The sequence below is a fragment of the Phodopus roborovskii genome, unplaced genomic scaffold (genome assembly GCF_943737965.1).
Source record: "Phodopus roborovskii unplaced genomic scaffold, PHOROB, whole genome shotgun sequence".
Classification (NCBI taxonomy): domain Eukaryota; kingdom Metazoa; phylum Chordata; class Mammalia; order Rodentia; family Cricetidae; genus Phodopus; species Phodopus roborovskii.
The window spans coordinates 55,758,316-55,830,404 of record NW_026126407.1 but is presented as its reverse complement, the minus strand read 5'-3'; positions in this window follow the sequence as shown (position 1 = coordinate 55,830,404).

Sequence of the window (72,089 nt, the reverse complement as noted above, 5' to 3'; positions counted from 1 at the left end):
TTCATTGCTTTAGTCTACGCTGCCATCCAGCAGCATGTGGCCGGCTTGGAGATGTGGCCACTGCCATTGCGAGCTCTCGTACACACCAATAAATTGTTAGCAGTGCTTCTTAAAAGCTGTGCGGTTTTTTACCACTCATGCTGAGTCAGGAAATCTCCCTTAAAGGAGCCATGCAAGTCTCTGTTTGTCTCTTGCAAAACAGAGTTCGACCCAGAAAAATAGTGTTAGCAAGAAGCCTTGCTTGTCTTTGTTCTTTTGTTTGTAAAACTCTTTTTTAAGCTTTTGTTAAATTTTAAGTGGAAGTTCTTATTATCCACATTGTGTCGTCATATTGTTAGAATTAAGGTTTTTCCTGCTGGCCTGGACCCACGGCAGTGCCAGCCCCAAATAACAAACAGACATGCTATATTTGATATAATGCTGTTGGCTATTTACTTGTTTCTTCTTGGCTAGCTCTGTCTTAAGTATTAACCCATTTCTATTAATCTAAGTATTTCCACGTGGCCTCATCTTACCGAGAGTGGGGTCGAGACCTCTGTTCTCTTCGGTCTCCCCATGCTGACTCCTCCCTACTACTTCCTCGAATCTTCCTTGTCTCCTAGTCCCTCCTATCTTGCTTTCCTATTGTCCAGCAGTGCTTTATTCATTAACCAGTATGAGAAATATATTTACAGAATGACATCTCCCATCACACACACACACACACACACACACACACACACACACACACACATACACACACACACGTATAGCTACATATACATATATGTACCCATAATATATGAAAATGTACACACACTGAAAGAGAGAGAGCAAGGGAGAAAGAGAGAGAGATTCACTCCCACAGTTATTCAGGTATAGTCACAATATTCAATATAAGAAAGCAAGAGTCTAACAATGGATGAATGGGTAAGAAGAATGTGTAGGTATACAATGGAGTGTAATTTTACCATAAAAGCATAAACTCTTGTTATTTCTGCAATGTGGATGAACATGCAGAACATTATATTAAGTGAAGTAAGCTGGTTACTCACTTTCTGAAAGCTTAAATGGTTGTTGATATTACAAAAGCAGAATAGTGGAGCAGATAAAGGGACAGCCTGAGGTCAAATAATGGGTACTAGGAAAAACTTAGAGAAGAGGAGTGACCTCTAGTGTTTGGTGGCACAGTGGAGTGAATACAGTTAGATAAGAACAATGGAATGAAAGAATAATTTTGAATTTTTCCAGCACAAATAAATGATAAATGTTTGAGGTGACAAAATGCTAATTACCTTGATTTGATTATCCAAATCATACACATGAACCAAAATAGAAAAAAAAAATTCCACAAGTGAATGACTACCTTGTTGCATGGAAAAGTGCAATAAATTAAAAATTAGTACATTTTCAGTCTTTGTTCAAACATAGCATCCCTAATAATCAAACAGATTTCTTCAAGTTTTATTTCAGTCTTGGCTTGCTCCTCAGTAAATCCAGAAGGAAAAGGAGAATATGTACAGATGTGGATTTCTGCAAAGGCCAAATGAGTTCGCACATGGAAAACAATTATGTAGTTCCTTGCCATGTCGATTGTCTATTATCTGGTAATAATCTCCCCCTTGCTTTCTAATGAAACTGTAGCTGTGCTCCCCATATGGTTTCTACACTTTTTATTTTATATTTTTTCTTATTTTATATATCTGTCCCAGTTCCCTCTCCCTCCCATGCTCCCCCGAGTATCCCCCCAGCCTCATTCCCCATCCACTCCCCAGGGAGGGTGAAGCCTTCCAGAAGTGAACATCATAATCTGTCAAGTTATTTAGGTAGGGCCTAGGCCCTCCCTCAAGTCTTTAGGCTAAAGGAGTATCCCTCCATGGGAAATATGCTCCCAGAGTCCTTTCATGCACCAGGGACACATCCTGGTTCCACTGTCAGAGGTCTTTTAGACTACCCAGGCCTCCTAAATGAGACCCATGTTTATGGGGTCTGGGTTGGTTGGTCCTATGCTGGTTTCCCAGATAACAGTCTGGAGTCCATGAGCTCTCCTTTGTTCAGGTCAGCTGTCTCTGTGCTCCTCATCTCTGGAAGGAGATGTGTAAGTCTAAGTTAAAGCCTGTGGTCTTCTTAACAGAGTTCTGGAAAAAATATTCTGGTTGGTCACAGTGGTTTGTGGGGTACTCAGGCAGTACCATGAGAAGCTGCTGGGCAGTCAAGATTGAGTGAGTATTTGCTTATATAAACCAGTTAACACAAATTGATTCTTTGGATAAGTATGGTAATCTGAGGACCATGAGATGACTCTACAGGTAAAGATGCTTGCTTCCATCCTGAAGACTTGAATTCTATCCCTGACAACAGTATCCAGGTAATACAGGCACTGAGTGGCACGGTCCTTGTGGAACATGGGTCAGACCTCTTTTATATAACTGCAGAGACTAGACTGCATCTACAACTGTGTGCCACATGTGTGCTAGACCTTCTTTCTTTGCTTAGTAATTGGGAGCCAATGAGATGGCTCAGTAGGTAAGAGTGCTTGCCATTGAGCTTGAGGACCTGAGTTTGATCCCCAAGTAGAAGGAAAGAACTAAGTCCCACAGTTGTCCTCTAACCTCCATGTCTGCATTATGGCACACATATGCTTCTACCATTAAATATGGAAAATGAAATTTATGATTTTTAAGCTAGCATGCATTTGGACAGTTTATTTTATTTTTATCAGCAAGCATTCCTGTGTATCCAAGACTAAGGCTTCAAGGTTAATGTCCAGCCCTGCCACTGCCCCTTGGGGAGGCCTTCTGGCTGCCCATTGCAGCCTCTCCCTGGTCCCCCATCTTCATTCTCTTTATGCCCTTGCAGCCTCTCCCCTGGGAATTCAGAGCCCATCAATCAGCAGTCAATATTCTTAGGGTATCTTCAATTTTTCCCTTGAAAAAGCTTTCAGAGGTGTTAAAGGAAATGAACCATTAAAGAGAATTAGGACCATGGGAGGTGAAACGTGTGCTAACCTAGTAGTTAGGAGCTAAAGTCAGGCCCAACCTGAAGGAGGTGTCCTGCCCCTGCGGCCAGCCACCAAATTGCCCACATTTATTTTTCCAAAGGAGGCTTTGGCAGACATTTAAGGAGGACAGGGAGGAAGGTTTTTCTTTGTTTGCTCGTTTATTTATTTATTTATTTGTCTATCAAAACAGAATCTTGCTGTGTAGCCCAGGCTCACGTCAAATTCCCAGTCTGCTTGTGTCAGCCTCTTGTGGACTGTGATTATAGGTGTGTTCCCTATCCCTTAGTGGGGGACCTTTTTGGCTCTCTGCTCCAAACCCTGCTCTGACTTAAAAGTCTTAAGTATTTCTAGGTGTAAAACAACAAACAAAAAACTTCCCAAATAGATACTCTACTGTACAACTGTTCCCCAGAGGTGTGCTTGCATTTGCCATGCTAGAACATGTCACACCAACTGAAATTTATCAGCCTGGGCCCTCAAGACCCTGCTAAGTAACAACACTCACACCTGTTGGTAAATCTGGAAGAAAGACAGCTTTCATGTCTGTCTTGAAGTGACCCTGGGAGGCAGCCATGCCTTCAGAATTGTTGCCTGAGTTGTGGAGTGAAGGCTCTACACACCAGCTTAGCCACATGGTCACCAAAGACCCAGAGACTGGCTCATAGCTCATGATTTAATTTATTTGGCTACAGCAAAAGTGGGTAAGTCATGTGTATTTACTATATCTAAGCAAATTGGTAAGAGTGAGCTTTGGATGAAAACACTCCAAGAAGGAGGAAGGAGATCCCGAATCCCATGAAATTCTTAAGGGGTTGACAAGACTCATGGGCCCTTAAAAGGCCTATCTCCATGGCAATATGTTATACAAACAATGAATAGTCACTGGGGTGGAAGAAGAGGCCCTTCAGTGGAGTTGCCCACAGGTTGCACAGGGAGCTCCAGGGATGTAACTTCCGTGTGTCATTTCCCATTCTGGCATGGGCTCTTTAGTGATGCAGCTGTCTGAATCACTCATGCTCTTGCAAGTACCCCAGTAAGTTCATGGTGTCACTGTGCTGGACTTGGATAAAATCATTTCTTTGGTCTGTTACTTCCCCTCCATCTTGGTGAATACACTGAAAACTATTTGAATATTTAATTGATTTACAGTATTCATGGAAAGCCAGAAAGATCCTTGAACATGTTTGAATTTGAAGAAACTAAAGCACAAAGAAGTGGAATCACTCTTCTAAGGCCCTTAAGCTCATGGCACACATTCAATTTCAAATCCATACAGTCTGACTCTGGGGATTGAGATATAGACCATTTGGATCTGTCCCACCAAATAGAAGCCATGACTCACGCTGCGTAGGAAAGAAATGGATTCATGTTTAGCACATACTTTGTGGGTGCCAGGCACTGTAAAGGAGGGAGATATTCCTATTTATTTGAACCATCAGAAATTCTACATTTGATCTATAGGAAGCCTGAGGCTCAGAGCTTAAGTAAGTTTTTAGAGTGATATGGACACTCAAGAGCCTGCAATCCAAGCCTGAGCCTTGTGGACTCCAAACATCTACTAACCTGGATTTCTTCCAAGTGGAGCTGTTCTGATAATTCAAAGCTCTTTGAGAATACTTTCCTTAGATAACTGTGTGTCACATGAATGGAGGACCAGAGTTAAGGCTGAGAGTTGACATATTTATCAGACTTTGTAGCCCTGCTAAGCACTGGGATAAATGCCAGGGGCACCATGCTGAAAAAGACAGTCAACCTGTCCCATGGAGTGGGGTACAGAAGACTGTCATCATACATGGAGTGGATGACATCATTTTCAGGTTGCCAGGATGATATTTTAAAAAAGCAAGAGGGAGGGGCTGACCGAGGCCTCACACAGACTTGATGGTGAAATGGGATTTCTGGACACCTTATTGAGATGCATGCTTAGAAGCATGGCTTTAGGCCAAAAGCTGCTTGGTGAGTTCCTGTGTAGCTATGTGGCTAGGGTACACAGTGAGTATGTTTCCTTCCAGTGAAGGGTATGGGCATTTTGGAGAAGTCCTAGAAGCCAGTCTACTCCCCAGGCTTCTTTCCTTCTTGATGAGAGATGAGAAGTAGCTGGCAGAGTCTCCATTGCTCTGAAGGAGGTTTTACTAGGGAATCAGCTATTGTCTGTCTGAAAGCCTGTGAGTAAGAGGAAGCAAAGACTCCAGAGGGAGTACTGAGCTGTGAATGCAAGGTCTTCAAGATGGGAATTGATTTGAAAGGCATGTGGATTACATTAGTGCTAGAGCTTGCCGACAGATTGGGGTTAGAGTTAGGTGGTCCTTGTTGCACTCTTGTCCCTTTATAATCCGCTCTGCCCAGGGGAAACACATGGAAAATTTACTCTGGAAAACAAAAACAAAAACCCTTTAAGTGTTAATAAAAAGCTCTTAGCATGTTTTCTGTCCCTGAACACAGATCTTCCGGCTGCCTCTGACTATGAAAAATTGTGGGTGGAAATTTTTCCTGGTTCCTAAGACAGCTGGGTTGCCCCATCTGCCCTCTCATTTCACCTCTCTCAGATGGTGTGACGCTGTGACATTGTCTGCTGGTCAGCACTGTGATAATAAACCACAAAGCAGAAGTTTACAGATTATGGGATCTCTCTGAGAATGGGGGATAGATGGTGCCTATCAGGTAGTAACTTTGCTTGAAATGGCATCATAGTTATTAACCAGTCTCCTTGGAGTTCAAGCCCTCTCATCACTATGGCAACCCAGTAACAAAGAGGATCAGAGGCAGCCACTCCTTGAATGTTCTAGAAGTTTGAAACATCACTGTTCTCAGCACTCTGCTTTGAAAAGGTCTTATTAGCCCACATTGTTTTCTAACTATGCTCCTAAGAACCTACCTGAAAAATCACCAAAAAACAAATCAAAACCAAAAACCTCAGTGTCTCTGTCTTTAATCAATTAGTTCTCAGTAATATGAATGTCCACACACTGAAAATAAATTAAATTATGCTAGTTTAAGGCCATCTACTGTCATTATCCTTGAAGTGAATGGAGGAGGAAATAGTAGTCAGGGTCTTCCATCCCATTTCTGTTTAATTAATACTGAACCTTCCCGTAATTAATACAATGCCCAGGTAACCTGCCTTATTAATATTCTTCAGCACATGGCACCTCTAGGAATTTCGCCAAGTTCAATGGTACCATGAGACTTTGAAATATTTGGGGATGAGTGGGCTCCTTTCAGGAATAATGAGCTCTCTAAGCCCAGCCTGCTTGCCTGTTTTCTGTATTCTCTACAACAGATCCATCAGCTGCCCATCGCCCACCTGTTCCCCAGACGTCTCCTCATCTCCTTCTTTTAGTTGTACACAAAAAATGAGCTCATTTGCCTTCCCTGCAGACTGTGGAGGTTTGTGCTTGCTTTGATGACTGCTGGCAACACTGTGTTTGGATCCTCTGTTGTACTCTGACACCCATGTCGCTGGCACCATCTCTGCTCCTCAATGGGGATTTGGATGGGCAATGTGTCTGCAAAAATAACCACTGGTGTTCCAACAATACAGCACATATGTACAACAAAGGGAAGGAAATTCATTTCATTCCAGACTTACCCAAGAGAAGGAAAGGTTGCAAGTGGCCCAAGAAACATATTCTGATGCACCTGGTGAATTTGATTTGGGACTTGTAGACACTATGCAACAAACTGAGGCTTGTAATCCATGACCACAGTTGTAGTCATAACTGGCCAATAGCTCAGTCAGGAAGCCAGTAGAATGAATCTATGTATATTAAGGTAAAGTACATCACACAACTTTCTAGAGCTGAGGTGGAGGTCAGTCATTAGAGTACTTGCCTACCTATGCATGTAACACTGGATCTAACCCATAGCAGTATGGCTATTGCGGGCATGGCTATAATCTTATCATTCAGGAGCAGGAGACATGAGGCACCCTCTTCAACCTAGCAAATTCAATACTAGCCTGGGCTATATTAAAAGATAATGTGTCAAAAAGCTATTTGTCAAATGGTCAAGGGAATTCAACATCTTATTCTTCATCCTCAGAGGCGAAGTATATTTCACTCACCCTTGCTGACCTCATTTCCTGACTGGAGCAGCCAAGGACAGATATCCAGCAGAGAACTCACAATGCACACAGTAGGCATGTCAGAATAAGTCATGACTGACCAGTCCATAACTGGTCTAGATTCAGCAAGACTGAAACACTCATCCTTGCTTTTGAGGAAGTGTGTGAAGATGAAGTGCTAGGATTGCCTTATTGCTTTTGTTTATTGTCTGTGGTGGTTTGAAAGAAAATGGCCTCTATAGGGAGTGGCACTATTAGGAGGTGTGGCTTTGTTGGCATAGATATGGGACACAGTTCATTTCCTGCTGCCTGTGGGTCAAGATATAGAACTCTTGGCTCCTTCTCCAGAGCCATGTTTGCCTGCATACTACCATGACCCACCATGATGATAATGGACTAAAACCTCTGAAACTGTAAGCAAGCTCCAATTAAATGTTTTCTTTTATAAGAGTTTCCATGGTGATTGTGTATCTTCACAGCAATAGAAATCTTAAAACAGAAGTTGGTACCAGGGACTGGGGTATTGCTGTGACATGCCTGCCATGCTTTTGTTTAGAGGAGTTTGGACTTTGGGAGTTTGTTTTAAGAAAGCAGTGGAATGCTTTAAGCATTGCCTATTAAGCTATGCAAGTAGAAGCATGAAGACAATGGTGATAAGGATTATTTGAACTGTGGGTGCCTGGATCAAGAGGTTTTGAGGAGAAGAATGTTAGTTTGTGACTTAGAGATCTTTTTTGGTGAAGAATGTGGCTTTTTTTTTTTTTTTTTTTTTTTTTTTTGTCCTTGTCTGAAAAGTTTACCAGAGACTAAATTGAAGAGTTTTGGATTAATTCCATTGGCAAAGGAAGTCTCAAAACAGCCTAGTATAGACTCTGTCTGTCATGTGGTTATTAGTGTTACCTCTAATGAAGATTTATAATGAAAAGAAGCATGCTGAGCAAGGAAAATATAATTGTACAACTTGAGGAGGAAAGGGGCTCCAGGAAATGGAATGGAGCAAAGTCCAGTCTTCAAGGAGATAAACAGAAACTTCACCAGAATTAAAGAAAAGCATAGACCTGGGTGTGGTGGTGTACACCTTTAACCCCTGCACTTAAGAGGCAGAGGCTGGAGGATCTCTGAGTTTGAGGCTACCCTAGTCTACAGATCCAGTTTCAGAATTGCCAAGCTTAGGCAGTGAAGGAAACTATTACAAACAGAAAATTGATAAAGACATAATTGAACAAGGTGGCCACATTCCAGCCCCAGCAAGCAGCAGAACTTGGCAGCTTCAGCCATGTGGATATGGAGTTCAGGATTGAAGAAAGGGAATATGCAATTTGCCTCTACATGTAAGGAAAGCCACTGAGGCCAGGACTGTGTCAGGGGTATCCCTGCACAGAGGCCTGGAGAGGCCATTGTATGAAGCTGTGAAGTTGAACCCTGGATTTCCTTGGAGACCCCAAGAAATTGGAGATGCCAGAGCCATGGGATACCTGCCAAGAAAAGCTGCTAGCAGAGAGTAGAACCAGACCAAGAGAAAGAAGTGTGTTGCAGTCAACAAAGCTGAGAGGAGTTGGAGATCTGGAGACCATTTTGACATCAGACATGGAGTTGCAGAGTTTGGAGTTTGCCCAGCTGGTCTTAGGTCCAGTATTTCCTTACTATGCTCCCTTCTCTGTGTTTGGGAATGTTAATGTATATCCTGTGATATTATATGTTAAAAGCATGTGATCTGCTTCATGATTTTGATTTTACAAGGAATTACAGTTAAGAGACTGCATGAATCCCAGAAGAGATTTTGCGCTTTAGACATTTAAATAAGTTTGAGGCTATTATAGACTACAGGGACTTTCAAAGTTGGACTAAATGCATTTTTTGCATTATGATATGGCTACAAGCCTTTGGGGGGGGGGACAGGAAATGGAATGTGCTAGTGTAGTTTGAAAGAAAATGTTCCGCACAGGGAGTGGAACTATTGGGATGTTTGACATTTGTTAGAGTAGGTGGTGAACATACTTCACTTCCTATTACCTTTGGATCAAGATGATGGGTTTCTATAGGTGGGAAGAGACACATGACCACAGCAACTCTTATAAAGGAAAGCATTTAACTGGAGTGGCTTACAGTTTCAGAGGTAGGTCATGGCAACACGCAGGCTGGCTGGCTTAGACTCCCACTCAGCCTCCCCCTGCTTCCAGCTAAAACCTGACACATTGCTCCAGCTTCTTACCTTCCCCATAGGTGTTAACTTAAGCTGAGCTGACCTCTTAGGAATTCACTAGTCAGATCTCAGAAGGAGAACATAGATCTGGTTGCTGGTGCCTGGGGCTATGCTATAGACTACAAGGTTATCTTCACATAATTTTGGCTTCTATTCTAATAATGTTGGTTTGTTTTTGTTGTTTTTTTTTTTTTTTCATTTTTGATTTTGGGTTTTTTGTTTGTTCGTTTTGTTTTGTTTTTTGAGACAAGAGTTTCTCTGTGAAACAGTCCTGGCTTTCCTGGAACTCATTGTGTAGACCAGGCCAGCCTTGAACTAACAGGGATCCACTTGCCTCTGACTCATGAATGCTGGGATTAAAGGCATGTGCCACTATCACCCAGCTATTCTAGTAGTTTTATATTGGTGTGTTTAAGAGGAAACAATAGAATCTGATAACAGAGCTCAGTGGTAGAGTGCTTGCCTAGCATGAACAATGCTCTGGCCCCAGGTTCAATCCAAGCACTGCAGGGTGTGATGTCATAGATTGTAATCTTAGCATTGGGGAGGTAGAGACAAGAGAATCAGAGGTTCATCGTCCTCTTCCTCTGCTGTATAAACACTTTGAGCCCACCCAGGGCTTCATAACACCTTGTCTAAACAATAACAACAACAATAGTAATCCAATTGTAATGACCCATCTTGTCTTTATTCCCCCATAGTATGCCTTCTTACAACTCTTTATATTGGTACACAAGCCCATCCATGTATACTTAATAGTAACATGAGAAATAACCCTGAAGCTTGTTTTTGAGTTTGCTTTAAGGCTGCTCCCAGTGAAGTCATTACCTAATAGTCACCCCTTAGAGAAGAATTAGGATAAAGTCTTCCTGGTTTGTACTATGGGAGAAAGGGATGCACCCCTAGAGCAGCTTGTGATAAAGATGAACTACATGATGTCCAGGTGAAACCTAGAGGGCTCAGACCTGGACACGAATTTGATTCTTCTTGCCTCACAGCCCTACACACCCAGGGCTCTTATTCATTCCTCTGCAGTTTTTTTCAGGATAGTGCCTTGCCCGTAGAGGCTATGAAGATTCAATGATGCAATGCATGTCAGCACTGGTACTTAACTTTCCATTCAGTGTATGATAGTTGCCACCACCGACTGCTCTTATGGAGAGATGCACCACTCTTGTAGCTATAGGATAAACAGACTACATAATCCAATAGAAGGACTGTTGACCTAAAACTCATTAAAATTCAGGTACAGGGAAGCCTCTCCACCTTCCTGTTTTCCCAAAGCAGGATGTAGAGTTGTAAAGAAGAAAAATGAGCTAGAGGTGCAGCTCAGTTGGTAGAAGGCAAAGCCATGACATTGATCCCCAGTATCACATAAACCTAGTGAAGTGGAACCTTTCTGTAATCCTGGCACTTGGGAGGTGAAGGCAGGATGATTAAGAGTTCAAGGTCATCCTCAGCTACATAGCTACATAAGGCTCTGTCTTGAAGACCATAAAAATAAAAGCCAACAAGAAGGTATGCTGCTTCTCTATGAGGCAAGCAAGGAAGTACAGAAACACACCTTTATACCCCATCAGCCCAGAGATGTTTTAAGAAGGATGTACATCAAGCCACTTTCTTAACTAGACCAAGTCTGGAGGATCTCAATCTTGCTCTGTAGTCAAGGATGACCATAGCTCTTTGCCCCACCCCTGCAGGTATGCCACTTTTAGGTGGTGCTGGGGATGGCGCCATGTTAGCCATCACTCTATCAATAGAGCTATGTCCACAGCTCTCAATAGACTTTACTCTCAACTCCATTGCCTTCCTAGCTGCTGCATCTGGAGATTCAGCCTTCCCCTCTGATTTGTTACTGCTGTTCTTTGTTGGAGACATTATAAATCTGGAATTCCATCAGTTTTGGAAACTGTTCTGTTGCTGATTGCTCCCCATGTCTAGGACACACAAAATGCTAGAATTTGTTTCTTTTTTTTTTTTCTTTTAACAATCTTTAGTTGCAGGTGTCCTTTTCAACCAAGAATGTAGGAGTGAAGAGAAAAACCTATTTTCTTTTATTATGACTGATTAGCTTTACTTTTTGTAGTTAAATGCAGGGAGGTGGAAAGGAAATTTTGCAGCAAACTTCTAGCAACCAGCTAGGACTACTTAGAGTTTTTGTTTGTTTGTTTGTTTTTGTTTTTGTTTTTTGTTTGTTTGTTTTTTGTGCAAAACCTTGATTTGACTTATCATTCCATGTGACCATGTGCCAATGGTTTCTTTTTGAGTGGAGTGTTAAAATTTTTAATTCAAATTAATTAACTGTAATAATTTATTGACTCTTAAGTGTCATTAATCTTTGCTACCCTCTTCATGTCCACTTTGGGACAAACAAAAACAGAGAGATCCCAATATTTGATTAAAGAGGGGACAAGACTGGCAGCCTATTGTACTTCAATTTTCAGTGATCAATTTTTCTAAAACTTGGAAGACAGCAAAGATTGGTATAGAAGCTTCCAAGAAGATGATTAATGTGCACTCTTGAAAAATGAATAGTGTCTGCTCCCACAAGGGTTTTCAAAGATGCTAATGTCTCCCTGTGATTCCCTTAAGGTTTCTTTCTTTCTTTCTTTCTTTCTTTCTTTCTTTCTTTCTTTCTTTCTTTCTTTCTTTGGCACCCTATTAGTGACCCAGGATGTGCCAATTGCCAAAATTTTCAAATCAAGGTTGCTTGGCTCCTCTTCCTACTCATTTATTGTCATTTCCCTCTCTGAAGACCAGATCCTTCTTTATACCAATATTACAATCCCACTGTGGCAGAGTCTAAGGGTGCGTTCAGTTTTTCCACCTAGATTAGAGGTGTGTACTTGCCCGACATGTCACCTAAATTCTTTCAGCTTAGCTTTTCTAATTTTGCTTTAACTTTCCCTGTAAAATGAAGAGGACAGAGCCCTAGCAGATGGTTCAGTGGCCGAAGCACTTGCTGTGCAAGCACAAAGATCTGAGTTCAGATCCCCAGAACCCATGCAAATGTCGGGTGGTTGGGTGTGGTGGTTCACATGCAATTCTACTAGACTAGCTGAATACACATAAGGGGAAAAGCAATTGAGGCCGACATCCAATGTCAACCTTTGGTATCTACATGCATGTACACACATGTATGTCCACACACATGAATACAGATACACACACAAACACACACACACACATGCACACCACAAAACTCAAAATAACAGCTTCTCTGTAGATTGTTTGTGTTAGGAAATAACACATTTGTGATTACCTAGTAAGTACTCAATAAAGCAATAAAGCTCCCTTCTTAGCTTCTGAAGCCTGGATGAATCCACTTTTAGGTATTTTTTTTTCAAAGTGGGGTTATTTGAAACGCCTCTTCTTCCTCATTCAACCTCGACATTGGCTAAGTTTGGGTAGTTTATACATCTGGTACCCTGGATCCATCTCCAGGAAACTAAATGCCTTCCTGCTGAAATTGCATGATGATAAATCTCAAGTAAGGGGCTTTGTCAGCATGGTCATTTGGCTGAAAAGATGTCTGCATGATGGAATGTATTTATAGAAGCATCGTTCTAGATTAGGGTCTATCCTGAAAAACCACAGGGACATTTTTAATGCTACTCCCCATCTTGAATTTGAACACTAAGCTCTTTCATTACAACATGAATAACAGCTAACATCGAATACTTGGACACTGGGCCAAGTCTGTACCCTTCATGATTCAGGGACTCAACAGAGTCTCTGGCTCTAACTGGCTAAACTGGAGTCTTGTAGGGTGTGACATCACCATAGGAATAACTATCACATCATCATTGGCATATTATGTTGGTTGGAGGCAAATTATAGATTCTTCCTTATTCAAGGTGAGAGGGTGCTACAAGAATATGAGTAGAGTATAGGGGCAGAATCAGGAACCCCAAGCAAGTTCAGCCTGCCTCATCTGCTACCTCAGTTTTCCATTCTGGGTGTTTATGAGCCCCAGTCTGTGTGTCCAGCACTAGGACACAAGCTCTTGCAAGAGTGCTCTGTAAGACTACAGTCTTCATGAGTTATGTGAGGAAACTCCTCCTATGTTTTCTCTAAAACTGTCTCCTTGAAGTCCAGTGTGGAGGAATGTCTGTTTATGATATGGATGTAAGAAGTACCTCTGTGCACATGATCTGAAATACAAGAATGGTTAGAATGGGTGTGAATCTTAAATACACTGTTATGGCCTTTGTCTTGAAAAAGAATGGTAGCAAAAAAGACCACAAGTTAGTAGGTAGCAGAGTCAGAGCAAGATAACAATGAAGATTGTCAGTCTTCCTTTCTTTCCTTCCTTTCTTCCTTCCCTCCCTCCCTTCTTCCCTTCCTATTCCATCTCTCTTCTTAATACCTCTTTCTTCTCATTTTTTTTCATACTGAGTAGCTGTTTCCTCTGAATTTATTTGACCACAAAGCTTCAGTTTTCCTTTGGCTATCTTCCCTTTTATCCTTGATTCAGGTTGAGCTGTTTTTGTTTTTGTTTTGTTTGTTTGTTTGTTTTTTCTGGCAAGCTATGCAAGTGGCCTGTGATCCAAGCTTCACCAGGTAGAGAAACCTATCTTTATGGCAACCAAGGTTGTTGAAAGTTGATATAAACCCAGGCTGGGTCAGTAAGATTAAGGAGTAAAGCCTCACCAGCCGGAAGACAGAAAAAAAAAAAAAACAAAAAAAACAAAACAAGCAAACAAACAAACAAACAAACAAAAAAAACACCAGAAGGGAAAGGAGCCCCTCATCCAAGATTCTGGATGCAGTCTCACTGAAGTCAATAATTTTGGTTTAACAACAACAATAACAAAATATAAATGAACAAACATGGGCTCTGCTTTGTGTTGCCAACTATTCCAGATTAAGCAGCATGTCCTGGGATGTGGGTGATATACCCAGTGTCACTCAACTGAAGAAAACAGATTTTCCTCCTCCCAATGGCTATCAGTTGCATATAACGTCGTGATTGGGGCTGAGGTTTGTGCTGTGGTTTTGTCTGGTTTGAATCCATGCCGGTCTACGCATGCTGCCACAATCTTACTCTGTGAGAAGCAACTTTTCAATTGAAAATAGCAACTTCTAAGACACACAAATTTTGGTTTAAGTAACAAAATCTGCAGTGAATATTGCTTGCATAGAGACAACTTTGTTTTTTCACGATAGTTCAAATAAAGATGCTAAAATAGCAATGAGCCACTGTTACTCTATGCATGTGCAACCTTTACATTTAACCTCATTCCTTCCCTGGCTGTGAACTTGTAGTCCTCTGAGAATCTCAAAAACAGGAATGCAAACCTTGTTTATAGTCAGAGATGTGCCTCATACCCTGGCACCCGGTGCAGTAAGGGCTCCTTTGCTCTGTGCCTGGGCTTCACCTACCAGCCTGGAATCCCACCTAAGAGCTTGTCCTAGATGCCCTTTACTGACAGAAAAGAGTTTCTTAAGACCATTTTAAACAATGACATGTCAATGCCACCAAAAACTGTATATGTGGCTATTGTTGTGACACTTAAATGCCACTTTTAATGAGCTATGTGTTGACCTTTGTCTAAGTGTCCCCAACTCTCTCTCTCTCTCCCCTCCTCTAACTCCATGCTTAAATATATATTAAAAAGCTCCCTTAATAAATTCCAACCTTACATTAAAAAGACACAGTTGATGAGAACCTCCTTTGGAGCATCACCTAAGGCTACCAAGGAACAATTACCTTCTCTCTAACAGGGAGTCAGGTCATCATATGTGGAGTGTCAGCTTGAGCTCAAAGCAAACACACAGACAAATGTAGGCAAGGAGACTTCTTATATTACTGAATGTTTGATCTGACCATAGAGGAAGACCACAATGGCACACACACACACACACACACACACACACACACATTCTTCTTAACTCAACTGGAAATGTTTTCTGGCCCCAGAGACTTAGCAACAGTAGACAGCCTCTCTATTTCTAGCTTGAGCTTTACCCCTTTACCCATGATTATAAAAGCTCTTGACAGTTGTGCCATGAAGGCCCCAGATTCTCTGGTAGGGATGGTACACTTCTTCTGTTCCTCTGAGGAGTATGCTACTTGCTTCTCTGCATATACTATGGCCTTTTTGGGCTCTCCAATGTTATGTGTGACAGCCTCTCATGGAGCAGGAAGATACTTGGATAAGTTATTACCTTTTCTTTCCAAAAGATTTTATTTTACAGTTTTATATGTAGATATGCTGTATTTTGGTCATGTTTACTCCCTCACCCCCTCTTGTCCCACTATTGCTGAACCATTTCCTCCCCCCTCCAACAAATCCCCTCCTATTTCCAAGTCTTTTTAATCATAATTCTATGAGCTGGGATATGATGTTCCCAGTAACTATTAGGCAAACTCCTTTCATTTATACACTGACTCTAGACTTCACCTGCCAGCTACATGACCCCCATTCTGGAAAATACATTAATGGGCTATGAGCTGGATCTAGAGAGATGGCTTAACAGCTTTCCTAAGCCTCACAACTTAAACAAAATCCCTGGAACCCACATAATAGAAAGAAGAAACTGGCTCTCACAGAGTGTCTTCTGACATCCACACATATTCTCTAACACATGTGTATCCAAATACATATGCATGAACATACACACAGTAAAAATAATGAGTATAGAAATGCTTATAGTCCTTAAGCATACTAACTGCCTTTAGGACGAGTATCCCCGAATCTGCCACTGTGATGACCTGCCAAACAGAAGTGAAGAGTCGGCTTTCTAACACAGCTCTGTCTTCAAAGGACAGGGCTGTAAGGCTGAGGAGGTGGCCATTTATTTTGCAAGTAAGCACAAAGGAACAAGGACTTAGGTAACTATACATCCTCTCAGGTTGTTATTGTTTTATTGAGCAAAACTGGATTTGGACTTGATGATGCAATTCCAGCATGTAAGGGCTGACATGAGTCACTGTTGTCTGAGGAAGGAAGGACCAAGCTTTATGCTTGCAAGCAGTAAAATGTGAAATTAGTATGTGGTCATGAAGGAAGGGTGGGCCTTGGAGCTGGCATGCAGGGTTCAAATCCCATCTACAATGGTTACTATTGTGTGCTTTTCTTGGGGAACTGAATTCATATAAGCCCCATAAGAGGCCTCTGTGTGTACATCTTTCCCATCTATGAAGTCAACTAATCTCAGATGGGAAATATTTGGTGGGATTGTGTCTGCATTAGGATGTGTACTAATGAACTTAAAAATCAACATCACACAGCATTGAGTCATCTGAAAAACAAAAGAGCCTCATTTGAGGAATTGTCTAAATTAGATTGGTCTATGTGTTTGTTTGTAGAGGATTGTCTTTATTGTTAATTGATGCAATAGGATGCTGACCATTGTAGGGCAATTTCATCTCTAGGTAGGTGGTCCTGAGCTGTATAAGACAGCTAGCTGGGTTGGATATGGGTGGTGCACACATTTGATCTCAGCATGGAAGAGACAGAGGCAGGCAGATCTCTTTGAGTTGAGGGCCAGTCTGGTCTACACAATGAGTTCTAGCCTAACCTGTCTAGAACAGCAACATGAGAACAATAGCTAAGCATGAGCCAGTATCATTCCTCCCATTGCCTCTGCATCAGTTCCTGACTCCAGGTTTTGATGTGCAAACCAGCCATCAAAATCCTCCTCCATCCTGCTGTAGTTCTTTGGCCATTAAGTAGGTTCTTTAGTCAGGGTAATGCTGTGTGCTAAGCAAGCCTGACTCAAATTTTGCTTTGATTACCCTCAGTGGGGCACTGTGGCCTGGAGTCGTAAACTAAAATGAACCCTTCCTCTGAATCACTTTTGGACACAGAGTTTTAGACAGCAGCAGAAAGGAAATTAGATAAATGTATTGAATATTTTCCTGTTATCGTTCCTTAAACAGTGTAATAAGTATTTCCATAGTGTTTTTTTTTTAAATTAGATTTAATATTAAATGTACTCTAAAGATGGCTTAGTCAGGAGTATTTGTCTAGACTGTGTGGAAACACTATATGTCAGTTCATGTAAGGAATTTATGCATATACATGTATGAAAAGATATAGTGAAAACCACAATAAAACAAGCATGCAAAAAAGTTCAAATAACAGAAAGAAGGTGAACAAGAGAAAATAAAGAGAAAAACTAGAAGCAGAAGAAATAAACAGAAAATAAATAATAGAGTAGTATATGGAGTCAAGAGACATACCATCAAAGGGGCATTGTTATCAAGTACAGTTAAAGAACACAAAATCTTAAATAACAAAAGAGCAAATAGGGCTGGAGAGATTCTCAGTGCTTAAGATCACTTACTTTTTTTTTCAGAGGACTTGAGTTAAGCTCTCAATATCCATGTTGGCCAACTCACAACTATCCATAACTCCAGCTCTAGGGAATCTTGCAACCTCTTCTGTTCTATACAGGTACATGAGGTACATGCAGTCATGGGCACAAACCATACATAGACATGCATTCAAATATATTTAAAAAAAGAGAAATACATATCTAATCAATAAATGGGTAATGAGCTGAAAAACATTTTTCAAATGAAATTACGTTTTCATTCATCAAGGGCATGTAAATTCAAAACTATGTTGAGATTCCATCTCATCCAAGTCAGAATTGTTAACAACAACAAATTAAGAACAATACTGAAGATGGAGCAGGGAAAAGAAAGCTTATACATTGTTATGAGGACGTGAATTAATACAACCACTATGGAAATCAACATGTAGGCTCCTCAAAATACCAAAAACAACACTTCCATAGGACCCAAATGTACAATTTCTGGGCATAGCCATGCTTATGGCCAAACTATAGCCAAGCTATGGAATTCTTTAAGAGGTTCACCAACAGACAGATGGATAAAGAAAATGAAGTTTATATATACAGTGGAGTTTTATTCTTCCATAAACAATAATGAAATTATGCTATATAGAGGATAATGGTTGGAACTGGGTGTCATCACGCTAGGTGTAATAAACTAGGTTTATTACCATAATTCTCTCATATATGGAATCTATAAGGAGCAAAAAGGGACATTAAAAGGAGGAAAATACTAGCAATATAGAAGGATAAACGGAGGGCATTGAGGGAGATGAGGAAATGTAATAGCTTTGACTACAGTCAAAATGTACAACAGATATGTGTAGAAGCCATTATGAAACTCCTCACTTTGTATAATCAATATACACTGTTATTGATTTTTGAAGAGAGTGGTACACCTATTTATAAAAAAATAATATTTGTAACTACTAGAGAAGGTCTAACATACCAAGTTAAAGCAGTGGAGACTGTGGGGATAAATACCATGTGATGTACTATCTGGAAGAAACTGACTTCAAATTAGTGGTACAGACATGCTAAGAAAATAATACAGAAAGAAGCAGAAGCATATGGAGAGGCAGCTGGTTGTGGTGGTGCATGCCTTTAATCCAAGAATTTGAAGACAGGGGCAGGTGGATCTCTGAGTTTGAGACAGGCTTGGTGTACATAGTGAATTACATTAAACTTAGGGCTATGTGAAGAGACCTTATTTCAAGAAACCAAAAACAAAACAAGGAGGATAAGAGACACAGATGTCATATAATGATAAATGGCCAGTGTCCTAGTTGGGCTTTGGTTTCTATGATAAACACTTAGATCAACTTCGGGAGGGAAGTGTTTATTTCAGCTTGTAGGTCATAGTGCATCATTAAGGGAAGTCAGGGTAAGAAGGTTAGGCAGGAACTGATGCAGAGGCCATGAGGCCAATGCTTTCTGGCTGTTCCCTTGGATTGCTCAATTTGCCTTAATGTATTCCTAAGAACCACCTGCCTGGAGGTAGCACCACCCATAATAGGCTGGGTTCTCCCACATCAGTCTTAAATCAAGAACATGTCCTACAGAATTGCCTACCGGCAATATAATGGCATTTTCTCTATTGAAATTCTCTTCCAGCTGTGTTGGCAAGTTGGCAAAAAAAAAAAAAAAAAAAGGAAAAGAAAAAAAAGAATTAAAAAAAAGCACAACCTGGAAATGTGTGCAATATTAAATAAGTATGCATCTAACAAGAGAGCTTCAAAATATGTAAAACACAAGCTGAAAAAACTGAAAGGCGAAATGAACATTTGTAGCTGAATCCCCTTTCAACATAAGATAGAAATCTTAAATACCTTTAAAATTGATCAAATTGATGTTTACAAAAAGCCCATTCTAAAGCAGAATAATGCATTTCTCAAACACATGTACAGCTTCTACCAGAAAGGACTACACCTTTAGTCAAAAAATAAACTCAAACTATCTTAATACAATGGAAATAATTATGCCATTGGAACATGAACAGTCTCCAAACATTTGGGAGTTGGATAATATCCTTTCTAAATAACCTATTGATCAAAAAGGAAAACTTTAAAAATATCTGGAACCAAATGAAAATAAGATAGAGCATATCAGCGTATGTGGAATGGAAACAGAGTAGTACACACCATAGGGATTTATATCATAATTAATTAAAGGGGAAGAAGCTGCCACTCATGGTAGATAGCACACCCTTGTAGTCCTAGCAGTCCAGAGGTTGAGGGAATTCAAGCTTGAGGATAGATTGAAATATATAGATAGAGCTTGTCTTAAGGAAGAGGGAGACAGGAGGAGCAGAAGGGGATGGATTACCAATGCTCTAACATCCCCCAGGGAAGAAGAAAACTAATGAACAACAAAACCCTGAAAGAAACAGAATAGTGGTGTTACAGTCTTTACCAGTGAAATAATTACAGTATTGGCCAATAAACTGGACAACTGAAAGACAATGTAGAAATCAATGAAACTAAAGATACTTGTGGGGTCATCAAGCCTGGAGATTGCACCCAGGCTGGGCCTAAAGGCACGGCCCAGGCCTGCCTCGAGTGTGGAGACCTGTCTCTGGTTGCACTTCCGTATAGCAATGATTCAGCAGTGTGCAAAAGAAAGTAACCTCAGCCTGGCAAGTGGTGAACAACGCTATTGGCCCTCACTAGTCTCTCCACCCACTATCATCAGACTTCTCCCGCTGAAGCCCTGCCCCTACCCTGAAGCATACTTAAACATCTACTCGGATCAATAAGACAAGTTCTTGCTCCTTGTCTCATCTGGCTGTCTCTGCTGTGGGCAGAGGCTGGGGAACAGGCCTATATTAACCCAGCCCTCCCACCCCCCCCTTCCCCCCCTCCCCAATCTCGGCATGAGCTTGAAAGGCCATCCTTGAGACTCAACCTTCTGGTCAGCTGCCTGGCGCACCCAAGTCAGGAGAGGAACAGGAAGGGATGAGCACGGGCATGGGAATTAGGCCAAAGGCCCCTCCCTCCCTCACAGAGGAAGTGGGAAAGCAAAATTGGGCTGATTTCGATAAAGAAAGAGCCCAAACGAACAAAACTAAAAGACTAGAAATGAAGACGAAGGTTTTGGGGGATCCCCACCCCTGGGGTCAAGTATGGGAGACTACTATCCCCCTCCTTATACCCTTGGAGATCCTAAATCACCCCAGACAGTTCCCCTTATGCTGCCCTCTGGCGGGATCTTATAATACCATGCCACGGGAGCCGTAGAGCCAGCATATGCCAAAGCATATCTGGCCAAAAAAGGGAGGAGGGTGAGACATCTTTTTCCTGTTAATGTTACTCCTGATCCTAACAGGCCTCTAGAATGGTATCCACGGGAGGCCAAGGACCTTAAGGCAGTGAAGAAGGCAGTAGTAGAGAATGGACCTAGTTGCCCATGGGCCCAGGCCCTCCTTCAACTCTTGTGTTCCCAAGGATTGTATGGATCTAGCTAAGGCCATCCTACCCAGTACCAAGTTCATTAAATGGACTGCCTTCTATAAGGAGGAGTACCAGGTCAGAGCAGAATGAAACCAACAAGGTAAACGGCCATAACCATTACTTATGCAATGTTGTCTGGTATAGAGGAAGCATTTTCAACAGGGACCCAACAAGCTGAGGTAGCCACCACCCCATACAGAGATCAAGTCTGACAGGCTGTGTTACAAGTTTGGGCAAGATTGCAGGAAGGGCCCTTGGAGTCACCCATTGCCGTAATGAGACAAAAACCAGAGGAATCTCTCCCAGAATTCATTGATAGGGCCTAACAGAGCATCCACTGAAAGTTGCCCCCTGGTTGGATGAGGGATGAATTTGTTAAACTAGTAGTCTGGGAGGGAATAAATGGGGCCCATCAGCATCCTGTGCAGGCTTGAAAGACACCTCCCTGAGCCAATGGGTAACCAAGATATTGGCACCTAACATTATCAGACACAATCTCTGGTGGCAGCTCAGCAGGCTCATACTTCGATGACCCAAGCAATTGCTAATGTGTTAGCTGCCCAGGGAGGCATCCCCAAAAAGGAAACCCAGCAGGGGACATGTTTCAGGTGTGGTCAGCCAGAACACTTTGAGCATGATTGTCCTCAAGGAGCCCCTAGCCAAAAGTCAAATAAGGCTCCTCCTATGCCCTGCCCCCATTGTAAAAAGGGTTACCATTGAAGGGTGGAAAGCCACTCTAAGTTTGATCTAGAGGGACTCCCAATAAGAAATTGTCCTTTAAACTAGGGGCAAGACAATCTCCAGCCCTGTTACACCAAGGAGGAGGATGGTTGCCTGCTGCTCACTGGACGGTACCTAGCATAGAGGGGTATCACCCAAAGATGAGTGTCATTATTGGCAGGTAGAGATTCCACTGTTTGATAGACACTGGGGCTGACAAGATGGTATTAAGAGAAGAGGAGGTGCCAGTGGAGCCTGGGTAAACCCATATGGGTAGAGCAGTGGCCTTTATCCAGACTCAAACTCTCAGCCCTCCACTCTATAGTGAATGAGCAGCTTAAGCTTCAGCCGTGTATGAGCCCCTGGAATATCCCAGTATTTGTGGTCAAAAAGGCATCTGGGTCTTGGAGAATGTTATAAGACCTTAGGAAAGTCAAAAAAGAATGGAGCTAGTAGGTACAACTTTAACTGGGATGCCTTGGATACCCACCATACCCTCTAATTACTCAATTATAGTAATGGATATCAAAGACTGTTTCTTTTCCATTCCCCTTCACCCTGAGGATGTCGAAAAGTTTGCCTTCTCGGTGCCCTCCCTTAATTATGCCTACCAGGATGATGGATGACCATTATGAGTGGTGAGTTCTGCCCCAGGGAATGGCCCAGTCTTTTTCCAACAATATCTTGCCAGCATCTTCCACCCACTTTGGCAAAGAGAGGGCTCCTTCTTGTGTATCTACCTGATCTTAGGTCACATCCATCCTCAAACCCTGAAGAATTTTGCTGGTGAAGTCTTGGATGCCCTTACTTCCCATGGTTTTTGGGTATCCCCTAATAAAGTTCAGAAAATTTCTCCCTTCAAAATCCTGGCCACTTCTCTCATAATCAGGGCAGGTTAGCCCAATGAGGCCCACATGTATCAAACCCTTTAATGTTATCTCTGCTACAAAGGTTGCTGAAAGAGATCAACTGGCTTGGACCCCAGGTGTCTCTAGGTACAGGAGAGCTCAAACCCCTATATGAGCTATTAAGTGGGGAGGAACCCCATTATCTTATCACACATGAGACCTATCACCAAGAGATTATACAAAAGTTTCAACAGGCACTGGAATGGTCCATCTTAACCAGGTTTTCCCCTGGGGATCCGTTATCATTATGGCTTCTCTCTGAGGAGGCCCTCCTGCTTGGGGCATTAATCCAAAAGGAAGATCCTGTTGAATGGGTCCACATGGCCTTGGGAGGCATGCCCCAGATGTATTTCCAGGCTGACCAAATGGCTGATCTTAGGACTATATCCCTAAGACATTGTGGGAGAGAACCTGGCAATATATCCTCCCCCTTCTGTCTGGTGGACATAAACTGTCTATACAGGGCCAACACCCATCTGGCCATGGCCCTCAAGGGATTTCTGGGATGGCTCAACTGCCATTATGGCCCCACCAAACTGCTGCCCCGTGCCCAAAGACTGACTCTCCAGATCCCCCAATTAATTAGTTTGGTGCCGATTCCCAAACTTATTAATGTTTTCACAGATGGGGGAAAGATGGGTCAGCGTTTGTAAGTTTCAGGGCAGGGGAACAACACCAATGTTCACAAAACTTTTTCCTGTGCCACGGTTCTGCCCAATACAAGGAGATGATGGTGATACTCATGGCCCTCCGGGAAACCCCAGACCCATGCAGTCTTTTCACTGATAGCCTGTATATGGCTAACCTATTTTCACACCTTAGATTCTATACACTTAGATTCTAACCCATTATCTGCCCTTATGATCCAGCTCCTCACAATGATGGAGGAAAGAACATGTGTGGCCATCAAGACCTCCCCAAGCTGCTGTTGCAGGGGAATGCCTCTGCCGACAAACTAGCTTCTGGTCCTTCGGGGTTGACACTAGAACAAGCGGGGCGACTTCACCATCTAACACATCTCAATTGGAGAGGTTTCCAATGGGCCTTCCCCAAGGTTCCCATTAAGGACTTAAAGAAGCTAGTCCACCCTTGGAAATCATGCCAGCCTTACCTAAAGGTGCCACCTCTGCAGCCCCTGGGAGTTAATCTCCAAGGGCTGGGGCTTAATATTATTTGGCAAATGACATTGAACATTATGCCCCTTTTGGGAAACTCAAATATATCTTTGTTACCATAGATACCTATTCAAGGGCCTGTTGAACAACAGCCCACTCAGGCAAAAAGGCCAAACATGCTCAACATCACCTCCTCCAATGCTTTGCTACCCTGGGCCTGCCAAAACACATTAAGACAGACAGTGTCCCCTTCTATATGAGTAAATCCTTACAAAAGTTCCTTCAAAATTGGGATATTACAAACCCTACTGGTATCCTATATAATCTCAAGGACAAGCTATAATAGAGAGACATCACCAAAACCTTAAGGAATAGCTATTTAAACAAAAAGGGGGAAATAGATAACCCCCATATGCAATAATATAGAGCCCTTCTCACATTAAATATTTTAAATTTTTCAAAAGGAGAACATCAATCAAGGTTTCAAAAACATTGGGGCCACATTGAATGTTAAACCTTACATATTGGTCAAATGGAAAGACCCCCCCTAACCTTCCAATGGAGGGGATCCGACCAACTCCTAACAATGGGGAGAGGGTTTGGATGCATCTTCCCCACAGGGGAGAAATCACTCATATGGCTACTGGCCCAAAAATCTTAACTTTATGCCCATATCAACTCCTCAATGGTGCCAAATAATCATGATCCCAGGGTATTTCAAACCCCTGAAGACCCCCCTTTCTGTTTATCCAGAACCTAGTAATAATGAAGGAGATACTGATGCTACTGGTGATGGCCCTCCCCCCATGCCAATGACAGGGGCTTCGGGCACCCACGAGATGCCTGGCAGTTCATCGTTGAGACTGCCTATGAATGTGAAGGTGGGACACATGCAATAAAAAATGCTTGGGACCAGGGACCCATTACTAAAGTAACCGATTGTGGCACCAAGCTTGCATGTTATATTGCTCAAGGCTGGCTTTGTGCAAATAAGCTGAGGGTCATCCCACCAGCTGATGGTAAACCAGGACCTTGCCCTTGTCCTGCCTTTTACCCTACTATGCTTTCAGCTTTCTGTGAAATGGCTCAACAATGTACACATAACTCCCAGACATATTAGATGACCATACAGGGCATGGGTACCTTGCCCCACATGGGCACAGGGGTGTTAGGTTAGGTCACTTCCCCCCCTTCTGTGGTTGGGCGGGAGGAGAATGAGTATGGTGGAATCTGTTACTCCCTTAGGGTATCCAGATGGGGAGGAGAAGTTCAAGATAGAGCAAGAGAAATTGATACACAAGAAAAATTAATACTATTATTCAGAGCCTACACCCCCAACTCAATTACCACCACCACCCCTCCCGCCCTCCCTGAGACCTTAGGCAAACTAGATCTCCAGCCTTGAGGGGATCCTATACCCTTTTAAATTATTCAAGTCCAGAAATGATGCAGGATTGCTGGCTATGCCTCCAAATGGGCCCCTGGCTCTTACAGGAAGCACCAACGTGACCTACATTTCCAGAAGAAATTGCACCCTATTGCTTCCACCCCCATCTCCATTCAGACAATTGACCTAATAGTTCTCTCTGCTTGTGGGTGTCCCTTTTCCAAACATGTCTGAATAGATGTTGGGCAAGTACATCCTTCCCACTCTTACATTAATATAACCATTGATTTTACCTCCATTATTTGTCCCCTTCAGGGATCAATTTTTGCCTGCTGGGGATGACAAGCCTTTTGCTTCCTCCCTATTAATTGGATGGGGCTATGTGCCTTGGGCAGTCTGTTTCCTAATATTAGTCTTGTTCCAGGGGATGAACCCCTTCCCATCCCCACATTCGATTATTGGACTGGACATCATAAGAGAGCCATCCAAATGTTCCCTCTTGGTGGGCCTTGGCATCAGCACGTGGGTGGCCACAGGAGCCACCAGATTAGGGATAGCCAGTTCACCAAATTGTCCCAACAACTGATTGATGACATGCAGACTGTATCATGCACCATTCAGGATCTTCAAGACCAGATTGGTTCATTGATAGAGGTAGTCTTCCAAAATAGGAGAGGACTTGACCTTCTAACAGCTGAGAAAGGTGCCATCTGCTTGTTTTTACAGGAAAAATGCTGCTTCTATGCCAAGTCTGGCATTGTTTAAAATAAGATTAAGAAATTACAAGAAGACTTAGAAAAAAAAAGACAACCCCTTATGGACCGGACTCCACAGTTTATTGCCCTATCTGCTCCCTCTCCTTGGCCCCCTCCTCACTCTATTTCTTATCCTCTCTTTCGGGCTCTGTGTTTTTAATAAAATTACCCAGTTTATCCAGCAGAGGATTGAGTCCGCCAGGATTCAACAGGCCAGAGTGCTGTATCAGAGGCTCTAATCCCTCGAGCTCAAACCTGAATTGGGGCCTGTTCTGTCTGAAACAGAACTCTCTCCACTGTGGGGTGCCCGAAATCTGCCCTTCTACCCCTCATTAGGTAAGATCCCAATGGATTTGGGGCAATCTAACACAGGCTCTGAGAGGAATGCTCTAATATCCCAGCTAATGTGGTACCCAATGACCAGTAGTACTCCTCAGCAGGAGGGCCAACCTAAGATAGGGACCCATTCAGGAGGAGCACTATTAAAATAAAAACGGGGTGATGTGAGGACATCAGGCCTGGGAATTGTGCCCAGGCTTGGCCTAAAGGCACGACCCAAGTGTGGAGACCTGTCTCTGGTTGCACTTCTGTATAGCTATGATTCAGCAGGGTGTTAAAGAAAGTAACCTCAGCCTGGTAACTGGTGATTAAAACAATACTATTGGCCCTCATTAGTCTCTCTACTCGCTGACATCAAACTTCTCTTGCTGAAGCCTACTTAAACATCTGCTCGGATCAATAAAACGAGTTTCTGCCCTGACCAGGCTCCATCTGATTGTTCCTGCAGTGGGCAGTATGCTCACCTTTCCTTAGTCCTCTCCTTTGAGAGAGGGATTGTAGAGTGGCGACCCCCCCCCCACTCCCTCTGCTGCAGATACAAGCCTGGACAAAACTGTGGAGATACAAGTGGTCAGAGTTCAGGCTGAATCTGTGTACAGCACTACAGACCTTAAACTTGTTAAAGAACTAGTAAGGGAGCCAGACAAATAACTCAGTAAAGACATTTGAGGACTTGACAACTGAGAAGTGGTGCCTGGATGGGGGAAGTGAATTCCTGAAGAATGTGTTCTTGATAACCACACCCTCTCTGCCACCCTGTTTCCCTGGTGCCATTCCAGAGCCAGCTGTCTTCTTCCATACTCTCCAGGCTGTGCTGGGTTGTCACAGTGAAGCCTGAAAACAGTAGATCCCTATCAATCATGGACAAGTGATATTTCTTAGTTATTGTCACAGAGATTTGGAGACTCAGTATCCATAGCATAAACATAGCATAAACATATCCATAAACATTGACCAATGTCTCGCCCTCCTCTCTTCTCTATCCTGCCAGTCACACCACTGTGTTTTCTCTAGACTTACATGTGCATGGTGATTTTGGGTTTCACATATGTATGGAATTATGAAGTATTTATCTTTTTGTGCCTGGCTCATTTCATTTAACAGTGTGATCTTGGGGCTTTCACTCCTTTTCACAACCTAACAGTATTCCATACATATATCACATTTTATTTCTCTATACATCCATCGGTGGACACCTGTATTGATTCTATATTGTGAAACAATGAAGTTGTAATACATAAGAGGGTACAGATATATCTTTAATATGCTTATTTGACTTCAATTAGATATATAATATACCTAGTAGGATTTCTAGACCATATGGTACTCTCAGTTTTAATTTTAAAAAGAAATTTTATACTCTTTTTTCTATAGGGACTGTGTTAATTTATGTTCAAATGAAATGATCCCTTCCTCATAAATCATCTTTTCTTTTATTATAGCCATTCAAATTTTGTAAGATATTTTAAATTCATAGCTTCAAATCAAAGCCTATGGGAAAATTTTGAATTCATAGTTTCAATTCAAAGCCTGCAGGAAAATGACCTCTCAATCCAAATTCAAAAATGTGTGTAAAATCAAGTGAATCTGGAGTCAAAATAATTTGGAGACAAAGAATAGAGGCAGATTATTAAGGCTTACTACAAAGCCATAATAATCAGCCTAGCACAGATCACAGTGGGGTCAATCCTCCTAGGTCAATGGAAAAGAGAATCTAAACAGGAATCCACATGCTGTGGTGGGTAGAGTAAAAGTAATTCACAGAAGAAAACTATTCTCTTCATAAAATGACATCAAAATAATTGGGCACCCATCTGCAAGCAAACAAAAAAAAATGTTCTTAAGCTATACCTCATGCTTCATAAGCAAATAACTCAAAGTGTATTATAGATCTAGATGTAAAAGACAAAAACATCAACTTTTAGAGAACCCTTGCAAAAAAGGCATTAGTGACCTGGGTTGAGGCAAAGCATTTATTAGACTTGACACTAAAAGCATAATCCATAAAAGATAAATTGATGAATTAGACTTTATCAAATTTAAAACATTTTCTCAGTGGAAGATGCTGTAAAGAAAATGAAAAGAAATTGTGCCTGCAAACCATGCATCTAACAGGAAAACTCACAACCAGATGCATTCTTGAAATGCTCCAACTCAGTTGTCAGGAAACAAACACTAAATTATCAAAAGGGGAAAACCCCTTCAGTAGTAGCACTGAGTAGTTAGCTAGGCTTCTAGTTCCAAGCATGATCTCCCTCTTGTTGAGTGGGTCTTAAGTCCAAACAGAGCTCTCTTGGTTACCCCAAAGATATGTGTGCCACTACTGCACCCTTAAGATTATAGTGCAATGCTAGTTCTTGAAGGGAGCCCTATCAACCTAAATGGGGAAAGTTCATGTATATTTATACATGAAATTGGTGTATTATAGGGATTTTTTGGTTAATACTTAATAGCATAATTCCTTGTGACTTTTTCAGACATCCTTGTTACTTTACCCACCTCCCTTCCTTCCTCTGTATTTGCCTCCCTCTTCCATGAAGAGCTCCCCTATTCCCCTTTACCTTCCTGTCACCTCTTCTCTACTTACCTCCCTCCTCTTCAGTGAGGAACCCCTTTTTTATTTTCTTTTATAAGATCACTTGTACACTGCTATTCCCCCTCTCTATTGTTCCCCAATTTCCTCTCCAGGCAGTGGTTCATGGACAATCTACAACCACTCCCTCACTGAAGCAGCATAACCCCTAACAACAATCTATAACCATTTGTCATTGCACCCACAGATAATCATAGTCTGTACCCCTCATCAAGGAAACTTCTTTTTGCAACAGACGGACCACACAGAGAACCAAAACCAATGATGATGCTGAGTTACATCACCTTATCCCAGGAGATCTACAGAATTCTCCTGCATCGAGGCTGAGGGAACATTACAGGGTGGGGGACCTGTAAGACCTGGAGTATCAGGGAGTTTGCCGTAGAATTGTGTCTCCTAGGAATGTCAGACCCTACACCTATAAAGTCTCACCAACAAGACTACCCAAACATGAGCTGAGAAAGGATGATGTCAATGTGTATGCCAAACTAGACAGAAAGAAAGCCCACAGGCCTTAACCCTACACACACAAAAGAAAACATTGACAACTGAGGGAAAACATTGAACAGGAGAGGTGATCTTCCTCATGGAAGAGCACATGAGTTAGCTGACTAATGCCAAATGGACAGCACTGAAAATATACATATAGCTTGTATTACAGGGAATAAACAGATTATATTTAGGATCATATATGTGCATATACATATATGCATGTAATAACAATTAGTGAAAAACAGCCATGAATTTGAAGGTAAGTATGGAGGGCATATGAGATGGTGGGAAAAAGGAAAATGAGAAATTGTAGTTAAATTACAATCTTAAAAAGTAAAAACACAAGAAGTTAAAAAAAAAACTCTTCAATGAATGCTTTTCTATGGGGCATTTGTAGGAGAAAAGAAATTCAAAGATGTTCAACACAATCAACTACTAAGGAAACCATGGTAAGTTTCTGCTGCATGCGCATGGGGGTGGCTATGAGAATAGTTACAGTTAAGATCTGAAAATCCTCCCCAGCGTCTTGCTTTGAACTCTTGTTCCCCAACTGATGGCATTATCTTGACAGGCTGTGGACAGCGTTTAGCTGACTGAAGAAGCTGTCTAGGGGCAGGCCTTTGGAAATTATAGCCTTCTCCCCAGCTATACCTTGTTCTCCTACTGTCACACATGGAGACGCTCTTCTGTGTCTTCCCTGCTACGATGGCTGCAACTCTGAAACCATGAGCACAGATAAATCCTTCCTGAAGTGGTTTCTGTCATGCACCTTGGTACAGTGGTATGCACGTATTTAGTGCTGGTGCTTCTACACACTCAGTGCAAATGGATGTGATTTGGCCACTGTGTGGTACGTGGCACGTGCACAGGCCAGATGTTGTTGACTTGTTTCGTTGATTTTGGTTTTTCTGAGACAGGGTGTCTCACTGGTCTGGGACTCAGTGATTTGTCTAGGCTGGCTGGCCATTAAGCTTCAGGCATCCACTAATCTTTGCATTCTCAGCGCCAGGATAACCTGGAACTCTCTCTCTCTCTCTCTCTCTCTCTCTCTCTCTCTGTCCCTCTCTCCCTCTCTCATGTGTATGTGTGTTTCTACAGATCAGATTCAAGATCTTGTGATTTCAAGGCAAGCATTGCATTAACTGAGCTGTCTTCACCAGCCCAATTTGCCAATTTTGAAAAATTTAATCATAGGTTCACATATAGATAGTACCCAGTTTGCATAACACACAGAATTTCTATTTCTGGTCCTCACTTTAGCAAGATGAAACCTTAGTTTCCATGAATCAGGTGCATAAATGTTTACAGCTGCTTTATTCTGAATCTCCCTACACTGAGCACCCAGGTGTCCTTCGTTGAGTGAGCACACACAATATGCTGTATCAAAGTCAACCTGCCAATACACACAGCAAGCTAGCTTCAGAACGGCACACACTACGACTCTTTTATATTGTTTCTCTGAAGATGAAACTTTGGGGGTGGCAGAAAACAGTGCGTGCCTTTGACATGGAGCAAAGGTCAACAGCCATGTCTGACACACGCTGCCTGTGGGCTGCATGAAACCTAGCAGATCTAACAATATACCCCAACACAAAATCCCAAACTTCCTTGAAACACAAAGAACTTGCCTTGAGTGCATGGTGTTTTGGTAACCCAATTGCACAGTGCTTGGACGTGAACTTTGCAGATGACAGTATTGTGTCACCTTGTGAAATATTAAACATCCAGGGATGTGCTGTGACTACAGAAAGCTAGCAGGAGGGAACTTGTGGACAGGTGATGAAATCATTCTATGTATCTATTGCTGATATTGATAGAGATGCAAATTGAAGTATGTGTACTTTCATAGAAGGCAGGATTAGAAAGTCCATTTCATTGTGTATTAATTTAGATTTTAGTATTTAGAAACTAGATGGTGTTACATGTACTGAGAAAGGATGGGGCAATGCCACTGTGAATACTCCTGGTTGTGTTATTTTGCTTTCTCATTACTGAGCACCAGGTTCTGTGCAAGCAATGCAAGCCTCCCAGCCCCATCAAATATCTTACACTAAGAGGAAAATGATATATGGTTACTAGCATACACACACTGACTGCTACTTAGCAAGCACTGCCATATGACCTCATGTATTAGTTACATTTCTGGTGCTCTAATAAAACACTCGGACCAAAAACAACTAAAGGAGGAAATGGGTATATTTTGGTCCAAGGTTCCAGAGAAATAGATTTCATCATGGTGGTGATAGCATTGCATGGAGGCAGAACAGGAAGCTGGGTGGTTACATTTGCTCATAAACAGGAAGTAGAGAGAGAAAGCAGGAAGCAGGGCTAGACTATAAAAATCTCAAAGATAGTTCCAGTGATGCCTTTCCTCCAGTAAGGCCAACCGCTAAAGTTTCCACAGCTCCCCAAACCAACTGTGGACTAAGACTAAGTGTTCAAATATATGAGCCTGCCTCTGGCATTTCTCATTCAAACCACACCTCCTTTGCCACAGCTTAGCTTTTCTTGTGGGTGTGTGGGAGGTGTGTGCTCATGTGTGTGCATTTATAAGGAGGTCATAGTTCAGCCTCAGCTAGCATTCCTCAAGTATTGTCTGTCTTTTTGCTTGAGATAGGTTATCCCCTTGATTGGCTGGCCAGCCAGCCCTAGGGATTTGTGTGACTCTACCTCACCAGCACTGAGTTTATAAGTGTGTGCCATCCCTGCCCAATATTATTAACATGTGTTCTAGTGCTCAAGCTTACAAAGCAGACACATTGCTGACTGAACAGTCCATTTAGTCCCTCACCTAAGTTATCATTTCTAACAGCATGAAAATGTTTTTCCTGGTATTTCAGGTAAGAAAAACTGAGACAGGTTAGGAAACATCCATTTCTCAAAGAACATCACCTCCTCTTTGAACCCAAGCTCCACTGGCTTCAGATTGTGGCTTTTGCTTTGAGGGAGGGTATTATGTAACCTAGATGACCTTTAACTTGCCTTGAGGTTGAGGATGGCCTTAATCCCCTGATCCTCCTTTATCAGTCTTCTGAGGACTGGCATTGTAGGCATGTGCCACCATGCTCAATTCCACAGTCCGAGTTTTCCAACTATCACTTTGTATTGTTCCTGGACTGGAAAATCCGCTTTTCTGATTTTTAAACCTGCATATTAACTGACAGAGGGGAGGCAGCCTTCTAGCAAGAAGACTCCTCTCCACTCTGAGTGTAAGTGCTTGTCCCTGATTGACCTGTGGTCCCTGGGAAACACTCACTGTTGGCAGATAAAATTCTCTACACATTTCCTTTGTTTTCTTTCTCTATCACCCCTGATAAATTCTTTGTAACAATGTAATTCATCATGAGAGGGTCAAACCTTGGCTTTATTGATGCAGCAATTAATTAGTTAGCTTCCGAGGACTGTAGAGTTTTTGTTCTGGATGAATGACTGGCCAAGCTCTGGAGCCATGATACAAGTCTATGCAGCCTTAATCACAGTTGAGGCGCTGTGGGAGTCAGGCCCCCTTCTGCTGAGCTGGCTGCCTCTGAAGCTGCAGTGGGAGCTGCTTCAAACCTGCATCCATTGCCACCAAAGCTGGGGCTGGTCACCCTTGCATCTCTCAGGAACAGCTTCCAGGCCCCATTAAAGGAGAGGAGATTGATTTTTACTTGGAGGGAGGCAGTGATGTACTGTGAAAGAAGGGCAGGGTCGTGGGTAACAGTCTTTGAGGGAACAAGTAGTCACTTATTAGATGAGAAATTAGATAGCATGTAATTAATTAATAAATTAATTATTAGTGTTCAGTGATAATCTGGATTTTCATGGAATCATGTGACCATCATTGAAATCTAATTTTAGATTTTTGTCTGTGATGGTTGACACTGATTTATCCGCACAGAAACTAGGATGGCTTTGGACTCATGCCTCTAGGCTTCTTTATTTGTTCACCAATGTCGGAAAACTCACTCTAACTGTGAGAGGCACTGCCCAGTGGTGTGTGGAAGGAGGCTGAGCTCCAGCATTCATCTCTCTTCTTCTTGACTGTGGATGCTATGTGACTGCCGCTTCACACACGAGCCTCCCTGACTCCTCAACCATGATGGACTGTTCCCTCAAACACTGAGCCAAAAGAAACCTTTCCTTCCCTAAGTTGCTTTTGTCAGGTGTTTTGTCACAGCTGCACAAAGAAACCCCACCTCCACTTGCAACTCCCCCACCTGCCCCCAACCATTCCCTAAGTGATCACTATACTATTTTGTCCTAATAAATTCCTACAAATTGGCTTGTCCAGTCTGTGTTCTTCTGTGTCCTACTCTTATTGGTTTGCATGCTCTTGAGACTGATCCATGAAGCCCTGAGTAACAGTGCTACATTCTTTTTCATGGCTGGATAACAATCCCACTGTGTGGATGTAGCTTATTCACTCAAAAGCTGGTGAGAGTTTGGTTGTTTCCGCTTTTGGTTATTCTCAACAGTGCTGCTTTTAGTATCCATTGGCACAGAGCTAAGAAGGCATGGTTTTCTGATTCTAATAGATATACAAAGAAATACATGGCTGAATCAGAAGGTGGCATCTTATCTGCTACATGAAAAATGCCTACAGTGACTCTGCTATTTATACTCTGCCAGAGATGTCTGAGGGTTCCAGTTTTCCCACATCTTCCCTGGGGACTCAGAATGAGATGTTCAAGATGGAGTCTTCCATTAATTGATTATATGCTGGGTTTCTTTCTCCACAAACCAGGGTGACTCTGCTTTCAGTTGTACTTAGTACTAGGCAAGCGCATAGGCACACACTTGGGAATGTGGAAAGTAATAAGACAACATCCTTGGAAAATCTTTCTCTGCCTTTCCCTTCACAGGAAGTCTTGGCTTTCATTGACCTGTGCAGACCTTGTCTGCTGGACCTGGGCTCTAAGGACCTGAAAAAATGGGGCAGACTACAGTCTAATACTGTAGGCAAACTTTCTTCAGTTTCAATGTACTTTTATACACAAATAAGTATAACAAAGAATGCAAAGAAGGTTATTTGAGCTAAGAAAATAATGATCAGAAAAAATGTGCAACTAAACATCAGTAAATACATACTAAATGTTAACGGAGCAACCCTTTCCCATAACTTTCTCAGGACAGACAAATTTAAATACATTGCCTGGCATGTACTATAGATTTTATCTGGAAAAACACAGAAGCAAGGCAGAGGAATATATTGAATTCAGGGCACACTGATCAGATTGGGTTCTATAGTGATGTTCTGACATCCAACAAGAATAAACATGTCTGACAAATTGAATGTAAAGTTTCATCACAGGAGCCACAAAATCACATCCAAGAGCAATCTAGGAAACAAAATGCACCTGAGGTAAAGAGCCTCTACCCTTTTCCCTGGAGCATCTCTCACAGTTCCCCAAGGCATTCTCTACCATGCATCATTCTTTTGACTGGGTTCCAACAAGGAGGGAATTCCATTTGCCTATAGCCTAAGGAAAATGAGAGATCCACAGGCACAGGAGAGGAAGGACAAGCCCAAATAACCTCAAATCTGGGCTTCCAAAGACCTTTACTACGTAGCCATGGCAGTAGGCAAACAGATTTCCCTCCTGTACTCACTGTTACCAGGGCACTGGAGCTCAGCTGCCTATGTTCAAGTCCACAGTTCTTGTCCTGCTCCTCTTTAACCTGAGGCAAGTATCTGGCATTCACAGAGTCTCCTTCTCATTAGGAGATGTGGGGATACAGCCACAGCCGCCCAGGACCCAGTGAGGATGGATGGACTAATGCTTATAGACAACATACAGTAGACACACAGCCAAGTGTCCCAACCCTGACAACATGGCCTAAGGAAGAGGCATACTAGCATATTTAGAAGCACCACTGATCTGTCCCGTCAATGCCATCTACACCCTTGTCTTCACCACAGTCATTGCAACCCAAACTTTCTCCAGATATTGCAAATATCACCAAGAGAAAGAAGTATATTCACCATAGTAGAACTCCCAGCATGCACTCAGCATTTAGTAATTGTCATTGTCATTTCCCATTGTTTGCCTCTGAAACTGTCCTCCTAAGTCCAATGACTGAAAGTAATTTAACCAAGGTGTTTTTCTCATTTTCTGCTCTTAGCTTCCCTTCTGTCTCCAAATCCCCTTTGTAGAGAACTTTTATTTACTCTAGCAGATTCAGTACAGAAATTCCCTCCCTCATTTTGTTTCCAGCGTTATCAGGATTAGAACCGACATCTCTAACAAGCTAGGTGTGGTCACCTGTCCTCAATAGAACAATTAAACAAACAAGAATAGTTAAAAGAAAAATAAAAAAGATTTTTTCAGTGTGGGTACACTGGGAAGAACAAATCAAGACATCCAGTGATGATTCCCCATTCTGTCCCCATGGTTCTCACATGGGGTTTAATATTAAATACTGGGTAAGAGGTATGTGTAGTTAAGCAGTCCTGCACAAAATGTGGTCCCATCCATCACTGTCCCATCATTTCTAGGCTCCAGTCTCCCTTTAAGATTGTCTGGAACATTGTTAGAACTAAATTAAATCTATTACTGGTAAATAAGTGTCGTCGCCACCCCCCCCCCCAGTGCTGGCCTAAGATTCAGTTTTATTTTCTTTCCTAGCATGAGATTCCTGGGGGAAATCTCTATTTATTGAAGTCCGTGGTCTTAATATTGTTGTAGGAGGGACACAAGTGCCTCTTTAGAGTATCTTTATTCCTACCAGTATAGTTAAAATTCATTGGGGAAAAAAACATGTCTGGCACATAGTAGGCACCCAATGAAACATGCATGAACACAGAATCATCACCACCTATTCCTGTCTCTCTCCTGCCCTTGACTGACAATCTCAAAAGTTGGGATATCTCCTAGGAAGACTAGAAATCAACCCCCAGCAACAAGCCATCTCTCTCTCAGCACACATAGTATATAGCACAAGCAGCAGCAGAAATTTTGTTGGCCCTATTAGGCAAGAACCATCCTTAAAAACACCATTAGGATCACATTTACTACCAGCCACCAATGCTGCACAAGGCACTAAAAATTGGCCCATCCCAGACTGCCTTTCTCTTGTTCTCTTTGCTCTCTTTTTAAATCTATGTTTTCCTCATATTTTGCTGATTTTGTTCATTCCCAAGGAATTATTTCCATTGCTCTTCACTGCCAAGTCCCCAAACAATTGTGCACACATAGAACTGTGGGTTGCTCAAGGCAAGAAATGCTTTGCCAAACACAGGCTTTCTGTAGTTTTCTGGGGTTTGGATTTAGACTCCACATTGCTGGAGCCCAGCCTTGATGGCACACTAACATCCAACAGTAGACTTGCCTTCTTGATGTATAAAATACACAGGGTGGTTTTAACAGAGTTAACGAACATGTGTTGTGCTGTCTTCCTTTCCCAACTCTAGTCAGTGCTATTGGTTATCTCTAAAAATACCAATTTTGAACACTGGCTTATGAATTCACTTTAAAATAATTTCCTTGGAGTACCTTAATGTCTTTTAGCAGGGAGTCTGTTCAGTGCTTGCTTCTGTTGTTGTTACTTAACAGTGGGAGCAAAGGAGAGTGGGAAACAATGCTAGGTCACTAGTGACTTGGTCCTTGGGAGCAAATGCAGCAGTGTATAGAAGCTCATACCTTAGTCACTTTTCTATTGCCGTAGTAAGACACCATGACCAAGGCAACTTAGAGAAGAAAGAGTTATTTGGTACTTACTGCTTCAGGGGTTAATTAGAGTTCATTGCCATCATGGTGAGGCGCATGGCAGCAGGTAGCAGGCACAGTAACTGAGAGCTCACATGTCAATCCACAAACACTGGCCATAGGTAAAGGTATTAGGAATGGTGTGAGCCTTTGAATCCTCAAAGCCAACTCAGTGACAAATCTCCCCCAACAAGGCCACACCTCCTTATCCTTCCCAGATAGTACCATCAACTGGAGACCAAGCATATAAGCCTATGAGAGACATTCACAATGAAACCACACAGCTGAGCACTCCTGGGTACATATAACATAAGCAAGTTTCCAATAGTCACACCACTAAAGAAGGCCAGGGCCAGGGCCAGGAGCAGAGCCAGCTTCCAGAAGACAAAACACTATCAACTAAACACTAGAAACCACCCTGTGCAGGTGTCACAGTAGTCCTTTTGAACCTGCTAGTTATATGAGGGCAATCTGGTCTCCATCTTCCTGGGGCTACTCTGAGGATATAATCTCAGCAATCTTTTAGTCCATTGTTTTACTACTCTAGTGAAGTACTTGAGGCTGGGTAACTTTATTAAGAAAATTGTTTTATTTAGGACACAGCTGTAGACAACAGCAGTCCAGGGCCTGCATTGTGTCCTTGTTGCTGACAGTGTCCCAGTAGGGCATGTCTTTTCTCTTACACAGCCACAAGAATTGGGTCATGATTGCCTTATATGGCCATGATCACATCCCCAGAGTACTTCCTTACAACATGACCACAGTGAGGACCAGCCTTCAGCAAATGAACCTTGAGGAATGCATATGAAACTGTGTCCAAACCATCAATCACACCACATTTTCATCAGTAGCTAACATCATTTCTTCCTTCAATGCCCATCAGTCCTCTCCTCCATTCTTCAGTGCTGTCCTCATGGAAGATTTCTGGAAGAGTTCCTTAAAGATGGAATCTACATTAGATCTTGTCCAGCTTCAAAAACAAGACCCAGGATTGGAATCAGCTAAAGCTGCCTCAGCAAAACCACAGCAGCAATGATATTAGGAAGTACATTAGCAGACCTCCTCATCCTGGGACTGGTTCAAATGCACTCCTTAGACAGATCATTCCATCAGATAACAAAGAGACATGGTAGTAGGCTATGGGGAAATATTGAAAGCTAGGTGAAATTTTTTTGTCTCTTCCATTTCATTGCAAGAAGGATTGACCTTTGATTTGCATTGGGACTTCCTTCTTTTAAAGCTTTCATGGATAAATTTAACTATGATCTATGATCTGTGCTATTCTTGATACAAAAAATATGTGATGGTTAGCTTTAATTGTACTTGCCACTACCTCGAATCACTTGGGAAGAGTTATTCAATGAGGAATTATCTACATTCCATTGGCCTGTGGGCATGTCTTCAAAGGATCCTCTTAATAAGTTAATTGATGTGGGAAGACATGACCACTGAGGGAAGGCACCACTGTCTGGAGTGAGGCTGGGATCCTGACCAGTGTATGAGTGGAAAAACTGAATTCATTGCTCTTGGCTCTTGACTGAGGATATCATATGATCAGCTGCTTCAAGTCCCTGCCTCATGACTTCCCTGCAATAATGGGCTGTGACCTGAAATTTTGAACTAAAGGAAACCTTCCTCCCCTAAGTTGCTTTTTGTCAGGTTATTTTATCAGAGTCTCAGAAATGAAACTAGAACAGATAGCTAAGTTACACTCTTCCATGAGGTGAAATAAGGGTTACAGTAGGAGAAATGACATTTAAGAACACTATCATGTGATTTTTGAATACAAGGAGGCGTTTGCCTCCTGGATCATTGAGACTATGGAATTCAAGTTGGTCAAAAAGTTTAAGTATAAGTGTCTGGTTTAAATCAAGTTTGAGCCATTAATTTGGCAAGACACCCTGGAGCTTTCTGCTGTAGTCATGCTGCCTACAGCATTCAGTATGGTGGTTGCCTTATATTTGAAGTGCACAGAATCTCCACGCTAGCTTCCATTATTTACAGACATGCAGTTATGGGAAGATAATCATTGTTTTTAATCACTTAGCCCTGGGTTAGGGCATTTGTTATTGTAACATAATCTTACCTATCTTGACACCTATAAAATAACCATAAACTTAATTTCCATGAAACAGATCTTGTTAACTGTTCTGAAATCATGAATATAATAATCAAAATAACACCACAAAATGATTCTCTGTGTAATTATTGTAGAGCCTTGAGTAGAACAGGACCACAGCACAGGTTTGTCAATTGGGCACCGGGACAGGTCAAGGCCATCTGACTTACTCCTCAGTCCTTCATTACTATCTATGTTGCTGTCATTCAACCACTTGGGGCCTTAATAGGGGAGAGGAAAAACCCTTGGAACAATGAATAAATAACCATATCTTGACAGACACAATGGCTCCATGGGGAAGGTAATTAAGGAAACTCTACTCTAAAATACAGGCAGGCATGCTTGGCAGATGGACTCTAACCAACTTTGTGGTAGTCATAGTCACATCCCTGGCAATCCAGACTGACAGCAGCAGTATTGCCTGCTCTAGTAATAGACTAAAGGTGAAGATTTTACAGATGTAGTTAAGGACACAAATGTTTTGCTGTTGTTATGGCTTTTTTGAAATTGAATTACTCAAATAAAGGACCTATTCTAGGTGGAGCTGACTCAACCAGGTAAAACCTCTTGGATTTGTTGTTTGTTTGTTTGCTTGCTTTGCTTTTTCAGACAGGGACTGGGATGAAAACTGCTCTTTAACTGGCTTGATAAAATAAGTCCCATGTTTGGGAATTTGATGTGTCAGAGCACTGTGGGGACTTCTACAAACTGTAAGTAACTTCCAGTGAAGACTGGGGACAAGCTGACACCTTAAGTTCTACAGCTAGCATGAAATAAATGTAAATGGATTCTTCCCCAACAAAGCAGTATGGCCCACAGCTTGACTTCACTCTTGTAGGGATCTGAGTGAAAAACACAACCGATCTGTGCCTAGACTTCTACCTACAGAAGCTATGAGATAATACATGCATGATGTCATAAGTCTTGAGATTATTGGTGACTTTCTCTACAGATAGAAGAAAAAAAAACAAGGTTAAGGAATGAAACTAGAAAGAAGAATGGTTCAAAAAGAATAACAAAGGATGGGAAGAGGTGTATGTAGGAGAAACTGAGTAAGGCCTGGTCTGGAAAGTCCTCATGTGTGGTGATATCTTGCTTGTACAAATAAAGCTTGTCTGAAGGTCAGGGGATAAAGCTTGCCACTAGCTAACCATAGAGGTCAGGAGGTCTATACAGAAAGACAGGAAGTGAAATGGCTGGGCAGAGAGAATATATAAGCAGAAAGAAACAGGAACCAACTGTCATGCTGGGAAGTTAATGAGGTAAAGTTGACTTTGACTTGCTCCATCTTATATCTGATCTCTTTTCCTCCATATCTGATGCCGGGTTTTTACTATTTAGACCAATTATGAACTCCATTTACTCATGTGATGTTGTGAAGATGGACTTTTCTTCAGACCACTCACAAAAATGACATGGAGATTTATTATTAATTATGAAAGCTTGTTTATAGCTTATGTTTGTCCCACTAGTTCTTATAACTTAAATCAACCATTTCTATTAATCTACTTTTTTCCTCATAAATTTTTACCTCTCCTCTGTCTTGCACCTCTGTTTTTCTCTTCCTGTCATCTGGCCACCCCCTCCATGCCTAGATTCATTCTTCTTTTTCTCTTTTTTTGCCCAAATGTCCCACCTAACCTCTTCCTGTCTAGCTAGTCCTGCCTAACCTCTCCCTTCCTAGCTATTGACCATTCAGCTCCTTATTAAACCAATAAGAAGGTGCCTTGGCAAAGACACATCTTTACAGTGTATAAAAAGATTATTCCACAACAGGTTAGGTATCTTTTAGGTAGAAAATGAGAAGTCTTTCAGAATATCGTAGCTCTTGGGTAATATGTGGCTAGGAGTTCAAGTATGTATAGGAAAGACTGACTTTGAAGTAGAGAAGGGAAATTTGGAATACAGTTAATAGAAAAAGGCATCCAAAAAATCTTGTCCTTTATTGCTGTATCTTCAGCCATTACAGGAGACACAATTGTACAGCAAATTCCCTGATCCTTTTCTGACATGTTCGCTGAGCTTTAGGTGCAGAGTGTTTTGTAGCTCTATCCTCTGGGACTGGACTTTACAACTCCACATTTTGCTTGATTTTAGATTTTCTGTGTAGTCTCCATCTATTGCAAAGAGAAGTTTCCTTGATGAGGGGTGAAAAGCCACACTTATTTGTAGGTGCAAGGACAAATGTTTATAGATTGTTGTTAGGAATTATGCTGTCTTGGTACAGTTGTGGTTGTAGGTTCTCATCTAACACTAATTAGTCAGCTAGATTTCTAGTACTTGTTGAGTGGATTTTAAGTCTAATAGAGAATTGTTGGTTACCTCCAAGGTAAGCATGCCACTACTATACCCTTAGGGTTATCCAATACCAAGAGGTCAGCCCTGAAGTCATACATACAAGGTATGTATGTATGTGTGTATACTATGTGTATATTAGGCATGCAGTAACAATTACTGAAAAAAGAGACCATGAATATAAATTTGAAAGAGAATAAGAGGAGTATATGGGAAGATCTGAATGGAAGAAAAAGAAGGAAGAAATGTTACAATTATATCATAATTTCAAAAATATATTCAACATAAAAGGGTCTTACCCACTGGTTAGACCAAGGATCCTATGATGACCTTTATAAGAGAAAGGGGATTTACAGTTATATAAGTAAATGTTCTTGAGATGAGATCACCTTGGATTGTTGGACAGATCCTAAATAAGAAGGAGGGTTTCCTTATATGAGTGATGTCTATGAGGAAGGGAGATAAGTGTACAAAATAAGTTGGTACAGAGGACATGGAGAGGACAAGGCCCTAGAGGCCAAGATTGGAGAGTTACCTCTCATATTGAAGACCAAGGATCTCTAGTGACCACCAGAAGTTAGGAGAGAGAATTGCATGGATTCTTCTTGGAAGCTTCCACAACTAAATATGGGTTCCTTTGGTTAGTCCAAAGCCAATGAGCACAACTAGAAAAGAAAGGAGTGGAGAGAGGTGTATTACTCATAGGGCCTAAGGAAGTTGTATTTCTAGGTACGAGTTCTCTATATATGAGTAGGATCAGTCACAAAGCACTGCTGTCTCTGAACAAAGAAGCATAGGCATTTTGCTCCAGAATGATGTGTATTTCTGTGGGGAAGCACATGTAGAGACTCTTACATTCTGAGCATGCTCAGTTGAAGACCACAAAACATGTGCTTAACAAAGAAACATGACAGAAGCATTGTGGGCAGACTTAGTTCCAGGTCATAAAGCATAAGTTCCCAAGGGAAAGAAATACTATGGGCATGCTCCATTTAAGATAATATGAAATAGAATGAGTGAGAATGACTTTGTCCCCTTGACTTGTTTCTTAAGTTTTCCCAGAGTTTAAACTTACACAAAAGAAAGAACAACTTAAAAGGTACATTTGTGTTATAAAGGATAGTTAGCTTCCTCTCTGTAAACCAACGGGGCTGACTCTAGATGCCTCTGCCTTGCTTATCCGAGAAACCTTCACCAAAGAGCTAGTGCCACTGATAGCTTGATTTTACTCCTGTGGTCTTTAGAGCTGTATAGGCATTGGGTATAAACTACCATCACTTCAGGCCTCCTGGTTACCAGCCCCAGGTAGCTAAAACAGATCTGAGGAGAGAAGACAGTGGAAGGAACTAAGATCGAACAAGAGGGCTTTGCAGTGGTGCTTGTGTACATTTGTCAACACTCCAAGCCCAACAGCTGTGATGGAATGGATGGAGCAGAGGAATCCAATGCATAGTTTTCCATGATTGATCTCCCTTATATGTGATGCATACAGAAATGTTACCGAAGATATATCATGTACCAAGAAGTAGATATAATGATTGTTATTTCATGGATAGCAAAACTGAGGCACTAAAAGATTAACTCATCATGCTCATCATGCTTATAGTGGCTGAGACTTATTTCTAGCCCAAGTTTATCAAGAAAAAGAATAAAGCTCTAACCACATGCTGCTATATCATCTCTCTGCTCCTTTTCTTTATTTTTAACAAAGCAAGATTCGTGGAAGTGGAAATTCAGGGAACCCTGAACACATAAACCCTGGTGTTGGGTCTGTAAGTGCAGCATCCTCTGGGCATGTGGAGAGTATTTTTTATATTATTAATTTATACTAATTTAGTTTATATATGAATTAATAATAATATATTAGCTCCTATATTAACTACTGGGTGTCTGACAGTTTGAGTTTAGGAAGGCTAATGTGAGGACAATCATGAGAAGTTAGAAGCAGTGGCCTCAGGCTTCCTGAAGCCAACTTTGTGTTTCAGCTGAGCTGATGACTTTCAGTGGGACAAGGACACAGGGTTGGAAATGTTAAAATGAAATGTGCCACTTGCCATGTCATCCCTTCTCCCCAGAGCTTGCTCTTTCTCTCTCTCATCTTGATGGTGTTGCTTTCTTCACAGCCTGGCATGTGGACTAATGGTTGTTAGAAGATTGATGAAATTTTGACATTTGTGTTAGAAAAGGTTGTGGATACTTCTATTATTTACTTCTTGACTGGCAACTGTTTCTTTCTTCTGGATCAGAACATTGGTTTTGTTTGGAAAGCCTCTCACCTGTATCTGAAACCCCTGAAATTTTGACATTACTGTCCCCCAAACAAACATCCCAATACTAGGGTCACCTTATCATCACCATATGCTTCCTCCATGGCCCTTGTGCTTGACTCAACAGTGAGCCAATGGGACTCAGTGCCAGTTTGGGAAGGGTCTTGTTACACCTCAATCTAAGGGATTTAAGGGTCAGCCTCATCATGGACTCCAAAGTCTACCATTTGCCATCTTTATCCTTGTGTTCCTTATCTCTTTATTTTGGATTATTTCCTTTGTATCAAAAATGCTAGTTTTCCTCTGCCCAGTGTCTATATTGTCAGTTTTTACAGAAGAACTCTTAATTTATTGTACTTGCCTACATAGTCCACCCATTTAGCCAATCAAGCAATCAAGTTGGGAAAATAAAGTGTCTAGACTCCCTGCGCAAGGTGGGCAAGACAAGGCCCACCTTTCCAATGAAGAAGTTCACTGACTATGGGCAATAAGGAGTTTGCCCACAGCAGGACAAATTCAAGTGTTCATCTATCTTCCTTCAACCCCAAGGTTCTGCTACTTTTGCTGGTACCTAGAAAGTGAACTTCATCATTAGATAGTTCAGCATTAGAAGAGTATAATTACTTATGGATCTACTGGTGCAGCTGATCAAGTCTTATTCTTCTGAAGTTATATAACCCGACTTCTAGGCAGCTGTAGAGTTAAATCCAGCATGTTACTGACAAGATAATGTAATAAGGCTTGGGAGGTCATATTCTGAGGGTTGCTTAGAGGCTCAATTCCCTCTAAAAGCTGGAGACAAAAGATAACGATGACTTCTTCCTTCCCTGTCACCCCTTAGCATGGGTTCTTTTAAGTTTCCCTTTCCCATCATTCTTTCTTGAGCTCTGTTCTTCATGCTGCCTGACAATGTCTTCCATCTGAAGTAGTTCACATCTTTCTCTTCCTGAATGCCAAAGGAGGCCCCTGTTGCTAAGTCAAAACTCAAGGCCTGACTTGGAATTGGTGCCCAGCATTTTGCAGCCAGACAAGAGCCCACCTTTCCAAAGACATCTCTCCCTTGTTTCTCTAGCTTCCCATTTCCTCTGTGCAATGAGCACTTTCAGGTGCAAGCCCTTTGGCACCTCTGGACCTTTGCATATGTGTCTGCCTCACCAGATAATCCTCTTTGCTGGGACAATGTACAGCATCTATTTCTACTAAATCTACACTGTATTTAACTCTCTGAGTGAGTCTATTGTGTAGGGTTGGTAACAGACCCTGCTAGTCCAAATTCTAGGTTCTTCAACTTCTCTGTGACATTTTTGGATAAGTTAGCCCCAGTTTCTACATCTGTGAAATGGGGAATAAGAGGAGGAACTTGCTGGTTGTGAGTTTTAAATGTGGCAAATGGTCTAACACAAAGCAATTGCCTGAACCATAAGCACTCTGTTAGTAGTATGTGTGCATATCTGTGTGATTGTGTGTGTTTATGTGTGTGAATATGTTTGTGCGTGTGTGTTTTTATCTGTGTCTATGAGTGTACGTATGTGTGTATCTGTGTGTCTATGTGTGTGAGTGTTTGTGAGTATGTGTAGGCTAGTGGTCAACCTTAACTCTTTCATCATGAACAACCCCCCTTGCTTTTTAGAGACAACTAGGATCTGGGACTAGATTGGCTAAACAGGGATCTAGAGATCTACCTGTCTCCGCCTCCATGCCAACATGCTTGACTTTTTATATGGGCTCAGGGAATTGAATCCATGTCCTCATGTTTGTGTGGCAAACATTTTACAGACTGAGCCATCTCTCCAGCTCCCATACCCCACACAACACATACCATAAGTATCTGCTGCTGCTTCCACACATCATGTATCTGTCTCTATGTACATGGCAGCATTATCAAGGACAAAAACTGGCTTTTCTCTAAGCCCTTGGTGTTTACTAGTTAACTTCTTTCCTTCCTTCTGCTGTAGGCACAGGCTGATTTTGGAGCCCCATGAGTGTCAAACCCTGATTGTACCCTGGGTGACGCTTACCTACGGTCAAGACAGAGGCACTGTGGAGCAGGATGGGGTACTGACTGTGGAACAAAACCATCACTGTTTAGGATGACCCAGGTTTGCACAGATATGTCACCACAGGTGAGAGTACATAGTTGAACAACCTGTTCTTATGGAAACAGACAGCTTGCCAAAGAAAGACAGGGCTTTTGCAGATATTAGGGAAACTCAGGGAAAAATGTGTGAGTACTAACAGTGGTCCCATGGACTGCTGGCAGAGAGCCAGAGTGCTGTGTTTAAATGCTTTACTCTTGCTCCAAACACCTGGCCTATAACTGCTCATACCTCAGCCAAAGAATAAGCAATCTGATCTGAGACTATATTTTAGTAAAAATAAAAATAGGCTAGATTGAGGAAGAGCAAGTTGTTTTGCCCTTTGTTTCTGTCCCCCCCCCCCACACACACACACAGGCGCACACACCTCAATTGTATTGCTGCTTCTGCAGCTGTGAGAACTCTCTTGGGTATAGGAAGAGCTCTCATATGCCTTAAACAAACTGACAAAAGCATCTATGCCTTCTGCCCTACCTGTTTGTGGATATTGAAGTCTGTAATAACCAGTATTTATATACTATCTTAATACAAATTATCAGTGGCTTTTCAGGTCAGCCACTGGAATCCCACATGGTAATCCTTTCAGTTACTGCTGAAGGATCAGTGAAGTTGTACATTTTGCTCAAGGTCACATAGCTGGAGTAATAAAGGAAAGAGTTACATTTTGAGGCTCGATAGAACTGGGTTCTAATCTTGACTCTGTTACTTAGCAGCAGGATGACCTTGATCAAGCTCTTTCTCCATCCTGAGTTGACATTTTTAGTCATTAAAATGGCATTTGAAGCTTGCTGCACAGATTTATTATCTATTGAATGGAACCATTATGTGAGAGGTCTGAATGTCAAGTATGCGGCTTCATAATCCCATCCCCATTTATTCCTTTTGCTAGTGCTGCATCACTTAGCGCCTGGGCTCAGATCAGCCAATCCCTGGCTCACGCTCTTGCCACACTCCCTGCTGCCTGGTGCCCAGTGCCTCCACCCCTGTGACAATAGTTCAGGGGATGCAGTGAGGGTGATCCATGGCAACCAAGAAGCATGTATCCATAGATTCATGTCCGTGGCAACCAAAGAAGCATGTATCCATAGATTAATTCATGTGGTGAGTGACTCTTTGAGGCTTTGGCTGGATAACAATTCCAGCTTTGAGAATTCATGTTAAATTGTCTGTTGGAAGCCAAGTGACCAAATGGATGGACTAAACTTAAGCTAGTGGAAGCAACCTGAGATTTGATTGTGAATTTACAATTCAATGTGGTACAAGCGATCAGAGTAGAATACCTGCACTTACCACTCTCAAATGTGCTGAGGTTCCACAAGTAACAGAGAACAGCATGTGGTCTTTCTGGGCCTGGGTTACCACACTCAGAAAATGTTTTTAATTGTAAGTAGAAGTTTCTGGGATGAGGGGTAAGCGCTACAATTGTGTGTGGTTATAAGAACAAATGTTCAGTTTGCTGGGGATTATGCAAATTTAGCAAAGTAGTAGCTGTAGATTCTCTTGCATCAAGATCAATAGCTTCACTAGAGCACTGAGTCATTAGTTAGGTTTCCTGTGATGATGTCTTTCTTGCACACATAAAACCTGTCTAGGGGTCAGAGAATGGCACTTGCCACTATCTAACCATAGAGGTCTGGAGGTCTGTATAGATAGGAAGTAACATAGCTGGGCAGAAACAGGATATCAGCAGCGAGAATCAAGAAACTGTTCTCTTCTCTGCAGAGATGCTTAGGAGGTAAGGTGTGTTATGGCTTGCTCCTTCTCTCTGATCTCTCAGCATTTCCCTCTGACTCCAGCCTTTTATTATCTAAACCAATTAAGAACTTCATTTACAGACTTGGTTTCCCTCATTGCTGAATGACACTTAAATACAATTAGAGAGCCAAGGTATCTGTGCCATTGCTACACCATTAAGGCTACTGTGGCACACTGCTCATTGGTGTGATTCACAGGTGTCACAGCCAGGCAGCACTGTTGGTTGCTTATATCTTCTGTAAGTTTGAATGCTGTCTGGTTCTATGAAAGCTAGTCCTCAGGGAAGGAACATTCTGATTAGTTCCAGCTCAGGGACCTCTGGGGCCTGTGTCTGAGTGCATTGTGTCGTCTCCATCAATAGGGATTCACCTTCTATCTCTGGAGGGTAATCAAGGGCACTAGAAATAGGCTGTATGTTTTGTCTATCCAAGAGACTATAAAAACATAGTCTCTTGGATAGACCCAGCTAACAGCTCAAATGAGGGCTTTTTCCTCAAAGAAACTTCTCTTGCAATAAACATAGACCATTACAGAAAACCACAAGCACTCGAATGCAGAGTGTGTTACTCCAAATGCAGAGTTGTCCAGTTCCAGTGGGTGCATCTATAAAACATTCCTGAACCTTAGGTGCAGAAATATTTTAACAGCCAGAAGATCAGGGAGTTTGCTGTAAGACTGTGCCTCTTAGTAATATCAGAAGCTACACCCACCAACATGAATGCTCAAACATGAAATGAACAAGAAAGACACCAATAGACTTGATAAAGTTCACAGAGAAATCCCATGAGGCCTCAACACTACACAAAAAACTACAAGCAACTAAGAAATTGGAACAGGGAGAAAGCCTGAAAGGAAGAGCACTGATCCAATATCAAATGAAAACACATGTATGAGTAAGATCATATAGACTGAACAGATTATATTTAGGAATATGTATGTATGTATACATGTAGATACATATGTATGAAATAGTAATTAATGAAATAATAGGTCATGAATTTGAAAAAGAGTGAGGAAGAGTATATGAGAGGGTTTAAAGAGAGAAAGGAAGAAAGGAATGATGTAATTATATTAATCTCAAAAATAAAATAAATATTTTAGATACATAAATTTCCCTGAAAATTTAATGGTTTCGTTTTTCTTTATAACTGAACAGAATTCTATTGTGTATATGTACCAAATTTTCATTATCTATTGATCAGTTTAAGGATATTTAGAATGTTTCCATTTCCCAGGTATTGTGAATAGAACAGCAATGGACATGGCTGAGCAAGCATCTGCAAGTAGAATGTTGAGTCCTTGGACATATGTCAAGGAGTGGCCTAGCTAGGTCATATGGTAGATATACTTTTGCTTTTCAATTGAGAATTCCCCACCTAATTTCCAGAGTAGATGGACCAGTTTGCAATCCCATCAATAGTGAGGGAGTGACATCTTTCCCCCATATCCTCAGAAGTATTTATTGTCAGTTGTTTTCTTGATCTCAAGTCATTCTGACTGGAATAAGATGAAATCTCAAATTTGTTTTATTTTTCATTTCTCCCATTGCTAAGGATGTTGAACACTTGTAAAGAAAATCTTAGCTGTTTTTATTTCAGATCTGTAGCCCATTTAAAAAAAATGGGTCATTTGTTTTCTTGCTTATCAATCATCTGTCAGGTGTATTGTTGACAAAGGTTCTCTCCCACTCTATGGGCTTCAACTTTGTTCAATTGATTGTTTCCTTTGCTTGAAGAGTTTTAGTTCTATGAGCTCCCATTTGTCAATTGTTGGGCTTAAGTCCTGTGTGAACGGAGTCCTATTCAGAAAATCCTTTCTTACACCCATCTATATCCTGTAGGATGCTGCCTGTGTTTTCTTCTACCTGTTTCAGTGTTTCAAGTTTCACACTAGGGTCTTTGACCCATTTGGAATTGGTTATTTTGCAGGCTGATAGAGATTAATTTCTTCTGTGTGGACATCCAGTTCTCCAAGCAGTATTTGTTGAGGATCCTTGCTGTCTTTTTGTATTTTTGGCATTGTTGTCAAGTATTAGATGGTAGTAATCATGGTTACTCATGTTTGTGCCTTCTATTTTGTTTTGTTGATCTACATGTCAGTTTTGTGCAAGTCCCATGCTGTTTTTATTACTTTAACTCTGTAATATACTTTTAAAAGCTGTTATGATAATTACTCTAAATATGTTATTTTGTTCAGAATTTCTTTGGTTATCCTTAGTCTTTTGTGAGTTTACATGAATTTCAGAATATTTTTCTGTTACTGTGAAAATATCAGTATTTTTATTAGAATTGTATTGAACCTATAAATACCTCTTATAAGATAGTCATGTTTACAATACCTGCTCTACTCACCCATGAGCATGGAGATCTTTCATCCTCCTCAATCTCTTTCTTCAGAGATTAAAAGTTTTAATTTTATTAAAAGCCATTTCCTTGATTGGATATTGTTAAGGCTATAGTGAATAGCAATGTTTCCATGATCTCTTTCTCAGCATGTTTGTTATTGATATGTAGAATGTTACTGACATTTTTGCACAGTATCTAAAGGTCCTATGTAAATTTCTAAGGAGGAAAAGCAATCGGTAATCCCAACCACCTGTAATGTCTATGAACCACAACAATGACCAGTCAATCAAGATATTTTCAATCATGTGATAGTGAAACTCAAATTTGGGGATAACCAAAAGTCATCTAACTGAACTTAAGGCCTGCTCATTTGGAGGGAACTCATGTCTAGTACTATAAACCTAGCCAACTACTTATAGCTTGTGATTATGTGACCTCAGGGAGGGCCTATTCTTCCACTTTCCTAAACCAGTTAATCTCTAACTGCATTTCAAATACCCACAGATAAATGCCACTCTCACCATTCATCATAAATACTTGTTAGCAGACTAACACCATTAGAGAAACCCACAATGTGTCAAAATGCAGAGAACAACTGACCATAGGATTCCCAAATGATACAAAGCACAACCCCTACATGTATGGCTCAGGGAATACCATGGGAGAGGAGGCAGAAAGACTGTAAAAGCCAGAGAACCAGGATATCTGCAGCAAGATTGTGTTATCTATATATGACAAGAAAGCTGCACCCAGGAAATCTCAATTATACAGTCACCCAAACAAAACCAACACAGTGACAACATTGTTTGACAAGCCAATATTACTGGGTGGGCCTCACAAGGCCCACTCTTATAGGCAATTAATGGCTGCTGAGAGGTGAGGTGTGGCAGATCAGAGATGAATATAACATGATAGAAAATATAAACAGTTCTCAGTTGTGAGAGATCGATACAGACAAGTATATGTCCCAATGGAGCTTAGGTTCAATGAAATGTAATAGAAATAAATCAAAGTTATCATTCATGATCAAGGTCCATAGGAGAAACAATAGGTGGCAGTTGTGCATGTGTGTGATACAAATACAAGAACACTGGACAGACTTAATCTAAGCAGGAAAGTCAGAGAGGACTTCCATACGGTAATTATACTAAACTGTCAGTTAGCAAGTAGAGACTTACATAAGCAGGAGCGGGGAGGACAGAAGAACTGAAAAGAGCACAGTGCAAAGGCCCAGGGATGGGAAAAACATGTGAAGAACTAACAAAGGCCAGAGCAGCTCAGTTCCATGGCATCAAGATACAATTTAAAACTCATTGTTGTAACATTGTCTACAACAAAAGTTGAGGTCCTCAAATTCCTGGTTACTCCATTCCACTATAACAATATATTAGCTTTTTAATTACTCAGGGTGTGTGCGCATGCACGCGTGATATGTATATTCTCATGTATGGGGGAGCATGGGTGGGTACATGTGCACATGTGTGCATGTATGTATATCCGTTCAAGGTTGGCATCATGTATTTTGGCTCTACATTGCAGCTATTCTGGAGTTCCTCTGTCTCCACATCCCATGTGCTGTGACTACAGGCAGGCCACACCCATCTGGCTTTTCAGATGGTTTCTGGGGAACTGAACTCTAGTCATTATACTTGAGGAGCAAACACTTTACCCATCAAGCCATCTGCCTAGCCAGACATCATTTTGTTAAATAGAGAATTTTTTTTTAAACTAGTCAGTTTCATTACCACATTCAATGAATATATTTACTCCCAAATAAGCCTTTTTGGGCAATTTTAAATTTGCAAGCCATTGCACAACTATTTTAAGACACATTCTGAACTTCTAAATGTGAAGCACGCCATGGAACTCAGCGATTTCTGTGATGGTGACAACCACTGCAAACATAGATTGAATCTTCACTGTGACCCAAAACACCCTCCATTTCACGCTCAGACAATGCAGGTGGAGAACAGAAGGCGGTCTCTCTGATGCAAGGAGACTTGAACTCAGAAAGCTGCTCTGTGTGAATCGCTTCTGCTGCACTCTGTGCTCCTTAAAATGCATGAGGCTAGAGAGAATTGGCCTTGACCAAATGGTGTATGCTGTGCCTTTCTGCCATCTTTGAACTCACTGATATAGGCCTGGCCATGATGATTTTCACCTCTGGGCTCAGGACTAGGTGGGGACTATGTGGGTTGTTCTGTTAGTAACTCTCCAGCAAATGGTGAACCCAAGGGGTATCAGAAGACAAGAGGTGATAGGTATGCCTTTCAAAATGATTCGTGTCATTCCTCAATCTCATTTGTCTTGTTCACTTTTCAGAATTACAAGGGGAGTCAGTCCATTACTCATCACCCAGCTGTTCATTCTACTAATATGTCAATTGCTTTTATGACAGATTTGATGGCACAATTAAAGAGAAGAAAACGTTAATACATCAGTTGCTGTTTTAGCTTTGTGACCAAATGCTAAAAGAAACAATTTAAAAGAGAAAAATTTAGCTCATGGTTTTAAAAGCTTTGATCAATCAAGGTAGTAAAGGTGTAATAGAGATGAACAATTCACATCTTGATAGATAGCCAGGGAGGACAGACAGGCAGGCAGGCAGGCAGGCAGGCAGGCAGGCACTCACGCACGCACGTGTGCGCATGCGCACACACACACCTGCAGTAGCTGGCTTTCTATTTAATTTCTTTAATTCCATGTGGGTCCCTAGCCTATGGATTAATAATGTCCAAATTCAGGTATATCTTCTCAGCTTAGTTTATTTGTTTTTTCTGGAAATGCTTTCACACACACCCATATATGTGCTTAAAGTAATCTCCCCAATGTCCTTCAGTCCAATCAAGGTGGCAATCTAGACTAGCCATCACAGAATAAAAAGTCTCTCATTCACTCCTAATAGTACAGACCTTGCACATCAGTGTAGCTTGGCTGTCAACTGCAGGATACAAATGTTGCTGCATCCCTTGCTTGGCATACTGTAGGGAATTTGCATTGTATCCTGCTTGGTTTGTTCTGGTTTAAGTTAAAATGTCTCCAGTAGGCTAATGTGTTGGAACACTTGGCCCCAGTGTGATAATGCTATTCTGGAAGGTTATGGAGACTTTAGGAAGTGAAGCCTCCCTGGAAGAAGGAGGTCACTGGTCTTGAGGTTCTAAAATTTGACCCATTTCCTGTCTACTCTTTTTCTTGACAGCAGACACAATGTAACCAGCTGCCCTAGTTTTCCTTGCCATGACTTCCACACCATAGTGGGCTTTACTCCCCAACCTAAAGTCCTTCCTCTCCTCAGGTCACAGCAGCAAGAAATACAAGGAATACAATTTTGGGTTGTAACATTTATATATTTATATTCATGTATCTCAATATTTCACAGTAACTAAGTGCTCTGTACTTTGTGTTATAGCTTAAATGTGTAGGTGTCTACTCAGGCTGAGACTAATCTCCAGCTCCATTGTAAACAGAGACTAGTTGATTAAATTCTTACTGCCTTAATTTCCATATCTATAAAATGAGGCTAACAGTACACACCTCATCCTAGCCTGTACTAGCTCATCAGGAGACACCACATTCCCCCTCCTAGTCCTGTCATTATTATTATAATACCCAATATGCTCCTTCAAGTTGGGCTCCCAATCAATCCATCAGAAACCATTACTAGCACCCCCTTTCATTAGCTTACAAACAATTAGGTTTCATTATGCTATTTTCAAACAAAATTTCATTTTGTTATTTCTTTCTCTTCTTTCTCCCTTCTCCAGTGGCCTCCTTTGCAATTTCGTGTCATATAACCCCATCTACAAGCCTCTTGTTCTCTTCTCATGGTCTCCTAACTTTATAGTCTATACTCATTCTCATAACCACATACAATAATTCAGAAAGGGTTCACATATGAGATTACACATGGTGTTTGTCTTTTTGAAGCTGGACACCTTGCTTACTTACTATGACTTTACAGTTCCATGTATTTTCCCAATTTATTTTTCAGGTTTTTTTTAACAGCTGAGTAAATGCACTCTTCTATTGACTGGCATCTCTGTTGGTTCCACTTCTTGGCTAGAGCATCATTTTTAAAGCAACACAGAGAAAATGTCCTTGTTTTGTTTTTGAGACACAGTTTCTCTGTGTAACACCCAGGAATGACCTGGAAATCCGTCTGTAGACCAGACTGGCCTCGCACATACAGAGATCTGCCTGTGTCTGCCTCCCGAGTGCTGGGATTAAAGGCATGTGCCATGATGCTGACTTGGGAGACAGTTCTTGCACACAGCATTCTACTGTGGGGACTCATAAGTTAGGCTGTGGCCCTGGTATCAAAGTACCATAGTCTTTATTGGATATTATGATCATGAGACAAATTCCTTAAAATACCTTTAAATGTATCATTCATTAACTTTTGCCCATTTATCAGCTGGTGGAACCTCTACAGCAATTAACAGACATAGCTTCTGTTGCCCCTTTCCACGCAGCCTCAGTCACCTACCCACCTGCTTTGGTCACTCCCGATGACATCTGCCTTTTATAAAAGGCAGATAAATGGCTGTCATATAAATGGCTTCATGCAGTGGGCACTCTCTTGTGCCTGGTTTCTTCTGCCCAGCATAGATTTTTTTTTTCTTACATTCACTTGATATGTTAGTTTCCCCTTCATTGTAGCAGTATTGCAGCCTAGGGATATAATGTGACCATTTCTCTGTTCAGAAGCTGTTGGGCCTTTGAATTCCTTTTGGTATCTAGCCATTGTGAATAGCTTTGCAGCACTGGAGGGAAAGTATTTGAAACCAGGGGAGTCTAACAAATGTCTTTGAATCAAATCTTCATTGAAACCCTATTGTGTGCCAGATACCCTGGAGTAATTCACAGAGGAATCTGACACACTCTATTCCTTTCCTAAAATTGTGATCTAGAGAGGAATGTGCCATGTTAAAAATGATCTTTTCTATAATATGGTTGTTGAAGTTGCTAGAATTAGTGGGGATGGGCTGAAAATAGATATGAAGGAAAGATTCATTTGTTGAGTGGGGAGACAGCTAGAGAACACTTCCTGGAAAAAATGCAGTTTGGACCATGCCATTCATCTGATATAGAGCTAAGAGTGTCTATCGCGGGTGTAGGGAGGCCGTGTTGAATAAGAAAGACAAGGTTGTTACCATCACTGGATTCCATGGGCGTTTGAGTCTAGCTTGCCCAAGTCCACCTCCCTAGTTCACCTTCCTCTCCCCAGTTCCCCCTACCTCTCTACCCACCCAACTTCATGTTCTCTCTAAAAAAGACTCCAAAAACAAAAGACAAAAAATAAATAAAAACAAAAACAAAAAAGCACCAAATCTTAACAACAACAACAAAACAAATCAGGTGAACTGTTCCTGAGCCTTAGGCCTGCCCTCGCGTGGTTGATATTGACAGTGACTCCATTGGAGAATGCTGATATCCCTCTCCTAGGAGGTAGCAATTACTAGTGGCTTTTTGATTAAGGGAGGGACTTCATGGCCACTTCCCCTTCTCAGTGCTCAGGTTTTGTCTGTTTTGAATTTGTGCAGACCGACCTTGTGCGTGCTGTCACAGCCTTTGCGAATTCCTATGTGCACCAGCCCCTATGGATCTGGAAGATAGTTTCCTTGGAGTTTTCTGCCACCTCTGGCCATGTATCGGCAGGTAGATGAACTGAAAGTTGTTGAAGTTCTCCGTTCAGTTCTGGATCTTCCATGACACACACTCTCTTTCCCTCTCTCCCCTCAGAGAATCATAATTTTCTTTATAGAAATGATATTTGACTGTCATAAAACACTTATAAAACACTTAATTCAGAAAACTGCAAAAAAGGAATACAGAACTTACCCCACATTCTGCTCTGAAAAAATAACTGTGAATAACATTTGAGAAAGCTCAGCCCATGCATCTTCTCCTAATCTTAGAGCGTGTGATCTTCTACACTAACAGGAACCAGATCGACAGATAGAAATGAAGCCAAAAGACTTTGATCACAATATCCTAACTTCATCTGGGATACAGTATTCAATGATGTTTATCTTGGATGAAGCATAAAGAAGAAGAAATTGAAGTAAAACCAAAGGAATTGCTGAGAGGTGAAGTACTATTATTCTGGCATAGGCCTTAAGAGTGTAGTCCAATAGATAGCAGGAATGGGGAAGTTCCAGAGTGGAGACTAGAAAAAGCTTTTTAATTCCTAACAAGATACCACACCCTGCCTGGAAGGACATGCTTCAGGTGCCTCCAGACATGGCTTGGTGGCCTGGTGAAGGCATGACAAGTGCCAGCTGTCCAGCCTTGTGCAGCACTGACCCGGGCTCTGCTTCCTGATGCTGTTACCTGGTTCTGTCAGAAATTTAGCTGAGGACATGGGGCACCTGTTCAGTGTGCCCTAACACTGAAGAGATGACATCTCTGGCCACCTGACAAATCCACTCACTAATCCCCAAATGACTGAAGGCAGACAGTGGAGGACTGACAGATGTGAAGGCAGGGCCCTGATTTGATTCTGGAGCTTCTGGAATAATTTACAAATGTAATCTTGATTGGTCCCTCTCCATTTGTACAGAGAGATAAACTTGGTTTTTGTGGTTATATTTGTTAGGAGATAGGGTGCCTATGAAAAGAATCAGATCTGTCTTAGGGGTCACAGGGTATAATACCACCCAATCTTTTTTAGGGTTGGACAGGGAAATAGGTGACAACATTGTAGAATGGTACAACTCTCAAAGACCTGCATTTAAGCTCAGGGATTGGGACTGAGTCATTACAAGCATGCAGTTGAGTTTGATCTAGTACAGTGGTGCATGTTCGCTGTCCTCAGACTGGGGAAACAGAAACAAGCTGATCTCTGAGGCTTACAGGCCACCCAACCAATTGAATTGGTAATCCCAGGGCCAATGAGAGACACTGTCTCAAAAACAAAATGAAACAAAACAAACATACAGAAATAACATGGGACTTGAAATTAGTGCATTTCTCAGACCTCTACAGAGAAACATCTTTTTGCAGTAGGTGGTGGTAATTGCAGAAACTCAGAAATGGGGGAAATACAGAGAAGAGTTGGTAGAGTACTAAGCAACAAGTAGATACATCTTTGTCACAAACCTTCCTGAAGGCTCAGGGTTCATCACAATAGGGGGCTCAGAAGGACTGTAAGGACCAAAGGGTGGAGAGGACTGTAATAGTGCCTTTTGGATGTGCCAGGACTGTCACACTCATGAACTCACAGAGCTGTGATCACCTGCACAAGGCATGCACATGATCTAGCCAGTCATTATTCTAGCATTGAAGATGGAGGAGCTCCTCAGCCCCCACCCCTCACTGAGGAGTTATGGAAGTTGGTGGTTTCCTGGAGAGGGAGTCAGTTTTCTTCAAGCATGTGACACCTTGTGGGTTGCCTATGCTCCAGTAGATGATCCTACACTCTGGGGTATATGGACAACACAAGCTGGAAGCGATGGATTATTAAATTAAAAGAAAACCAGAGAGGGTTCTTCTGCTCTTTGAAATGAGATGGTCATGTTCACAGTGGACTAGTACAGGATGAGGACTGGGGGCCATGACTAGCCATGTTCATGTCAGGTGTTCTTTCCAAATATGATCCCATTCCTCCCACCCACTAATTTTATCCTCAGGAAAGAAGACAGCCAAGTTTCATTTTCAGGAAGGGTTAAAGTTTTCATATGACTTTTTCCAAATAAAGTTATATATGTTAAAGTAAATAATTAGGATATTACTATAAATATTATTGAAAATTTATCATCTATCAGAATATTATTACTAAAGCCTCATATTAAAAGCTTATAAAATAAGGTGATGGCCCTTGAGGAACAGTGCCTAGACTGTTCTCCATGTACACACACACACACACACACACACACACACACACACACACACAGTCCACTTTTGACCAGCTATGCAAACTTGGATAAGCATAGTGACCTTTTGTGATTCATTTTCTGAGTGTGAGATGCATATGACCAGAGTGATAACTACCGGTATCTCCAGTGAGTGTGTAAAACAGTTTCTGTGCTCAGTAAATGAAAACTTAATGTAACCTCGCATAAATCTGAATGGCCTCTCTGAATGCCAGTCTTACTGACAGTCATACTACCTAACCATAATGTATGGGAGGGTTAGTCTGAGGAAGGTGAGTGCCAAAGAGTTTAGGTGTGTGTTAGGTGAGAATTTGCAGAGCAGTAGGAGCTTGGTGGGGGCTGCCCCTCAGAGTTGTGGCTTCAGCAGAATTACATCCCAGACACTCACAGTAGTGTAGGGAGGAAGCAATGGACAGTCACTGCCCAACCCTTACTGGGTGGCTCATGGACCAACACAACTGCAGCCAAAGAATAAGAAGCCTTGGGGTGGTGTGGCCTGGGGGTTCAGTTCTTGGACCTCAGAGAAGGGTGAGGAGGGTGGTAGGCTCTTCACAACTCAACAGATGGCATCTTATTTTCTCTTCTTTATGATCCCAGAAGTGGGATGGTTGTCCTACTATGTCGCAGATGAAGGAGTTGAGTCTCCATCTTAGAAGCTTGGAGTAAGTAGCATAGCTGTGACAAAATACTCAACAGAGGAAACATCTTCTCTTAAGGATGGAAGTGTTCATTTTGGCTCACTTGACAGTACCGTTCATCATGGTGGGGAAGGCTGGTGGCAGCAATGTGAGACAGCTGTTCACACTGCACTGGTGACTCTTAGAAGCACAGCACACCTGCATCCCATTCATGCAGCCCTCATTCCCTCAAGCAGCATGTTATCCTGCTGTTGTGCCTCAGCAACTCCCCAGGACCATAGGCTGGCTTTCTTACAGCACACATTACATTGCATAGCAAATACTTCTTCTCTATCTCCAATTATGCTACAAGATCTCTGGGGGCATTTACTAGGAATTTTTCTAACCCAGTATCCATGACAATTAAGCACATGATCTAGTGCAGAAAAGAGGCTAACAGGTATTTGAGAAATGACCCAATGTGTGGATAGCTAAGGAGCTGCAGAGATTTCACTGCATAAAATCCAACAATGGACATTTTCTCTCAGTCAACTCTAATCTCAATTTCTTTCTCACCCTGCTGTTTACAGCCAAGCCACAGGAGGATTGCCACAAACCAGCTGAGACTTTCATTAGAGAGTAGGTAGCACAGGGTAAAGGTATACAGGTCTGCAACAAGCCACAAGTGTCAGGTTCCCTTAAACTCTGTCATTTGTATTCCATGGTATGTGACAGTTTTTCCCCCCTTCCAGAAAACACCAAGTGGTTGTAAATCATTCTACTACAGCTGCCGAAGTAATGAGTGCCTGGGAATTGTGGAGGACGCAGGGACAGGCTCCTTTTCTGGGGAGCTATGTAAGCCTATTTCTAAGGTTCAGCAGTTTATGCTGAAGTGCCTGAGGTTGGCTTAGCTCCCAAGTCAGCAAGAATCAAAGCAATGTTTGCTCTTCTGGTGGCAACAATGGGGAAAAGGTTCAGAGAAATGTCCTAGGGGAGCAGATACTTCAGCCCTCAGGAGCTATGAACACTTAGTGAAGAAATTTACTTCTAAGCCACACTTGACCTTGGGGAAATTACTTAAACTTGTTCATTCCATTCTGATCATTTGTAAAGTGGGAAAAGTTTAAATAAATATAACATGATAAACACTATGAAAACTCATATATGAGAGTGCCTAGAGTAAGGTGGCCCTGTGCTAATGTTGGTTTAATCACAATGATCATTGTCATCATCATTACTACCATCATATATAATTATTAGCATCATCCCCATTACCAGTGCCACCACCATGATAGTAATCATCACTTTCACCACCACCATTATCCATCTGTCTGCCTATCTACAGATCTATTACATCTTTCTATCTACCTGAGTACCCATCTATCATCCTCAGCAGCATCACTGTTACCATCATCACTATAACCATCATTACCCCACTACCATCATACAACATCATCACTATCCTCTTCATCATCATCTCTACCACCACCACCATTTTCACAACTCCCATCATCATCATCAATACCAACATCATTATTATCACAATCATTATTGATTATGGTCATTAATTACATCACCTTTTTCAAACAATTACATAATACAAGAATTTGTACTAAGCAATAAAAACTTGTAGAGATGCAAATCTATGATGTCAAAAAGAAAATCAACCACATGGGCATTCCAAATGTGCTGCAGGCAGGATTTGTTCAAGAACCACAGAGAAGAAGGAGATAACAATTTCTAAGTATGGACTGACTTTAAAAAGGTCAAAGGGAGAAGAACTAAATAAGCCAGACCAGGTGGCATTACTATAAGTCTAAGGCAACATCCAGAAAGAGGAAAAGCATGCAGACTCAGACCTGAAAGATAACTTCTGGAATCTCCATGATCCTACACAAAGTCTGTTTAGAGGTATGAGAATAGAACCGATGGCCTCAAAAAGTTCTTAAAATACATCCATAGATACAGCAAATTCCTGGCCTCATCACACTCTAACATATGTTCTAAGTTGCTGGGAATCCCCTGTAAGCCTCCCTTCCTGATATGCACAGGAATAAGGATAGCACTAGATGGATAAATCCCAAGTGAATTCGTCTTGGATTTCTTCTAAGCACAAAAGCTCAAAAGAAATAAATGCTCCTCTGTTCCCAATCTGCACAATATGCTTTAGCTCTTCATCCACATTATTGGGTGTTCAGGATTGATAGCTCTCACAGAATTGGTTTCCATTTTATGTGTCCAGCATTATTCTAGACAGTAAACATCTGAAAACTTACTAAATCATCATGGTAGCTGAGGGAAAAGAAACTCTGCAGCTAAGTGAGAAAATTCAACTCACAGAGCTCAAGTGAGTGACAGAGAACGATCAAAGTCCACTCTGCTGAATCCTAAACAGTGCAACATGATATCCACCTGTGGTGGTTAATACTGTCACATTACAAGATGTAGAGTCACCTAGAAGGCAAGATTCTGAGCATGTCTGTGAAGAAGAGACTAGATTGGCTTCACTGACATGTCAAGATTCACCATAAATGTTAGTGGCACCATTCCATAGAATAGGGGCCAGGAGAAAGAAGTGAGTTCAACACCAGCATTCATTTCTCTGTTTTCTGACTGTGGATACAATGTGAATAATTGCTTCATGCTCTGGCCTCCATGACTTCTCCACCACAATGGACTATCTGCTCAAACTGTAAGCCAAATAAAACCATCTTCCCTTAAGTAGCTTTTTAAAAATGTGTGTGTGTGTGTGTGTGTGTGTGTGTGTGTGTGTGTGTGTGTGTGTGTGTGTGTACACATGAGTGCAGATGCCCACTGGGTCCAGTAGAGGAGATTATATCTCCTGGCACTGGAGTTGTGGGTGGCTGTGAGCTGCCCAACACAGGTGCTGGGAGTTGAATTTAGTTTGTCTATAAGAGCAGTATATGCTTTTAACTGAGCCCTAGCTCCAGCCCTTTTAGTAGCTTTTACCAGATATTTTGTCATGGCAACAAGGAAAGTAATGGATAGAACCACAAATACAGGTGCCTACTTATGCACAATTTTAAATTAATTTGAATTTATTAAAGTTAAATTTTAATTCCAAGTTGCATTGACCACATTGGAAATGTTCAAAAGTCACATGTGGCTAGGGGTAGTAGACAATAGAGACATGCTCCATTTCTGGGCAAGGAAAGCCAATGATACATCCTTATTCAGACAATCAGCACTAAATCTGTGTCTGGTGTCTTTGAAGATCGTGTCTCATTTAGTTGTAGCTTTGCAACATTGTATTTAAGATGCTCCAGAGACCCGCAAACCTACCCTCAAAAGGTTGCTGCCAGAGATAACCCATTTGGAAGGCAATTAAGCAATATGAATCATGAAAGGTGTGACTAATCAAAGCACATGGCAAAGAAAGAAGACGTGAAATGTGACAGCTGCTGCAAATCTGGAACCTGAGCTCAGAACAGAGCACCCATTGCCAACCCCACATGACCCTCTGGGACTTCAACATCATAGGATTCCATCCATAACACTCTAGTTTTAAGAACTGGGTTCAAGTGGAGATGTCTCTGCATCTCTCTGGAATCTGGAATGAATCTTTTAGTTGCTCTGGACCTTGGTTCTGGGCCATGTGGAAAATGAAACCTCTAAGTGTGTTTGTGATGAGAAAATGAAATGATATACATAAAAATCCCCCTTGAGCCTTATGGTACTTTTCCTAAATGTCATTGCTTCAGTTGAACTTCACGACATCTGTTTTGGCACCAGTGAGTGCCAGATGATTAGCTCAGAGAATAGGGAGATTAACTCCACCTATCTGAGAACCCACTTTTCATGTGGTGACAAGTGGGTACAGATTAGAATGGTCGTATAAGTGGGATCAGTTACCAGGGGTTAGAGGGAGAATGGAGTTGGCAAAAATCTGTACCTCTCCTTTTCCTACCCTGACTGTATTCCCATCCCTGGATAAGTGGTAAATTCCGATCCCTGTCATAGCCTTCGGGCAGTGTAGACTTTCTTTATTCAATGCTGACATTAAAGGGCCAGGAGATCATTCATTAAACATTCCTTATACGCTAGACGATTGACACCTATGCCTATTCCCCAGGGACACACTAGTGACAACTAGAAAAAGACGAAATTAAGTTGATGGTTTCCTAACTCTGAGAGAGACTCATGTTCACTTTTTCTATAAGGCGGCAAGCATCAATTTTTTAGTTTCCAGTGGTGAAAAAGATGTTGAAGGAAAGGAATGTTTCAGCTGCCTGTAGGAGGTAGGGTTATGCTGGGTTCCCGGGGCTGGTCCATGTGTTGTTTGGCTATAAGCCCCCGGTCCCTCAACCTGGATGGAGGGAGTGTCATCAGAACAGAGGCTCCTGGAGGGAAGACAGAGTTGAACCCTGGCGGGTCTTCCAAAAGCAAAATGAGAATTTTCCTTCATAGCCTGGCTTTGCATTTTCTCCTCACAGTTCTGCACATTTACTTTTTCAATTACATTTAGCTGAATTTTTCAATGAAAGCACTTGTGGAGGAACTTAAGCTAAATGAAGAAGAATTAGTCTTAAGTATTTCAGGGAAAATACTACCACCATTCCCTAAGTAGAAGAGAAACTAGTCCCATGTTGACATTTAGGAAAAATCAGGTTAGTTTTCTGTGTCCTTCACAATGGTTCCTCCTCTTCTTTCCACTTTCTCTCTGTCCCAACAAACTTACATCTTAGGTACAGGACAACCATCAGTGAGGGGCAACATGTAATATCTGTGATAAGCATTATTGGAAGAGTCCCAATCTCTGGCCAATCAGAGTGACCACTTTTATTTCTGTGCTATGATCATTTTGGTCTTCTAAACGAGGTCTATCTATCTGTACTTCCGTCTCTGTCTCCCCTTCTCTTCCCCTTCCTTTCACTCTCCCTCCCTCCCTCCCTCTTTTTTGACAAGGTGTCACTATGCCATCTTGGCTGGCCTTGAATTTATGAATTCTGAATGCAGGATTGTTGCTTTTCATTAGAGCCTTCATCTTGTAATGCCATTTTTGTTTCCTTCAAGCAGTGATACCCAGTGATTGCTGGTTAATTTCATAACATTTATTTAACATAACATAAAGTTCATAACATTAAACACTACCCGAACCCATTTTATTGGCATTTTCATTTTCACTACCACTGGAATGCGGCTGTTTGAGAACAGGGTCATTGTATCTGTCTCCAGCCTCAGGATGAGATTCTACATGAATATCTGTCGGTGAAGAAAGCACAGAGGCATAGAAGATCTGACCATGTCCTTATGTGTGCCACATGTGTGCTGACCATGTTCATCCCAAACATCAGATGGGAAAGAAAACCAGTACCCCATGTGCACAGGGGAACAGACGAAAGAGAGTGGATACATGTATGGAAAATTAAGCTGTGGAACACACGCTCTATAATCAACAAATATTTAATGTGTAATTTGTGAAAATAAAATCAGTCATTTTTGACAATTGCCGGTGTTATTGATCTTTTATAAAACTAGATATTGATGATAACAACAATTTGTATAGAGGATAGGGAAACTGTTTCAAATCTCATGTCCGGTCTGGCAGCCTAGGTTTTTTATCTGCTATCCATTAGTATCTTCTTTAGTATGAAGAACAACCATTTGTAGCTATCTTGATGTGTTCAAACTGCCAAGGGCTTCACTTGTCTTATTGCTGAGATAAAATGCCTGAACAAAAGTGACTTAAGAGAGGAACTGGTTACTTTGGCTCACAGTTTAGAGAGGATACAGTCCACCATGGTGGGGAAGATTGTGGTAGCAGGAAGGCAAGGCATGGTGGCTGAATCCAGAGCACAGCTGATCAAATTACCCTGTATTCAGGAAGCAGAAGTGGAGTGTGAGCAAGTTACATTTGGGCTATAAAGCCTCAAGACCCGCTGCCAGTGACCCACTTCATTCAATGAATCTGCATGTCCGCAACCTTCCCAAAGAGCACCAAGTGTTCAAAGGTAAGAGCTGGGTGCAGGGAGGGGCAGGGCAGGGGTAGTATCTGAACCCACAGAAGAGAAAAAGAACAGTTGTCTTAAGAACGACTCCCATCTTTCCAATCTACTCTTCCTCATTTTACTTTCCCAGCTTTAACATGCATTTTACCACCTGTAGTTTTCCTTTTACCACCTTGTTAAAGCTCTCTTGATGAGTCTAGTTTTCCCCTTTTGTTATTTAAAGCTGCTGCATTATGGTATTTGAGGGATGCTGCACCTGAGCGCTAAGAATCTTCTCTGTTCTGTTCTTTTCCTCCTGAACACCCACATCAGTGGCACAGAGAAAAGGCGCCAGGATAAAGCTAAATGATAGATGTGGTCCCCCAGCGGGGCTGGTAGAAACCAGAGAGACTAAGGGGAAAGGAAGCAAACTCTAAGAAGGCCCTAGGAAGGCACAGTGTGAGCACTTCCTAGCTCCATGGTGTGATTGTAAAAGGGGGCAGGATTGTATGGAGAATAGAGACAATAGACTCATGGTGAGCAAATGGGGCCTGAGGCCAAGAATGCTCTGGATGCATGAGGGTAAGTGTTCAGCTCCTGGAGCTTGCTGTCACCTCAGACCCATGTGGCCAGGATGAAACAAAGCTAAGAATCTTCTCTTAGATTCTTTAAAGTCAAACTTGTTCTTTATCTGTCCGAGTAGACTGTACAAAATAATGGGTTTTGCTGTGACATTTCCTTATAAGCCTGTCATGCACATTGATTAGAGCCACCCACCCACCCTCCACACCCCACCCACACCCCACCCACATCATACCCCACCCCCAGTGCCTTCTTTTGTCCCCCTTCCTCCACCACCTGGTCCCCTTCCTCTCCTCTGACAGTTCATTTCTAGATAGCATTATTTGACTGTCTACATTAATCTTAAACTTGACATGATTTTTGGCTTCTAACTCTTGATTCAGCACTGAATTTATTAAAGCCTCATCAAAAGCAAATATTTATGACATATATCTTAAATTTATTGGTTTGATGTCTTTTAAAATCTTAAATCAGTTTATTTCAGGCCATTTTAGACTGCTTAGTGTGGTTTACAAGAATGACTCTTGCACTCCAAATCACTTTTTAAAAATAATTATTAGTGTATATTCATTGTGCGAGGTGATAGACTTCAGGGCTCTCTTCATCCTTCCATGCCTTCTACCCTAACCACGTAGTGCTCCCATTATTCTATGCTGTCTTCCACCATTCCACCTCTCTTATCTTTCCCAAGCAGCTCCCCTTCCGTTCTCAGGTCATGCTTATTTTAGGTTCCAGCTGAATTTTACTCAGTTCTGCCAAAGTCAAGTACATGTTTGCCTTGAGAAAATAAAGGCAATGGACCTTTTGGAAGAAGGTGCTCACACTATTTCAGATCTCAGATAGGAGCTGGTGGGAGCCGGGCCACTCCAACTCCATGCCCAGGAAAGGCAATTTGTCTGATTAGCTGCCCCCTGACCCGAGCTAGAGGCCTAGGTGGTCACCCACACACTTGAAAGGGAAGGTCATGAGTTTATTTGCTTCCCTAAACTGTAGAAACAAAATGCCACAAGCCATGGTTGAAGACAACAGATGCTGGTTGTCACAGTTCTCCAGGTCAGAAGTCTAAACTCAGCATGCTGGCAGGGTCCTGATTCCTCCTGAGGCTCCAGGAGAGAATCTTCCCTGGTGAATTCTTGAATTCTCATACAGAAACCTGAGCATTCCCCTGGCCTGTACCTCCATTGTTCGGGTCAGAGCTTGGACATATCTTAAGGGGGGGGCAAGGGGAGTGGGAGGTAGGGCAATTGAACTAACAATAACAGGCAACCAGTCTTACTGGACATCTTTGATTTCTGAACTAAGGACTTGACCAACACTTGGGGATGGCTCAGTTGATAAAGTGCTTGTTAAAAGAGACTGGCAGATCCTGGGAAATATAGAAGTGAGAGAGACTCTTTCAACTACAAGTAGAGAGTGATTGAATAGGACACTTGACATTGACTCATTGACTGCTGCCCTATGCTCTTGTACTGCACACCTGTGCTTGCAAGCACACACATGCACTCAAAACAAAACAAAAACAAACAAATCCCCTGTTTGACCAAGCAGATACCCAAGAACCATGGATGCAGTAGTTATATCATAGTGGACTGGTCAAGGATTGTCCCCCTCACTGCACACATTCGACTGGACTTCAAGCTTTGCACTTGCATATAATTGGATGTCTTATCACCTCTTTGAAATGAGTAACAATACTCTTCTTGTCACCTTCTGGCAGCCCCTTAAAGACTATCATTTACCCACTGTCTCACAAAGGGGTAAGAGAAGACTTAGGACCTCCTTAGACCACCAAAAGCTGGTGGCAGGCTGAGCTATGATGACTTGCTTTTTTGCTGTGAGAATCAACTTTTTGCCAGTATATGAATGTAGTAGAATGAAGTAATGTTCTTTCTTACAAAGAAAGAAAACTGGTATGGGGTTAGGTTTTCTTGTTCTTAGTGCCTTTTGTATTCAGATGCACCCGAAGCATGACTCTTGCTGCTACTTCCTCCTGGATCTTTGTGCATGATGGTAATAATGGGGTTTCTTCAGAAGACGGAGATCTCCATAGATCAGCAAGCTTCCCTAAAACCATCTTTAACTCCATGACACAGGGTGTGCCCTAGTTATACCTAGGAACTTCCTGGGTGTGTGCCTGTATCCCCAGAGCCAGGAAGTCAAAGACAGGCAGATCCAGGAAGCTGACAAGATAACCAGCTGGGGATTGGCTCAGTGGCTTATGGTATGGACTTTTCTCCAAAAGGGTGTGAGTTCAGGTCCAAGATGTATCTGTAAGTCTAGCTCCAGGGCAACCCCACACCTTTGACATCAGTAGGCACTTTCAAACTCTGTGTGTACAAACCCACACACAGATATGCACCCATACACATAATTAAAAATAAAGTAAAATCCTTTAAAAAGCAAAGTGATTGAAGAACACACCTAATGTGAACTTCTGGTGTCCACATACTCACACAAAAGTGACCACATGTGCACATAAATGTGCATATATGTACACATATATGCATACCTGCCCACACACAAAACTGATGCCTAGACATAATCCCAAAGATCAGGATTTAGTAGTCCTGGTATATAACTGAGGTCCATGTCTTGAAAGCACACAGGTAACTTGGTAGGGATACAGCCAAGAATGAGAACCCTGCCCCTGCATCAAGCAGGATGGCAGTGAGGTAGCACCACCTAATATGCACTGATTTTTACTATGTAGCCTAGGTCCCCTGTTTTGAAATTGATATATATTGTTTCAGTCAATTAAAAGCAACTACCCTAAAAGGTAGCAGCCATCATTGGCCTGACTTAGAGGGGATGAAAATGGAGCTAAAGAAGTCTAAGGACATTACCCAGCTAGGAAATGACAGAGCCAGGCTGCAGACTCTGTTGCCAACTGGGCCTTGGTGAGGTACCTCCTTCATCATGCTCTCTGGCCCCCTCTATTGGTCTGTGAGAGATGTTCCATGCATCATTACTGGAAGAATAAATGAACTGTCCAAATCTTACCTTGCTTGGTACTTCATACAGGTTACAGGTTTCCTAGACATGCCTTTACCTACCACCACAAACTGTACACCACTGCCTTTTATCCTGTTTACACTGAAGGACTTTGTCTCTGTCTGGGGCTGCTCATGAGTGCCTGGAAATTCCAGACCTGATGATCCCTTATGGTCAGTAACCAAATGGTTCAATCTTCCTTCTTCCTAGTCCACTACCTTGCCTGCCTGGTAGTCTGTTGGAAAGTGTGACCCAGAAGAGGCTTCAGAGGAGAGAGTTCCTTGAGCCCACTTATATAATGTGCCCCTCAAACATCAGTGTATATGCAAGTCATCAGGGGAGTGTGCTAAAATGGATACTGCAGTCAGAAGGGCTGGTGTATCCCCTGACATACAGATGCTGCTGATCCACAGATCTCACATTTAGTAACAGGTCTGGAGCATCTCAGAAAGGACAGCTCATCCGATGGAGTCTGAAGATATCAACTCTTCCTACTTAGAGCTTTTGATTATACCCATGGCTGAGCCATCTGTGTTCTCAGTACCTCACACACACAGACATAGGTAGACAGAGCTGAACCCCATTTCTAGCTCTGCTTGGAATCCTGCTATATACGTGTGCAAAGTAGGTTACAAATACCCACACAATGGCTAATCTTGGTTGTCAACTTTACTATATCTGGAATCAGCTAAAACATGAGCTGCTGGGCTCACCTGTGAGTATCTTTCTTGACCAGATTATCTGAAGCAGGAAGACCCACCCTTCATGTGGGTGGCAGGCACCTTCTGGTAGCAGCCCAGATAATAACAACAGGGAAGAAGGAAGCTGCCTTTCACAAGCTTGTCTTTACTCTCCTGACAAGTCCATCTATCTAGGTGCTTTGACCCCCTCTACCCTGCTGTTTGAGTCTACTTCTTCAGCATTCTAATGTTCACTGAAGTAGCTCTTCAGGGATTCTCCACACCTTCAACTCCAAAGGGGGAGTGGTGTGACTTCCAGCTTCATGTGCTAAGCAGCTGCAAGATTTTCAGCCTTGCCAACCCTAATACAACTATTGTTGAAACACCCTAACTCTATCCTGCAGCAAACCAATCCAATAAATCCCTTTTGATACATGCACATATATATTCATTCTATATATTCATTCTATTGGTTATGTTCCTCAGAGAGCCCCAACTAACACAACTCCCCAAAACATTACTATTAATCCCACACTGCAAGGCTAAGTACAACTGCCAATACATAATATATGCTAGTAAATAGATAATGAATTTAATTCAGTTTAGAGTAAACAGTATTTATTATGCTTGACATCAGCTCAAGACATTAATTGCCTCAGGAATTCTCAAATATATTCTTTCTGGGTTTCAGGGAAGGAGGTATTATGGTTTGCATCTTAACATTAACCCCTCCCAAACTTTGTGTTTCAAAGGCTTAATTTTCCAATATGGAATTAAGAGACAGGGCATTTGTGACAAGATATTGAATCATGAGCTCTCTCTCTCTCTCTCTCTCTCTCTCTCTCTCTCTCTCTCTCTGTGTGTGTGTGTGTGTGTGTGTGAGAGAGAGAGAGAGAGAGACAGACAGACAGAGAGAGAGAGAGAGAGAGAGAGAGAGAGAGAGAGAGAGAGAAGTGAGTATGTTATCATACATTTCCCTTGATATTCTACCCCATCATAATCCAGATGACAATTATGGAGTTAATCCTCTGAAACCCTGAGCCACCCATGAATTCAGATGTAGATCAAATGTGAACAAGACAGTCAGATTGTATGTTTTTCAGAGCTTACACTGTAGGAAAAAAAAAAAGAATGAGAATTCACAGAAAATATGCACATAGAGAAGATATTTCTAGAACTTTAAAGTTGTCTTGGATTTTTTGTCACAGTGGTAGAAAGATGACTAACTCAGTAGATAATTTTATGATCTCTGACACATGGAGGTATTCATTCTGATGTCACTAAGTACAGGGATATTGCCAGATTATTTAGCAGGGGAAATGCCATAACTTACTGGCATCATTATTGCTTATAGTTACTTTGTTTTACAACTAAACCATAATTTTGGTGTATTAATTAACCAGTTCACTAATTGCATAAATATATATTATAGTCCCAGCAAGTTATAGGTAATGGTTCAGATGTAGATCAAATGATAAACAAGACAACTAGATTTTATGTTGTTTTTAAAGCTTAAACTGTAGTCAAAGAAGATTTAGAATTCATGGAAATACACAAATATAGAAGATACTTATGGACTATTGTATTAGTTACTTTTGTGCTGTGCTGACCAAATATCTGCCAGAAACAATTGGGCGGGGGGAGGGAAGCTTATCTTATCATGGAAAAGGAAGGAATGGCGGGGCTGTTCTGTGCATGACAGCAAGAATGCAAAGCAGTGGCTGTTCATATGCAGCTGAGTAGGACACAAAAGAGTGAGGGACCTTCAAAAGCCTACTGCAGGCTCTGCTTCCACCAGCAAGGCCCCACTTCCTAAGGGCCCCACACCCTTCAGAATGGTACTCTAAACTGAGGAGCACATGGGGCCAGTTCAGATCCAAGCCAAAGCTTTGCAGGTGGATGATAAAATGGGGAGAATAAATGGAAGTTCCATTTGAAAGCATAAAGTGGGACTTACTTGAGACCGTGTTCATAGAAGATGACTAAGCCTGTGTAAATAATTCCAATTTACAGTAGAGGAAGGTAGGACTCTGCAAGGGGGGGCCAGGAGAGACACTTGGAGAGGTCAAACTCTCAGAAACAAGAGGAATGTTCTGAGAAACAAGGAGACATTTGTCCAGGAAGATACTTCTTAGAATAACTTGCCTGTTGGAGCTGACATTGAAATCCTGCCATATGTTGTATACACATTTAATTAGCAACTCTCTCACATCCCTGTAGATCCCAAATTTACAGAAATGATGAGAAATGATGTTCTGAAGAGTGAAGTCACTTGTCCAAGATTATAGCTAATGAGTGAAGGTGTTGCATTTCATTTCAAGGATGCTGACTCCCTCTGTAGCAAATCAGACAGGCATAAGTTCTCGAAGGACAGAGCACACATCCACTATACACACATAGCTTGTCACACACAGGAGAGCATTGTAGTGTAGACATTAAATGTGTAGAGTAAGTCTGGGGGTGACTCAGTCAATAAAGTGCTTGTGGTGCACATGAGAGGTTCTGAGTCTAATTCCCCATCACCTACATGTAGTGATGTGCATATCTGTAACTCCTTAACACTCCTGTGGTGAGGTAGAAGGTAGAGACAGGAGAGTCTCCAGTAGCTTTCAGGTCAGGGAGCCTGACTTATACAGCAGGCACAAGAGACCCTTTCTCAGACACACATACCCACACTCATACAAACACACATACACACACACACACACACACATACACACACACGAGAGAGAGAGAGAGAGAGAGAGAGAGAGAGAGAGAGAGAGAGAGATAGAGGGAGATTTTAAAAAGTTTAGAAAATGGAGATGGATAGCTGAGTTTGTACTCATGTTTCTTATTTCTCACGCACACAGTATGAATGATGTCAATTATCTGTAAAGTTCTATTTTGAAAAATAAATGAGACAATGCTAAAATGCCTCCACTTTTTTCTCATCCCTTTATCCTCAAAAGAATTTCAGGGTTATTACAACTGGAAAACATCCTTTACTCTCCTTTGAAGCCCTGGCTTTGGACCTGCTTGGGAGCATTGTCTGAATTTGGTCAAACTAAGTGTGCTGAACAAACACACAGAAAGTCATCTGTTTTTGCCGTCATTGTGAGGAGCATGTAATGATTTGATTCCAAGTCTTTGCTCTCTGCCACAGAGTTCACTAGCTCTGTAACCTTGAGGAAATTTCTCTGAGTAATTTGCTTCCCAGATACACAATGGAATGAATAGAAAAGTTGGACATGGGGGCTTAGGAGATGACTTAGTGGGAAAGGGCACTGGTTTTGTGGACCTGGGGGACCTGAGGTAAAATCCACAGCATGTAAAAATCTGGACATGGATGAAAGGATATTTCCTTGTTACCATAACACTGAATAGGAGAGACATGTGAGTCTTCTAGAAGCTTGCAGGCTAGTCAGCCTTGCTAATCAGGTACTGTATGTCTCAGTAGGATATGGTCTTAAAGTCATAAGATGGAGAGAAATAGAGGAAGATATCTGATGTCCTCCTCTGGCCTCATTATGTGCATCAAA